General features: G+C 36.6%; 7 protein-coding genes and 1 pseudogene across 7 annotated transcripts in view; 3 read left to right on the top strand and 5 right to left on the bottom strand.

The window, feature by feature from the left end:
- The first annotated feature begins 6,417 nt into the window (after nucleotides 1-6,417).
- LOC113749196 (dehydration-responsive element-binding protein 2D-like) lies at nucleotides 6,418-7,191 on the top strand. Its single transcript, XM_027292873.1, has one exon. It carries the CDS (start codon nucleotides 6,418-6,420, stop codon nucleotides 7,189-7,191), a length of 774 nt encoding a protein of 257 aa, XP_027148674.1.
- Nucleotides 7,192-13,201: 6,010 nt separating this feature from the next.
- On the bottom strand, nucleotides 13,202-16,947 carry LOC113748906 (purple acid phosphatase-like). The gene is made up of 8 exons (XM_027292499.1): nucleotides 16,446-16,947; nucleotides 15,817-16,017; nucleotides 15,585-15,696; nucleotides 14,944-15,173; nucleotides 14,482-14,620; nucleotides 14,123-14,343; nucleotides 13,695-13,816; nucleotides 13,202-13,575 (listed from the first exon to the last, which is right to left on the bottom strand). Exons 1-8 carry the CDS (start codon nucleotides 16,638-16,640, stop codon nucleotides 13,377-13,379), a joined length of 1,419 nt encoding a protein of 472 aa, XP_027148300.1. The 5' UTR covers nucleotides 16,641-16,947; the 3' UTR covers nucleotides 13,202-13,376.
- Nucleotides 16,948-19,317: 2,370 nt separating this feature from the next.
- On the top strand, nucleotides 19,318-22,875 carry LOC113749195 (protein NRT1/ PTR FAMILY 8.2-like). Its single transcript, XM_027292872.1, has 5 exons — nucleotides 19,318-19,416; nucleotides 19,543-19,651; nucleotides 19,772-19,989; nucleotides 20,305-20,864; nucleotides 21,999-22,875. The coding sequence occupies exons 1-5, from the start codon at nucleotides 19,318-19,320 to the stop codon at nucleotides 22,873-22,875; spliced, it is 1,863 nt and encodes a 620-aa protein (XP_027148673.1).
- A 2,179-nt stretch (nucleotides 22,876-25,054) lies between these two features.
- LOC113749284 (protein WALLS ARE THIN 1) lies at nucleotides 25,055-28,589 on the bottom strand. Its single transcript, XM_027292971.1, has 6 exons — nucleotides 28,242-28,589; nucleotides 27,925-27,987; nucleotides 27,667-27,783; nucleotides 27,155-27,566; nucleotides 26,229-26,380; nucleotides 25,055-25,585 (listed from the first exon to the last, which is right to left on the bottom strand). The coding sequence occupies exons 1-6, from the start codon at nucleotides 28,463-28,465 to the stop codon at nucleotides 25,381-25,383; spliced, it is 1,173 nt and encodes a 390-aa protein (XP_027148772.1). The 5' UTR covers nucleotides 28,466-28,589; the 3' UTR covers nucleotides 25,055-25,380.
- Nucleotides 28,590-38,594: 10,005 nt separating this feature from the next.
- On the bottom strand, nucleotides 38,595-42,308 carry LOC113749378 (transcription initiation factor IIF subunit beta). The gene is made up of 6 exons (XM_027293084.1): nucleotides 41,936-42,308; nucleotides 40,817-40,931; nucleotides 40,384-40,514; nucleotides 40,199-40,273; nucleotides 39,422-39,571; nucleotides 38,595-38,956 (listed from the first exon to the last, which is right to left on the bottom strand). Exons 1-6 carry the CDS (start codon nucleotides 42,143-42,145, stop codon nucleotides 38,837-38,839), a joined length of 801 nt encoding a protein of 266 aa, XP_027148885.1. The 5' UTR covers nucleotides 42,146-42,308; the 3' UTR covers nucleotides 38,595-38,836.
- Nucleotides 42,309-50,560: 8,252 nt separating this feature from the next.
- LOC113748924 (probable cysteine protease RD19C) lies at nucleotides 50,561-53,001 on the top strand. Its single transcript, XM_027292524.1, has 4 exons — nucleotides 50,561-51,102; nucleotides 51,188-51,307; nucleotides 52,017-52,260; nucleotides 52,404-53,001. The coding sequence occupies exons 1-4, from the start codon at nucleotides 50,608-50,610 to the stop codon at nucleotides 52,673-52,675; spliced, it is 1,131 nt and encodes a 376-aa protein (XP_027148325.1). The 5' UTR covers nucleotides 50,561-50,607; the 3' UTR covers nucleotides 52,676-53,001.
- A 484-nt stretch (nucleotides 53,002-53,485) lies between these two features.
- LOC113749194 lies at nucleotides 53,486-54,514 on the bottom strand (annotated as a pseudogene).
- Nucleotide 54,515: 1 nt separating this feature from the next.
- LOC113748923 (V-type proton ATPase subunit a3-like) overlaps nucleotides 54,516-60,948 on the bottom strand; it is an 8,642-nt gene continuing 2,209 nt past the window's right edge. The window contains exons 3-18 of the mRNA XM_027292523.1: nucleotides 60,398-60,520; nucleotides 60,104-60,211; nucleotides 59,862-59,972; nucleotides 59,574-59,747; nucleotides 58,993-59,130; nucleotides 58,756-58,863; nucleotides 58,529-58,636; nucleotides 58,272-58,420; nucleotides 57,596-57,749; nucleotides 56,776-56,936; nucleotides 56,470-56,676; nucleotides 56,071-56,254; nucleotides 55,891-55,974; nucleotides 55,597-55,790; nucleotides 55,031-55,090; nucleotides 54,516-54,926 (exon numbers count right to left, since the gene is read on the bottom strand). Coding sequence (XP_027148324.1) covers nucleotides 54,722-54,926; nucleotides 55,031-55,090; nucleotides 55,597-55,790; nucleotides 55,891-55,974; nucleotides 56,071-56,254; nucleotides 56,470-56,676; nucleotides 56,776-56,936; nucleotides 57,596-57,749; nucleotides 58,272-58,420; nucleotides 58,529-58,636; nucleotides 58,756-58,863; nucleotides 58,993-59,130; nucleotides 59,574-59,747; nucleotides 59,862-59,972; nucleotides 60,104-60,211; nucleotides 60,398-60,520 — 2,268 coding nt within the window. The 3' untranslated portion in view covers nucleotides 54,516-54,721. The remainder of the gene's footprint in view (nucleotides 54,927-55,030; nucleotides 55,091-55,596; nucleotides 55,791-55,890; nucleotides 55,975-56,070; nucleotides 56,255-56,469; nucleotides 56,677-56,775; nucleotides 56,937-57,595; nucleotides 57,750-58,271; nucleotides 58,421-58,528; nucleotides 58,637-58,755; nucleotides 58,864-58,992; nucleotides 59,131-59,573; nucleotides 59,748-59,861; nucleotides 59,973-60,103; nucleotides 60,212-60,397; nucleotides 60,521-60,948) is intronic.

Genomic DNA, 60,948 nt, shown 5'->3' with positions numbered 1-60,948 from the left:
TCAATGAAAAGTTAAATTTGATACATATACGAATTTCATATTCTAATTTGGAGTGCAGTTTAAGTTAGAGGAAATTTACACCTCAAACAACTCATGCCAAATGAGGGGGAGATTATAAAATGTCAATTCGTGCTGAAAATAGGTCGACATGCACAGATGTTGCACGGATTTTCTACATTCTCCTTTCCACTTTAATTCGCTGGCTTGTTGCTGATGAACTGGTACTCATTCGGTTGTGTTGGGGTTCTGTTATGTAGAGTCGTACATATTGCCATTTAGAAAGAGCAAGAAGACCAAATAAAAATAAAAAAGGATTTGTCTAACCAGTGCTAAATAGAGAGACATTAAGAGGGATTTCAAGAATTAATTTTTCTGAAAATGAAGTTAAATCGAGCAAAATATTTAAATCTAAAGAGCGATCATAAATGATGGTTCATCACTGGACATTAGATGGCTTCCCAATTAAGTCAACTAGCGACAGAATAATCACTGTCTTCAAGACTCAACTTACCTCCCCTTTCTATTCTTCTGTAAGTGTAAGGTCGTTTGGACTTTGGAGTCTTTATAAAACAAAACAAAAAAAAGTGTTTTTGGTCCTTTCACCACTCTATGCATCTAGATTATACAAAAATGTATCTAGACTCTATAAATACAAGGGCTCAGACTTTACGTACAAACTTGCGTGGATATAAACTTGTGTCTATATTATTTTATATGCATAATGCGTCAGGGAACAAAGATGCGTCATTGATAGCAATGGTGCAAGGGAACAGAGGCGCTAGGGAATAGCAATGACGCAGGGGAACAAAGATGCTATGATTCTTCTTTTGCGTCACTGGTTCTTCTTAAACCACAAACCACAAAGACGTTATCAATGAGGGAATAAAAAGCAATGAAGGTGTCCAAATTGATCTGGTTTACAGGTAATCTATAATATTTCATGCTCTATATTTTTATGTTTTTTAACGTGATTTTTTCATATTAATTACTGGATGAGGTGTACGTGATTAATTATTGGATGGGATATTATATAATGTTAATTCGTGCTGAAAATAAATCAGCACAAGTGTTGCACGTATTCTCGTGATTAATATTAACAGGTTGTAGAAGAACAAAGAGGAATGAGCTTGCCGTCAACCGCTTCTACTGCTTGGCAATGCGATCAGAATTTTCACTATTTTGAAACGAGCATAGATCAACTACTGCCCCACTGACTCTCCATTGAAACGAGTACTGTTTTTTTTTTTTTTCTTCTCAACTATAGACCCATGCTTCGTACCCCAACATTTGCTTTTCTAGGAGGTCATTCATATATAGGGCATTTCAAGTCGCCTTGTTCCTTCCTTGCGTTGGAAGTTAAACCGAGATTTTAATTCCCCATTGCTTCTCGACCATTCGTGCTAGGAATTGGCCAACACCAATGTCGCACGGATCATGCAAGGGCAAATTTGCGTCTCGCTTTATATAGTCGGTTATCGATTGCAGTTTAGAGGGGATGACGTCGTCCATAAATTTAAATTTTTTCGAGCTTTTCTTTTTCAGATTTTTTACGGTTAGAGTTATAGAGAGGATGATACTTATAATTAATCTTTGTCGGCCACGCTCAATTTGCATTGAATATGTGGACGATGATTTTTTTTTTTTTTTGCCTCCAACGTGGACGATGATACTTATAAATTTTTTTTATTCAACCAAATTCTTTATAGTGCTGTACTATATCCAGTGTGCACTATTGGAACCAATTGAGAAACCAATTATTTGATACTATTTTGAGTTTGATTGAAGGCCGCGCCTTCAAAGGACAATGATTAGGAGGATGTTAGATTGTTGAAAAAAGAAAAAGTAAATTTCTAAATTGAGAATCATCATATAGAAAAAAAAAAAATTGAGAATCATGTTTACATTTCAAAGCAAAACAAAAACAAAATTGCATATATTTAAATGGTAAATAGCATACAAGTTACTTGACCCGTATCCAAATATTGTATTACATTATTATAAAGATAAAAGACATCAAACACCGCCAATTGCGTTCGATTTGTTCTCAAGTTCCTACCCAAAATCTTTGTGTAGTTGGGATTATTTGTTAGTTTCAAATATTGGTGCACACTTCAAAATAAATCATGTACTTGGTAAAATTAAATCGCTTACATAATTTATGTGAAGAGGTGAAAATATCTTCATTTTGGATTGTTTGAGAGAATCTGGATATCATTTTTAGAAACTACTGTTGGTTTCTGATGACGGTAAGAAATGAAAATGATCCTCCGTGTAGGTTGGATATAGGCTTCCCAACGTGGTTTGGTGGAGCTTATCTAAAAAAGATGGACGGCTTTGTTATTAACTAGTGAAAATTACTAAATTAGTATCGTTCTTTAAGTGGATTAAAAAAAAAATTTCTGCATTTTAGGTCAAGTTTTGAAAATCAAAGAGCATGCCTATAGGTTATCATACATAGGAATTCAAGAGCAATGCATCAAGTTAGTTCATGTTAAATTTGATCGCATAGGAGATAGAATGGTTAACAAAGCTGGCGCTAGAGGGCTTTATCCATTGTTCTAAAACAAGATCTGAGATCTCATTATATTGCTCCTAATCTTCCTTTGTCTATAAAATCCTTTTCTTAAAATTGATTGTCACTAATAGGAACCCATTCCGTTAAATGGTTCAAAGATTTTGTACATTTCAGATTACTTATCATTTGTCAGCATTGAGGTTATTTCTTCGTTAAGTTTGAGCAAATAAAAGAACTGCAAATAACCAAGTCGCCATTGTCCCTTACATTGGAACAAGATTACATTTCTCATTGCTTCCGACTAGTCGTGCTGGAAACTGGCCAACACGGATGTCGCACGAATCATGATGCAAGTAGACATTTTCCTTCATCCTGCATTATTCTGCAGTTTGTAAATCGTAAAGACAAGTGATTCCTCCTGCGACTAATCTGAGTACCTAAAACGTGTATGCAATTTAAGAAGCGCTTATGACTAATCTTAGGAAATAAAAAAAAACTGGCTGAAATGTGAAGACGTAGTATGAATTTGCACAAAACATTCATCTAGTGTTGTCAATTGACCGAGTATATTGAAAATTTTGAAATCGCTCGATTCCAAATAATATAGTCATCGATACATTGAAAGGTTTACAATCCAAAAAAAAAAAAAAAAGGGGGGTGAGCATTAGACCTCACACCTTGGAAGTTGGAACCACATCAAAGGGACGAAAGGTGGCAGGAACGATTCCTTCAACAAAGAGAGAATGATGGCCTCTGTAAATATCAAATACTGCCGAGCGTCGTTTAGCGCTTCCGTCGTTTACCCATTAACGATTGAAGATCTGAAGTTTTGTCAAAAAAGAAGAAAGAGAAAAAAGTTTTGTCGTCCGTTGGTTGGCCATTTTGTCGTGCGGCGGCGGTAACCTTTTTTTTTTTTTTTTTTTTTTAGCAGTAACGTCCATCGATTGACCAATTTGTCGTCCGTTGGTTGACCATTTTGTCGTGCGGCGGCGGTAACCTTTCTTTTGTTTTTGTCTTTTTTATATAGCAGTAACGTCCATCGATTGACCATTTTGTCGTCCATTGCCGGTAACGAAATTTTTTTGTTTATGTCATTATTTTTTTAGAGCAGCAACGTAACGAACTTCTTTGCGTGCTGAATTCGTGTTGCCATGTCCTCTTTTGCGCTCAAGTCCTTTTAGCATTTTTTGCTGATGAAGGCTTCAATTGCCTGTAGAGCTTTGTCATCCGAGTACCATTTTTCCCCCTCTTTTAATATAAGGCACCCATATAAGGATGCGTTTGATAAAATTAAAATTTGAAAATTAAAATCTGAAACTTGAATTCATTAAATTATTGAATTGTGAAATATTAAATTTAATACGTTTGAATCATTCACTTATCATTTAATTTTAGGAATAAGTTTTATCTAGAAAATTCAATGCCACTTAATTAATTCACATATTCAAAGTTTTGGTTATCAAACGGTCTGAATATGTTAAGATCTGAATCCATTCAATTTAAGTACTGAATTAGATTATCAAACAAAGTCTAAGTTGTCTAAAGATATATTTTCACTGTGAATAGGACTACAAATGAATTAAGTCAAGGGGAGTTTTGGGTTAATCAAGTTGAGTTTGACTTACTTTTTTTTAACAAATTCGAACTTGACAAATTCTCAATATAAAAGCCTGAACTCAAAAAAATAAAAATGATTATTATATTCTTTTAGAATAGACAAAATAGGCATTTTACCTTAATTATTAATAAAAATATTTTAACATATATGTAATTTTACTATTAAAAATAAAACTAATAAAAGCATATGAATTCAAGCCAAGTCGATGAGCTAACTAACCAATTATCTCTATACTCGAGCTTGAGCTTGACAACTTCACTTGGTCGGTTTGAACTTGGTATTGCTGAGTTCGAGTCGAGAGTCAAGTTTTGGTCGAGTTGATTTGCGAGTACTTGCAAGCTAGTTTGATTCATTTACAGCTTTAATTGTGAACTATAGGAACCAACTGAGAAACCAATTATTTGATATTATTAATTGGTATTTTGTCTGAAGGGCATGTGTGCAACAGACATTGATTAAGAGGGGTTTTGGATGTTAGATTATTAAAAAAAAAAAAGAATTATAATTGGGAATTATGTCTAAATTCTAAAGCAAGAAATAAATATAAACATGTTGCAATTTTAAATGGTTAACAGTGCACAAATTAGGTATACAACCAGTATCCGTTTAATACTCGGTAGAAGTATTATATTATATCTTAGAAGGATAAACAACATCAACTAGCACCAATTGTGTCGAATAATGAGGGCATTGTATTGGTGACTTGTACAATTAGTATCAATAACTCATATTAATTACTAACATTAGAACTTATACTTCTTGTGAGGTTTAGGGAATCAAAGAGCGCGCCTATAAGTTTTTACACTTAGGAAGCCAAAAGCAATGATTTTACTTTATCTCATGTTGAATCTGATCGCAAAAGAAATAGAATAACCAAGAATTGAATTCTCATTGCTCCGAATCTTTCTTTGCCTATAAAATCATTTTCTTAGAATTTGATTGTCACTGATATGAACCCATTTCTTTCAATTATGTAACAAACTAAACTAAAGTGATTTGTGAGTATTTGACGTACGAGGCCAGAATTACTTAAATTGGTATGAGTTGTTCTTAAACCATCAAAGTAAGTAAAAGTCATTACAACCATAATCAATCAACTCTCCCTTTCTCGGCCTTTTTGTAAATTAGAAAAAGCAATGTTGATTGGTTAATTATGAGAAGTAAAAGCTGGCACAAACTTGACTTAGATTATTGTCCTCCGAGATGCATGCAAGTAAACATACTTAGCTAAAGAGTCAAATCCTCTCTAGTTGAGCCCCGAAAGGCAATAATAAAAGATAGCTCAAATTTGTTAAGTACCGTCAATGTTGAACTCAGGTTTCGAGCACTGCAAGCCCACAGTTTTTGTTGGCAATATTCAAGTACATGCAGTGGCAGTGAGTGCTGACGAAATCCTTTGAGACTTTGAGGAGTAGAGGGGAAAGTTACATCTGTGCTTCGGTCCCTGCAGTTTTTGTTTCTTTCTGAGGATTCTAGAGTGGTATTCCTACGATGTTCTCCACAAAACAACCTAGCCAAGTATTGAATGTTTACTAGATTCCAAGGTCTCAACACCTCAACAAGAACATTTAAAAGAACGCAACAGTCACAGTGACAGCTGCCAAGTGCCTACCTACGTATCAATCCTGGGCCTTTGTTGCAATGCAATATATCTCAGCTAGCTCACTAATGAGTTTCAGGAGAGTTGGCCCCCTTTTTTTTTTCTTTTTGTTTGAAGTGGGATCAAGTACTGAGAGAACTACTAACAAGTTTAGAACTTTTCCACCTTGGTTCGGCCGTTCTGACATCATTTTGCGGAGTTATGATCGAAACTCAACTAAAACCTCATTCAGCAGCACTTAAATGCATGTGAAATATATATCCTCAATATTTCTCCACAAAACCATCCAAGTGAGATGAACCATCCCTTCTTTTCTTCTACGCCACCTGAGCTTAATTTTGTCTGAAAGGGGAAGAAAAGTGAGAGAGTTAAAGTTTGAGTTCGCATTTAATCTAACGGAAAAAGTATACAAAGAAAAAAGAAAAGAAAAAGAGGTAGACATTATCCTACTGCTTGGTGTTGCCAAGTATCAGTTTCATTCCATGGACGTGGACACGTAGCCGACAGTGCTTCCCTTTCCTTCATCACAACTCTCTTCTTGCATATCCTCCTCCTTCACTACTCCTTGTCTTCATTCTTCCCGAGCCCAGTATAAAATTGTGTATTTCTCCATGCAAATGCAACTTCCATTCCTACATTCTCCTCTACTCCTCTGAAAGCTCTCGAAGGAAACAATATCAAAAGATGGAAGCTGACCGTAGTGGAAATGGAAACGGAAGGCCAGGAAAGAAGCCAGCACAAGCCAGTTCAAGAAAAGGCTGCATGAGAGGCAAAGGCGGACCTGAGAATGCTTCTTGCGCCTACAAAGGAGTCCGGCAGCGCACTTGGGGCAAGTGGGTGGCTGAAATACGCGAACCCAATCGTGGTTCGCGCCTCTGGTTGGGAACTTTCGACACCTCTCACGAGGCAGCCATCGCTTACGATGCTGCAGCACGTAAGCTGTACGGGACAGCAGCCAAACTTAACCTACCGCATCTATATCGAAGGCCTCAGCACATTCCTGTCTATTCCACTCTCAACACCACCACTCCGATCGACACCGGCGGCGAGAATCAAACTGGGTTGCGACCAGTTCCGTTTCAACAAAGTCCCTTCCGCAATTTTGCATCCAGTAGCAACTCCAGTTACCCACCCCAGTGTCAGCCAAATGAAAGGCTGTTTTTCCAGACGGAGACAAATGCAACTACAACTGGTTACCTTGCGGGTACAACAACTGCTGGTGTAACATCAGTTCCGAACGACAATAACAACTTTGTTGACGACAACGGAAACGAGGCAGTCGAAAGCGAGGAAGGGACTATGAGAGGAATGTGGAATAAACTCAACGCAAATTTGCCAGCGATTGATGATTCTTCCATTTGGGCTGAAGCCCAAGCTGCTTCCCCTTTTCAGGCTGCTGTGACTGATCCAGGGATCTTCGGTGGCAACTTCGAAGATAGCAACTACCCCTGGAACTGAAGTGCATGGTCTTCTAAATAGGTTTAATATAATAATATATAGCATATTAGTAATACTATATAGATACATAATTAATTATAGGATAAATAAATGTGTAAATATTAATGGCCGCTCGCTATTTAGGTATATTATTATTATCCATATGTTTTAAGAGAAAGAGAGCGAACATATATGTATGTATCTGCATGTTTGTTTAATATATTTGCCGCTTGGCTGTGTGTTTATTTCTGTCTTGCATGTTGGTCTATTTCTTTTTTTCTTTTGGTTACCTTGGAAAGCCTAAAGGCCCGTTACACAGAAACGGCAGCCGACACCCCGATTAAATCATATATAATTCAAAAAAATTTCCTCAGCTGATGTATTGAAGACGGCAACCATTTAACTCCTGGTTCAGGAAGCAAGCTCTCCCTGGCTAAATAGTCCGCATTTGTATTCCCTTTCCTCCCAGTGTGAATAAGTTGGAGTTCCCAGTCTTTCTTCATCCGGAATTTGATCTGCGTTAGTAGGTTCGAATAGGGACTGCTCTGTGTGTGTGATTCCGCCAGTGACAAAGTTATCTTAAAACCAGTTTTAACCAGTATTCGTCTCTATCCACCTCCGAAGCCATGCACAGCCTCATAATTTGGTGGTTCGACGTAAAGCATTATTTCTGTTTTGCTTGCTCTTCTGTACGTTTACTTGTGTTTTACTATAGGGAAAATATTAAAATATCATTAAACATCAGCGCAAATTTTCAGATGCCTTGCTCCATAGGAGGACGTTTATTATTTGATATGTTGACACGTCTAGGTTTGACCAAGATTATAATTTCCAAGAAAAATTCTTAAGATTCTTAAGTTCCTCTGTAAAAACTTGATAAAAGCATAAGATAATCAACTATTTCGTGCAACCGCCTTTTTTGGGAAGCAAGTGAAGGAGATTTTTTTTCCCTTACTAGCTCAATTACTGGATCAAGTCACCTTCAGCTATCTTTGTTGCAATAGCCACAAAACCTCCTAAAATTTGGCCACAATAAAGCATTTGCACCACCTGGATGAGCTGGATTCTTATCTATCAATCTCAAGCAAGGTAAGCTATGAAATCATGTCAAGCAGAGAAGCAATTCAGGTGTTTAGTAGAATTTTGATGGCTAAACTACTGTAACTACTAAATTAATTATAACTTTATAAAAAGAATGGATAAATATATTTTCCTATTTAGAAAAATTGAGATACTAACTTTTTCGTAGTTTTGGTGTCATTATAATGTAGTACAATTTGTTGTTGTGCTTTACTGTTTTTGAGTAGTTTCATAAAATTTCAAAATCTTTGTGGTTCGTCTAGATAGAGAGTTTTTTGGATGTTTGTATAAAATTTTACTATAACTTATTATAAAATTTGTGAAAAACTTGAAAAAACATATTATTTTTTCTTTTCCTTTTCTTTCCTTTTTCTTTCCTTTCTTTTCTCTTCTTTTTTCCCAGCACCACCCGCTTCAACCTTAGACAGTCGACCGCCAGCATCTCCACCGCTTGGACCAGATCCACCGGCATTTTTTTTCTTTTTTCCTCTTTCTTTCCTCCCCCTCCTCTTCCATTTTTTCCTTCTTCTCTTCCGATTTGCCCCTCCTCTTTCTTCCATCACCACCTCCTCTTCTCCTCTTCCTCATCAGTTTGCAACCCTCGCCCCCTCTCTTGTTGAATTTGAACCAAATTTGGTGCTCACCTTCCCTGCCAAATCCGGTCTAGGTCCGACAGGAGAGGGTAGCAGTGGTTGCAGAAGGATTAGGGAGGGAAAAGAAGAAGAGGAGATGAGGTGGCAAGAGAAAGGAGAAGAAGGAAAAGGGGAAAGAGGAAGATAGGGATAGAGGGTGGGAAGAGAAGGGGAAAGAGGAAGCGAGAAAGCAGAAAAAAAGGGATAAGGAAAGTGCTAATGGCGCTGGCGGAGGTACCAGCCGACAGCGATTACCTAGTGTTAGCCAGCGGTGGTAGGTTGAGATGGAATAGGAGGAAAAAAAAGAAAAAATTAAAACAAAATTGTAAAAGAAAAAACTTTAGAAGGTTACTGTGGGTAAAAAGTCAGTATATCTCTACAGCACTCATATGCACTATCTAAGCCACTAAACAAGTATATAAACAAGGGTGAAATTGGAACCAAGTAAATCAGACAATAAATCAAAGCATTATTCATAAAAATTGTAACTCCCAAATTTTTTGGGACAAAGGGAGTATTAAAATATGTTTATTAACCACATTACTCTTTATTTAAAAATTTAGTGCTAATTACAAAAATATACTATAGCAATCTGATATATGTGAAGTAACAAAATGATCAGAAAATGTGTTAAGAGAATTTTCATGTGAAATATCGAAATCCAAATGATACCTAATGCAAAAATCTCTCTTTACTTCCATCTCACACTCATATCACCACCTCCTCTCATTATCAATTGATCCCTGTGGTACCATTTTTATTCATGTTCTTCAAGAGCCTCTTTCTCATTTCTGGATACCCGATTTTAACCCTCCCATTCAATCCATTCTAAAGAGAATAGAATGACTGAAGAGAAAAGAAATTAAAGACATAAATAAAAACAAAAGAGAACGAAAATTTTTAATTTGAAAATAATTCCTTAATTGTGCCAAATGCAATTCCACCCTTCTTAGCAAACACTTGGAAAAGTTGAAAGAAATTATCCAAATTGCACTTCATTTGCAAGAGAAAATAGATAAAATGTCTCACGTGTATATTTCATGCATACATGTCATGCTTGGATAAACTTGAACATCAATCACGGGCCTGTTTGACAAACAAGTTTTGGCCAAGTTTGTCTATTATAAGTTTTTTAACAATTTCAACTACAATAAGCTCAAAAAATTTCTCAAAATTTTTAAACTAAATATTTCAAAATACCCAAAAATTTACGCACTTTAAAAATTTTTCTTACAACTTTTACAGTAAGTTACAGTAAAATTTTAGACAAACACTTATAAAACTCATTTACCAAATGGCACCACGATTATGTGAAAATCACATAAAATGGAAGCAATTATTTGAGGTCTTAATGGTTAGCACAAAATGTTTCAAACGTGCTCATTATTCAATTTAGAGTAAATGCATTTCTCAAACTATTGGTTTCAGCGTAAATTTAGCTTCATTTCAATGTTATCTAAAAAATTTTACCCAAAAAATATGAATTTGAAGGAAGTTCAAATTGCTCCTCTAATGGCAAATGCAATCTTATTTAAAATTTCTTACTCCAAAATATTGCCAAAAAAATATGAATGCTGATGGAAATTTGAAATATCGCACAAAAGAAAATCCATCATGTTAGAAATTGTTACTCCAAATCAAATATATGTTGATAGAAAACATGAACATTGATGAAAGTTTGTTATTCCTCTAATACCATCGGCCCATTTAGCAAATGAGTTTTTTTGAGTGTTTGACTAAAACTTTATTCTAAAAGTTGTAGAAAAATTTTTTAAAATGAAAAACTTTTTTTCCTTTTCTCTTTTCTTTCTTTTTATTTTTCTTTTTATTTCTTTATTTTTTCTTTTCCTTCCTCTCTTCTTCTTCTCCCTTCCTCTTCCCACGTCGAAAGTTGCAGCAGCAACAACAATTTTTTTTTTTTTTTGCATTTTTCTCTCTCCCCCTCTTCCCCTCTCATGCCACCTCTCCCTCCCCCGCCGACAGCAACAGAATTTTTTTTTTTTTTGCACTTTTTCCTCTCTCCCCCTCCCTCTCCCTCTCCCTTCCTTTCTTTTCTCCTCATCCTCTCTCCCCCTCTCCCTCTCCTCCTCTCTTTCCCGCCACCTCTCTCCTCTCCTCTCCCTTTCCCACCCCCTACGCAGATCATGCTACCAAATTTGGTCACGCGGCCAGATTTCATAGGGGGGAGGAGGAGAGAGATGGCGAGGAAGATGGGAAAATAGGGGAAAGGAGGAGGAGAAGAGAAAAACAAAAAACTTACCTCTGCCGGCGTCGGCGTCGAAAGAGGTATTGGCGCCGGAGGTGGTGGTGGGTTGATGTGGGGGAGGAAGAAGAAAAAAAGAGGAAGGAAAATTTTTTTGTGTGTTTTGGGTATTTTGAAATATGTAGTTTAAAAATTTTGAGAAATTTTTTGAGATTACTGTTAAAGTTGCTAAAAAATTGGTAGGAGACAAACTTAACCAAAAATTCATTTGCCAGGCAAGTATTTACATAAGAAAAACAGGCAAATAGATCAAGAATAGTTTCATACTCTTGAACAGGAGTTCAATAATGATATTTAATAAAGCGGATTCTTGAAATTGGAAAACAAAATATAGAGTTATGCTCGGTTTGTTTGGAATCATCTGACATGCATATCTTCATCTTGTGCATGAAGGTGAAAGGCATACCAATGAAGGAAAGTCTCTCTAGCCCAAGTCAAATGAACCTAATTAGCCTGCTAGGAATATTACACTAGTAATTGAATAGAGGTGAAGGTGGTATTTGAGGAGGTATGAGGTAACACTTAAACGCAAGTTTGCTAGAGATAGAATTGTCCTCCATTTACGTTGAAACTCGAGCAACCACGTCTTTTCGAGTGGCAGCAATATACACCAAACGTATTGGATGGTATGGACTACACATGCTGCAACTCATATAGTTTTGAATGGTAAATGGGCAGAAATATAGTGCATATAATACTACATATGCTTATTACTCCAAATATTCACATGCACGCGTATATCTTATAAAGTTGGTGAAAAAATTGTGCGAGTTGCTTAGGTGTAACGTGAGTTGGTCAGCAGAAGACGACCCAAGTCTGGGTTGAAAAGTTTGTGAGTCTCGCTGGGGAAATAATAAAGTAAATCTTTTCCAAGTCTTCATTTTTTTTAAGGGATAATTTCAGAAACCTCCCTCGGGGTTTCTTACAATTTCATCTAGTATCCTTGAGGTTTTTAATATTACACTTACCTCCCTTAACCCTATAAAATGACCATAATAATCTTAATATATTAATATTTATCATTCAATTAAATAATATGCTCCTAATCTTGTGCATAGGAATGCACCACACAATTCAATATTTAATGGAAACAAAAACAAGGTCACTTATAGAATAACTAATTATGTCCTAAACATAATTCTAACATATTACAAATTAATTTTAGTTTGGCTTGAAAGATCTAAAGATGAATAGATGAAGATATAAGTTGAATATTTAAATATAACAGGCACGAAATGGTAGTCCAACATTTGAGAGATGGGATATTATATTAATACAGCTACTGAAATCTTTTAAGTTTAACAGTATTGATTTTTTTTCCTTTGTAATGAGATTTTAGAATTTAAGGACTGATGGTAGCGGTGGTCATGATGATAATGGTACTAATTTGAGATTTAGGAATATGAAAGATTTAAAATAGTTGAGATGAAGGTTGAAAGTAGGTTTGAGATTTTGTGCATATTTCATATATTTTTTATAGAATTTTTAAGAAGGTAAAATGAACTTCACAATTTCATGAGGGCAATTTGGGTTATTCATTCAAAATTTTAACTATTGAATAGTTTTTGTTACAAGAATGGTAAATTCAAGGGAGGTATGTGTAATTTTTAAAAATTCAAGGGTACTAAGTGAAATTGTTAAAAACCTCAGGGGAGGTTTCTGAAATTATCCCTTTTTGTAAAGAAAAGCTCTCGTTGTTAATGTGGTTTCCTTTTTAAGAGATATTCAAATATTTGAATCACATCTAAAATAAATATGGAATTTCATTTAACAAATTTATTCATCCTTTGCATATTAGGAACAAAAGAAGTACAAAATCAAGGTATAGAAGTTCTATTTATCATGTGCAAAGATCGTGCCCACACATCAAGCACTGCCTGCATCCATAGAGTAACTGAAATGTATAGTTTGGCTTTTTACACATTGATTTGGGCTATAGATCAAGCACCCATGACTTTTCAGGAAGCAGTGCATAATGCTGGTGGCTTTGACAGATACCAAAGGCTTGGCTGAATCGAGCTACCTGGGATGCAATTGAAGTGCTGGTCAACACTGATCAGGCATAAATATAGAGCATATAACTTGTACTGCATATGGATCCATCAATCCGTAGTAGAGTGTAATAGAAAAGAAAAGGAAAAGAAAGAGGAAAAAAAACCCATGAGATGCCACAAATGTCGTATGCCACATGGTTTTCCCTCATGAAGAAGTCAAATAATATAACTTTACATTCATGAAACAGCTATGGATGGTTCTGCCATCGTTTTCCAGTATCGATTATGTAGCCATACAGAATCAGCTTCTATGGCAACACCATCTTGATTGCGATGCCAACTGAAATGGGCATGAGTCCTATTCTTAACATCAAAAATGCCGTGTCCAAAGCTAGCTTCTCGATATGCAGAGTACTCTGGTTGTGGCTCTGTCATCCTACAAATTACAGATTAAGAAGAATATCTCTATAAACATAGTAGGATCACATCATTATTCTCCTCATAACTTCTAGGACTTTAAGGATAATTAAAGAGTAATCTTATAGCAAAACATACTTTGTGGCCAATCCTTCAAGGTTTCCTCCGTCTCCTATGGTAATATAGACTGGGGCAGACTCATCCTTCGTAGGAGTGCATCTCTTGTTGACAATATTGTACCTGATGTTTGATACGCGCTCCTGTGATAAATTATTAGTTATTGCAGCTCAAAAGATTTCATAGCTTTCCTGAAGTAATTGTAACAATTGATGACAGTTTCTACATTTTGCACTAAAACAGAATGAAGGAAAACAAGGAAATATCCAAGAGAGTAAAAAACATCATGCCCACAAAAACAATAACAGAGAAATCAATCATGTTAAAAGAAGATTTCACCAAAATAAATTACTTTGTAAAATATTAAAAAAGAAATACTATAAGATATAACTCCATGGATAGAGTTGATCTAGCCACAAAATTTATTGAAGTGAGCAGGGACAACTCACAGATCTTTCATAGGAATGAACATGGCCAGCAAACACAACATCAACCTTGTACTCCACAAGCCATTTCTCATACATCACTCGCATGGTTTCCCCTTCCATATAGTGAGTTTCGTAGCTATTATACATAGGACAATGCATGAGTACAATGAGCCAAGGTGTTTCATTCCGGTTCACTCTACTTAGCTCACTGGTAAACCATTTGTATTGAGGAGTGTATTTACCTACAGCACCACATGCAAACAAGTTTAGTAGTTGCCTTAGGATTTCTTAACCGAGACACCTGAGACAAAATTAGACATGGTAAAAAGTAGCCTCCAGGGGACATTCAATGGCATTAAGCTGCTCGGTCAAATTCTTACCATAACCAGAGTACGAAGACATGACAATGATGTGAGCTGAAGCTCTCTTGATTGAGTACCAAAGGGGAGATGTACTGTCTGATGGTCTGTATGGCACAAAATATCGGTGTGTATAGGGCTTGAAAGGTTTAGGTTCCCCCTGCACCCATAGACATTGAAATTGAGCAAGTACGGGCAGAAATCACATCACAGCAACTCAGCAAGTATCATAGAACTCATTTGGAATCCACAATGAATATCATTCCCTTTTTAATGCATTATTGATTGCACAGCTAATAAATTGTGCAAAGAAAATAAATTTTTGTTTCCCAATCTTTAGAACCATCCTGCTCCTATTTAAACACAAGTACCAGTTAAGATTCTTGATTAAGAAAAAAAGAGTACGATTTTTCCTCTAAGAGGAATAAGAAAGTAAGGAATCAACACTTTTCCTTCAACAAAAGATGAAGATATTATACATACAATATTAGGACTAAAATCAATTTCATGATTCCCTGCTGTCCAAATCCATGGTTGATATGCAGCACTTCTCTCTGTAAACCTTCCCCAAGTATCCCACCTAATGTTGTTGTGATATGGGTAATCATCAGCGTAAGAGAGGTCTCCAACATAAAGTACCGTCTGTCCTTTTGCTGGATTCAACTGATAATGAGCCACAGTTGTATTGGAGTCAAAAGTCTGCCCAAGATCCCCTGTAAATAACTAAATAAAGTGAGTTGGAAACACAAAGTGCACTATTTGTTGTATTTATTTTGATCTTGTTCCTCGTAAGACAGTCAGCATACAACATGCATATCTTTGTGACGTTAGCATGAAACTTGAGCAAGCATTGAAGGCATCAGATAAAGTTCTTCTCATCAATATGGAGTGCGCTTGCTAGCAGTCAGTATTGCCTCGCAAGAAATTAAATGAAGTAGATGCTGAAAAGACTTAAGATGCAAAACTACTAGCTCAATAAAAAGAATAAGCATCTGTAGCTATCTGTTTATATGGTTTGATCATCTCAAATCTCAATGGTTGTATCCAAGAATAATTTAATAATAAGATCATTAAGATTCAAAAGTCAAAACAGTCTATTCAGTTCCCGTAATTTTGAAATGTACCTATGAGACCAAACGTATAAGGAACATCAGGACCAACTTTGGGAGGTGTAACGAACCAAAATTGTCTGGTTGTGTTCCCAATCCCTACTTCATAGTTGTATTTGGTATCATACTGCAGCAGCAGCAAAAAAATAATTCTGTTAATCATTAAGAAACGCTTGCTGATTTGCAGGTAAAGCTGTAACAATGAAGATTAAATCCCACATTGCAGATAGTTGCAAAACTCAAATACCTCCAAATCTTCAATGGTACAATGGTGAATAAATCCCGATGTATAGTTGTAATACTTGTAGGTAAGGACAATGCCATCAGCACGAAATATATGCTTGCTATTTTCAGGCCAATAGAGCACTATATTTGAGCCAGGTTCATCAGCTGTGATCCAAGAGACAATCACACCTCTTCCCTCACTATCCCCTTGTGTCATATGTACCTTCAAAAGCCATAATACACATTCCAGCTAGTACAAACCCTTTACACATCCTACAATGATGTACTGAATACACAAACTGTGGAATTCAAAATACAAATTTTAATGTCTTCCCTTTTAGCTCTTCTTATAAACTGCCAAACTACCTTAAGAAGAAAAAGAAGATTACCAATCAGCAGATGTCCACAAAGAAAAAAATGAGTAGTGTCAATGCAGTGACCGGGATAATTAACCCATTAAAGCCTAATTCAAGAATATTCCGTTTTACTTCCGAAGCTACAACAGACATTCACACTTACTATTAAAAGGGAAAGGACAGATTTTTTTAGAAAGAGAAACCAAAAAAGATTACAGAACTTCCAAGAAAAGAACAGCCTTTGGTAGGAATAAAAGACGAGAGGACAAAAAGAAAAAAAAATGGCAGAAATTACCTGCTGTGGAGCATTGTAACCGGGGGGAACTCTAAAGACATCACTGTCTAAGGGCATATCGATATCATAATTATACTTTCTTACATAGCTGCTTGTCGTTCCAGCAGAGCAGAACTCAAGAACCTGAAGATGTAAGGTCAATCCAACAAACAGATAGAAAGAGAATCCAGCAAAACTATATAGCTTGAAACCCATTTCTTGAACTGGGTTTGAGGTTCAAAGTTCGCAAGATTTCCACACTCAAGTCAGCATATTCAGCAGGACTAAATGATTAACTTGGGTGCCTTAAATGAAACTAGAGTGTGCAAGAAAAAGGTGCAAGGGAATATTCAGTTTTTGGATGCCACAAACTGGGGTGGTGACTGGTGTATTTTGGTGACACGCCACGACTCAAGCTCTGACGCGCTCACTCATCTAAAACACACTTCCAGAAGTTTAACGGAGTGATTCAGGTTGCGAGTTTAGCACTAATTTAAATCAGCAACTTGGTAGAACTTAGCGGCAGTTTAAGTGAAAGATCGAAATCTTGTCAGATGGCATGCCAAGAAGAGCTAACTGAACTGAGCGTTAAAAAAGTCGACTCAAGTGGTAGCTGTACCGGTTGGTCATGCCTCCACCCAATATTTCTTTTGGCTATTTCTTTGTGCTGTACACTAATGTTCTCTCGTCTTTTTTCTCTCTCTTTTATTCAAGGCACAAGGTTAGAAATCTCCCCTAAGGTTTCTAATAATCGTAGTCACCTCTCCTAAGATTTAAAAAAAAATTATAAAAACGTCTCCTAGAAAGTATATTTTGATAATAATTGGCATCGTAAGTAAACAAAATTCAACATTACTCGTTTCTGATATGTAAAATAAATTAAATGCTAACAAATCAGCGATCACCATTATTCATTAGGTGAAAATTTCAAATTAGGTTTTTGTAGGAAAATTTAAGTCATGTTTTGAAAACATTTTTTTTGGTACTTTGGACTTTTTTTTTTGGTTCGGTAATTTTTGAAAATACTTATTTCAACAAACGCCTCCCTAATTGGTTGGTCAACTTTTTGTAATCAGAAAAATTGGGAATAAAGTATAATGTACTAGATTAGATGGCGATGAAGTTTCAGGATAACTTCTTACCCAAAAAAGAATTTTCATTTTTCTCTTTTAAACTCATTTTCACTTAAAATTTATAAAATTTGTGAAGGTTACCATAGTCTTTTCATAATATTAGGGGCGATAAATATACTTTTTCAAACCTTAAGGGAGGTTGGCGTCTGAAATTAGCCCATTATTTAATTGGAAAATTCAGAACTTCATGATGGTAATTTTTGAAGGATGAAGAGTTGATGACTACGGGAAGGCCGAAGGGCTATCCTGTACTGGGCTGTATGTTTCATCAGTGGAATTTTGACTGTAAGATGAAGTTACTGGGGATAGGAATATAATGGCCCATTTGATGTTCCATTTTCGTATCCATTTGTTTTGTGGGCCTGAAAATAATGGAGCGAACAGACTTGTTCAGAATAAATAGAAAATTGTGTCAGTAGGAATCCCTTCGGTTTCAGCCTTTCAGGTCCAAGTCGTGGAAGGATTTGTTTGTAATGGATTCTCGGACTGCAAAGGAAAAATCAGGACTTTGAACGCAAAATGCTTCATACGCCGAAACAAGAACATATATGCAGAGAAAAAAACTTGGTCTTCCAATTAGGTAACAGAAGGTTTTATCCCAGGAAAAAAAAAAATCTTGTTCATCCCAATAGGTAGCAGAATCTTTTTTATCCCAGAAAAAGAAAATCCCTTACCATTAACAGACATTCTTATTCTCTTACCTTGTCAAAAAATAAAGGGATATTATTCTTTCTTGACATCTACATGGGAATGGCAGTAATAGCAAATGGTTAAATTACTCAACTGGACCATTTCTACACGGGCGGCCCTGAAAACAAAAATATTTGGCAGCATGGTTGCATCCGTCCGTGGAGACGAATGCTTGATGATCGGCAAAGAGAATTAAAAATGATATTGAGTTGCGCAGCCGGAGGTGGTCTCTCCCAAAGCTTGCTGCGAATGATCTGTCCGCGGATGGGAGAATCCGGCCAAATTTGTTGGTCGGCAGTTGGAAAAGTCGTAAATACTAGATTATTACTGGTATACATCTGTGCCAATTTTAGTTCATGTACAATCCAAATTTTAGGTTTTTAATAATAATCAATGCGTACAAGATTACGGAATTGAAGAGATAAAACAAACACTCAAAAAATATATATGTAGGAGAGAAAAAAAAAATAATCAACTTACAATATTATTAAAATATCAAACAATGAAGAACGTCACATCACTACAAAAAATTTGATAAACTCTTCTAAATTCTCTCTCTAGAAAACATCCTAAATAATGTCTTATTTATAATCTATTAGATATGTTGGGAAAGAAAATAAAACACAAATTCCTAAATCCAACAACTACTAAAAGCTTAATTCCAAGAAAATAAATAAATAGTTCTATATATGTTTGGTTTAGTATGCTAACGGTTCATGTCTTCCAAAAATACTAACTTAATTTCGCGGCCTGCAAAGGTGAAGGATACATTGAGGAATGCGTCTTAAAAGATCAGAAACCGTCAACCATGTAACTAGTCAATTGTCCAATCAACCACTCCAAAAACAAATTCCCTACTGCTACATAATATTTTTTTGCTAGTAACATGAAAAGTATGTATCAAAATAAAAGTACTTCAATTCCCATAAAGCTGAGCTGAAATCTCTGATTCAGGAGAATATGTGCTTGTAAGGGGAATCAGGCGGTAGCAACAAACAACTCCTGATTTGAGAGTTTATTTCAGCACGAACCCGAAACATACAGATTAGAACGGTACTGCTTCATTAGTCATGGAAAATAGCAGCATTCATTTCTCTCAGCCTCATGATAAGTCGTTTATGGAGCCATCTAAAAATGGTTTTGTGGGAGGAAACGGTGAACTTCCAAAGGTAAGCTTGTTCGACTTTACTCAGTTACTTTTGGCCTACAGGAATTAATGACGTTTTACCTTAAAAAGGAATTCTTGTCTGAACAATTCAATTTTTTCGTTTTTATTTTGTGGGTGGAAATACTAGGAGGCAGGCGTAGATTCAACTCTGGTAACCAATGGTAGTGTTGACTACAAAGGAAGAATTGCTGATAAACGGAAAACTGGAGGATGGAAGGCTTCCCCCTTTGTAATAGGTCCTAATTTCTTGGTTATTCATGCTGCAAATTATTATATCATCCATATGCTAATATAAACTAGTATTAATTACATGTTAGTTTGGAGATGACAATATTTCTTTGATGTATAATATATAGTGAATGAGGTGGCGGAGAGGTTGGCATTCTTCGCGATTGCGGTTAACATGGTGCAATATCTTGTGTTTGAGATGCATCAATCCCTTCCTGATGCTGCCACTCATGTAACCGACTGGATCGGAGCTGCTTATGTTCTCACACTACTCGGAGCATTCTTGGCCGATGCTTACTTGGGCCGATTTTTAACCATAATTATCTTCTCTTGCATCTACGAAGTGGTAAGGACAAGTGCTACTGATACTTAGGCTTCAGTGCCTCAAATGCCAAAGTTTAAAAGGAGAAAAAAGCAAAAAAGGCAAATAAGAGACAAGCTAGAGTTTGCTATGTCATCATACCGCATATCCTCGGCTCCTAGCAGAAGAAGAAGTCAAATGTTTGCATGGCTTTTTACTAATTTATTTGAACCATCGAATGCAATTGGTGGTATCACCAATGAAAATTATCCCTCGTTATAATTTTATTGTGGAGCTCCAAATTAATCCAGCATCTAACATTGGCTTTTTTTATTTCACTTATTGCTTTTTGGGCAACAGGGATTGGTGTTATTAACACTATCCGCTTCGATGGACAGCTTACGACCACCATTTTGCATCAAGAGGCCGTGCCCACCGGCGTCCGATAGCCAAATTGCCTTCCTCTATGCTGCACTGTATCTCATAGCCCTAGGAACTGGTGGAATCAAGCCATGCGTCTCATCATTTGGGGCCGACCAATATGATGATGCTGACAAGAAAGAAGCTCAAAAGAAGTATACATTTTTCAATTGGTTTTTCTTTGCCATCAACATGGGTGCACTCTTGGGTATTACTCTTCTAGTTTATGTGCAAGTGAAGAAGGGCTGGAGCTGGGGATTTGCGGTTCCAACAGTGACAATGTTTTGCTCTATCGTCACCTTGGTCGCGGGCAGCTCAAAATACCGTTACCAAAAGCCAATGGGAAGTGCCTTTACTAGATTTGTTCAAGTCATTGTGGCTTCTGTGAGGAACCACTTTAAAGGGGTCAAATTTGAACCAGGAGTTCGGTTTTATGAGGTCCCGACTGAAAATTCTGATATATTTGGTGCTCCGAATCTTCTTCACACTGAACAATACAGGTTAGGTTTCAACTAAGCTTTTTCTCCTGGAGAATTATTTTGTATAGCTCTTGTCTAATTGCAATTTTATTGCTCAAAATCTCAAGTGCAACTCTAAATATTACTGCAATATTGTATGGCTGCACACCACTAACTTCAACTGCAGCCATGCTAATCCACTCTTTGTGGTTGTCAATTAAGAGATTATCTTACTAAATATAACACATAAACATGCCCAAAAATTTTTTTTGTTCTATAACCCGTACAATCCAATATTGTAATTAACGACAAGTAACTGTCACTATGATAAATATATCATGACCCCTTTTTTTTTTTCTTTCTTTAATATGTCCATGACCTTTTCTTTTAGTTCTTTGAAACGACATGAGTACCATGTTCTTTAATGGGAGCAATTAAGACGAATGATATCTGTCATTGACTTTTTTGTGTGCATGTTTGCTTTTATTGCTGCATGCATGCTCTGCCGCGGACACTCGATATCGACGATGTTTAAATTATTCTTTCTTTGATTGGTACTCCACGGGGCATTGCCGGCGAAACAGAATTTGACTTTTCCATTTTGGATCACCTTAATGTCCTATTCCAAAGCAAACGATCCTGTTTCAACCTCGAAACGATGGAGTACTCAGTCTGTAACTAATAATCTTTCTCATTCATTATGTTAGACCTTTCTACCTAAGAATTACCAAATTATTTAGCATAGGATGCAAAAGCAAGACCAGATGGAAATTCTAACACCTGAATTAGCTCCCTTATTTTTTTTTCAATGTTCCTCCCACAATTGATTTAGTTTTTTTTTTTTTAAATATAGTTTAGTCATATCCAATTATCTTTCGGGACTGATAAGGGATGCAAATAAATCGAATTTAATTAATTTATTCATGAGCTTGCTTGGAGTTCTAATTTGTGAGGTTTAAAAACTTGTTGAACTTAATAGAGTTTAATCAAATTTTGTATTTTAAACTCAATTATTAAAACCGCGATGGGCTCGACCTTGGATTGAAGTATTTTAACAAGAGATCTGGAGCCCCACTCAACTGGATTGCATCCTTAGGATTCATTATGTCGATCGTTATCCTCAAAAAAGTGATTAATACAAGTCAAGAACTTGAGATGAATTTTTTGTTTGAACAGATTCTTGGATAAGGCAGCAGTCAAGACAGACACTGAAAGCAACGCCAACAACCGATGGAGGCTATGCACAGTAACACAAGTTGAAGAATTGAAATGCTTCATCCGAGTCCTACCCGTATGGGCATCCACCATCGCACTCTCCATCTCATTCGCTCAACTGTCAACATTCTTCCTCAGCCAAGCCAACATTATGCACAGAAAACTTGGCCCACATTTCGAAATCCCAGCAGGCTCCGTTCCAGTCTTTGCCGCCTGCAATGCCCTCATCCTCGTCCCCATCTACGAAAAAGTCATCGTCCCATTTCTCCGCAGTAAAACCGGTCATCGTCGCGGCCTAACTTCCCTTCAACGGATGGGTGTCGGCCTGTTTATATCCATATTCGCCTTGCTCTCGGCTGCACGGGTGGAAAAGAAGCGCCGCACCGATAGCAATCCGTCCAGCCTCAGCGTTTTTTGGTTGTTCCCACAATTCTTTCTCATGGGAAGTGCTGAGGTTTTCACGTACGTTGGGCAGTTGGAGTTTTTCTACGATGAGGCAACGGATGGTACGAGGAGCATAAGTAGCGCATTCTTCTTGAGCGAAATCGGGATTGGAAGTTGGCTTAGTACTGCGCTTGTCAAGATCATTGAGGCGGCGACCGGTGGTGTGGAGAAAGGATGGCTTCGAAATAATCTCAACAAAAGCCGACTGGACTACTTTTACTGGCTACTAACGGCCATTAATGGCTTGAATTTCTTGGTTTACTTGGTGGTTGCATGGAACTACAAGGGCAGAGATGGTGCCAAGACTAGCGTAAGAGATGTTTCTCCGGTTGAAAATGCTGTTGAACTTAGAAATGGTAAAGATGACAAGGGGGAATCACGTAGTATTATGTAGTGAAAACTTAATTACCACTACTTTTAATAATAATGTGGTGAGAAACTGAGATTGTTAATTACCACTACTTTTGGATTCGATCCTCACCGGCCTTCAACACGATGAGAGCTCCAGAAACTGAGATTTATGTCATTTCTTAAGTTGCTACATTCTCTGCTACTGTGACAGGTTGGCTACTTCTTATATATTTCTTGGGTATAAATTTCACTTTTGTAACTTCATAAACTTTACCTAACTCTATATTTCTGCATGGTTTATGATTTTTTTTTTCTTTTCGATCCTTGAAATTCACTTTAATTCGCCTTCTTCTAACTTGAGTTAGCTCCGTTCATCATCAGCAAGAAAAAAGGAAGTAAGATTGAAATCCCTTTTGTATTTATCGTCACCTAATGTAAGAGGATTGGGAAAAGTTCAAGAAGTAAATAAATTTAAGCTGATTACCCATTTTTCGTGTAAAAGTACAGATTACAAATACGAACTTTCATTCTCCGTTTTCAAAATAGCGTAGCCTCGTCTGAGTAGAATAAACTTACAACCAAAACAAATCCTTGAACTTGAATTATTAGTGAATTACGGTCAAATTTATTTGTACTTCATTCAACACCACTCATGTTTTCTTAAGGTGGTTGCCTTCAACAAATTGGGCTTCTCACTACTCTATTTACAACACATTAATAATAGATAAAAACTAGCTGAGAATTAGGTAGCTGAACTATTCAATTTAAATATCAGACGGCTATAGTTCAACCCAGGCTCTTTTTTTTTTGCTTATATATATACACGCTGTCATCTTGGTCTGTTTATATTGTCATGCACCCTTTTTCTCTTTCTTTTGGATAAATTTAGCAAGTGAAGAAAAAGGTTTTTTTTTTTTTTTGGTTTTATAAAGAAGCTAATTAAGATGAATATTAGCACATTCTAATATGGCACCCCTTGTAATGGTATGTAGCTAATAAAGAACTTTTATTTTATCAGGGTCATTCATAAGGACAAGAGCTCACTTTCATAAGGCTAAAAAAAAGCTGATTTTCATATGGGCCACGCAATTGTGAAATGTATACTTTTATTTCCATCAAAAGACAGAACTACGTAGTCCGATGATGGAACCAGGAAGATCGATATTTAGTGGAAGCAAATCAAGGAAAGAAAGTAGAGGAGGGAGCCATTCAATTATTGAAAGCCTAAGGAAAAAAAAAACGACATGAGAAAAGAGAAAAGGACTAGTTGGGAACAGCGATTGAAATGCTAGATGCTTTTGAAAAAATGCGGTGAGCTTCAAGGATATTAATGATTAATACTAAGTCTTTAATCATGTTACATTGGGATCTGTTCGTTAAAGTTCAAATAACCTAATCCCAAATTTTATTGTCTCTGCACGTGGCCTGCACTCGAGAAAGAAGAGCTCGATTCATTCAAGTAAAGGCACGCACAAAAACACATTTTGGCTCATTGGCATCTTCAAAGAATGATAGTGATATATAGGAAAAGCTCTGTATATTCATGCTTAGTGCTAAGGACAAGAATTATTACTTATATGAAAGTGAATGAGGAAGGAAGTGCGAGATACTTCTAGTTCTAAATTTGCAATATGACTTTTTTGATGAGCTCGCAGATTTCTCTTCCAACTTAAACTGCTCAATATAGATGATTGATTAGTGGTAGACTTGAGAGATTTATCATCAAGTGTGGATTTTTCACAAGCAAGATTGTCTTACATTGAGAAGAAAAAAATAGATATATATATATGTTAGACTACAATGTATGTTTATGGAGAGAGAGTAATAAGTATCAAGGGCAAGACATCTTCATTTCTTGAAATTTAAGTCCTTGCGCTATTTGAAGAGTTCCATTCAATCGTTTGACGTGCTCAGAATTGATCTTTCTTGCGTTGCTTTTTCACAACAAATAATAATGATGTCGTCCTCAGTAGGAATTAATATGCTTTGGGTGTATGTGCATCCAGTTGACATCATGATGAGCAAAATCTAATGTGTGGAAATTTTGTATGATGCCAAGCACCTATATATCAACTGCGCTTAGTAAAAAGATAACTAAGTACCTCAAATAATCAACTTGCTTGCCCATCTTTAGCAATGGCTAATGGAAAAAAAAAAAAAAAAAAGTCTGCTTAGGTGTAGGACCATTTAATTACGATTATAAGCACTACCTTCGTCATCACTTTTTTCTCATAATTCAAACCATTAAATTAATATATTAAAACATATATGGGATTTCCATGCTGAGATCCCACCAGCAAAGATAATACTAATGATTACATAGGCTTAAACTCTGCTTCAATTTTTTTTTTTTCCTCTCTTGGCCTCTCTTCTTTTTGAGCTACTGTCCTAGAGAGAAAAGCTTCTTCATAAAAATAAAAAAAAAAACCTAAAAAAAGGAAAAGATAAGTACACACTGCAAGCCTTTTAATATGGGATAACTTTTTTTTTTCTTCCCCCCGCTCCATAACCCGGCGAATACTGTAGTCAAAAGTCAGCTTTTTGCCGGTCAAACATTCTCCGTTGACTGAGAGAGCAATGGCTGCGCCAGAGAAGACTTGATGTGGGTGGTTGCTCTGCTGCTGATGTTGCTGCCGTGGTCCGCAGGAGGTGCCTGAATCGCGGCGGCTTCCAGCTTTGCAAACTTCTGTTCTTCATTTTTGCCCCACAGGACCAGATACAGCCCTATTATGATGAGTACAGCTCCAATGATCCTGTACCAAAAAAAAGTTGATTAGAATTTCCTAAAAATAATACGTAACCCTTTGGAAGTTTTTGCATTGAAGCTGAGACCTGCAATTGATTTCAGTGAGACAACGGATCATGTGTCCTTTAAGCTTAAGCTAGCTTCTCAGAATTCCGTGCGCTACCATTTTCATGATTTGTTTGTTAAGAATAAGGAGGAAGGCCATGGGAAATGGGGTAATCAATTAAAAATCTTAACTGCTGCTAGCCCTTACTTTTCATTGAGGTGGCCTTATTATTGCTTCCCCTTATCTTTATTATCTCTAAATATATAAAAGAGTGCAATTTTGAGATTGAAAGACTTTCAAGAAACGAGAGGTGTAGTTCTGAATAGGGCAAGCCAATTTATGATTAAACTCATAAAAAGAATAAGAAACTAGCTTAATTAACCTAAAAATAAAGATGACAGGTAAACATCTATACCTAACTTGTGGCTGGGACGTGCATGTGGGGTACGTCTTATAAGAAATGCATAATTGATAAGAAGCTTCTGTTGGGGGGGGGGGGGGGGGGGGTTTGCAAAATAATACTAAGAAGGGAAATTAAGAGATCGGGTAATTAAGATGGGTGGTGGATAATATATATATATTGGAAGTAGAAGAAGTGCATTACCCTCCCAAGTAGAACTCCTCCCCCAAAGCAATGGAGGCCGCGATGGCGACAACTAGGGTCTGAACAGGTTGATACACGGCCACGAACACGGGGCCACCCCTGTCGATGCACCATATCTGTACAGCGAATGCAATCCCAGATGCTACCATTCCCTGCAACGCCAATCAGTCTATTTACTACAAACTAGTTGATTTTTTATTTTTTTTTTGCTTTCATTCTCCCTCACCCCAATACCCATAGTACTTTACTGTTTTCTACTTTTCCAGTTTTAAGTAACCTCATGAATTGTCATGTTTGTACTAAGCTGTTTGTCGGACACGATAAATCCAAAGGCAAGAAAGTGTACGTACTATCGACAAGATATTTTGACTTCCTATCTTGTCAAATTGTAATTCGTTCTGAGATTACTACTGGTTTAGAAAATGAAAGCCATCACATTTGAGTATAACTACAAAGGACAACATACAAATACATGCCACATTTGTGTCATTAACCGTACACCCCCGTTATGCTTTCACATCACAATATCACATGCAATGATGGAATTATCTCTTTCTCCCTTGAAAAAGACACTCATTTTAGTCCAAGAAATTCTAAACAATTATGGCTTTCCTCCTCGTTTTAGAATCTTTTTTCTGCTTTATCTTGCTTTTTAATTTCTTTTAGTATTCAGTTTAGCAGGCAATTTCTTCTCCCATCGCCGCCGCATCCTTCCCTCAAATGCCCCATCCCCACTTCGTGTTCAATCCATATGGATTGAAGATTATTTCTTAAAAAAAAAATTAAAATAATACTGTAACATTTCTTAATGTGTGATGTATGTAAAAAAAAAAAATTTGACTATCTAAACAAACGTATAAAATTTTCTATGGAGACCGTGCGTGTATGATATATAGAAGGCTGATATGTGGTGACATGTAACTTACCGCATAGAAAACACTGAAGAGCTCACTCCCAGAGTGAATGAGCCAAGCCTGAGCGTCGCGCTCCATAAAAGCAGCAATAATGAGAAACTGTATGATTCCAAAGAAACACTGATAAGAGGTGAATGAAAGCCTAGCCGGGTAACTCTTGAGGACCGGCTTTTGAAGCACAAGCCAAGCTGACCACGACAAACAATGCCCGATCAAGTAAACGCAACCCAGGCTCCAGCTCTTGCCCTCAGCATCTCCCAGCTGAAGCATCATGATCCTTGGTGAGATTTCTTGTAACGTTGTTGATGGGCTGTATATGGTGGGACCTTTGAAGAGAGTGATCACCGATGCTCCGGCAACACAGAACGCGGTTCCTAGCACTTTTGCTATGCCGTCTTTTCGAGTTATTCTCACTTTTTCTATCCTGTATTAAGAGTATTGTCACATACATCGTTAATTAAGTTAGTACCAGATGACTGTTAATTTGTTACTCTGTATGTAACTAGTGGAATACGAGTGCATGCCTGAGTAGTGCAGCCATGAGAAATGTGATGGCTGGGACAGAATTCTGTATGGCAGATGCAAAAGTCGGGGAGGTGTGGTCCAATCCCAACAAATAGAATCCTTGATTTGCAGTTATTCTGTCCAGAGATATTGGAGAGTAAGTACATGTTGTTAATTCTTGTATGTACAATTGTTCATATGAGGATAAATATCATGATGCGCTTTTTTTTTTTTTTTTTGGTGGGTGGGGGGAGGGGGGGCGTGCAATGTGATCATACCCAACAATTGCCATGAGGAAGAACTGAATCAAGAAGGACCAAGTAAGAGGTGGCCGCTCCTTCCTGCTCAATCAACAAAGAAGAGTTCATGTTAAACTTTGAAAAATAGCTTAACTAGCCAAGTTGTGTATCATCCATCACATATGCTCAAGCTTAACTTTTAGCATATCTTAGCGAAAGTTGTATTTGGCATATGCGGAACTGATTGGAGGAGTAGTTGTATATTATAGGACCTTTACATAAGCCCCATGCATTACAATTCCAGTTCCCATCAAGAACCAAAGAAAGCCAAATAAAAGGTAGTTATGATTACTTACTTCTCAAGGAAGTAGGCAAAGGGCAAGAGGAGGAGCAAGGCAATTATGTTTCTATAAACTGGGAAAACAATCTTGCTAATGCCACTGTTGAGGGCAACTCTAGAGACCACATGGAAACCAGCATATCCAAACTGCAAAGCCAACATGGCTATGTGCAGTTGAAACTTTTCGGGTATTGAACACCACATTCTCTTAGTAGCTACAGAACTAGCTGTATCTGCCATTGGAGAAGCAGACGCCTAGCAGTGAAGGAAGGTGAATTTAATCAAAAGGAGAGAAAGGGATGAGTAAAAGGTGAATTCTATACTAGCTAGCGAGGGTTGAGACTTTTGAGAGTGAGAAAAATGAGTGGAAGTGTGGGGATGTTAGGGTAGACTTAGGGAAGTATAAATATAGTTGGAGAAAGATGAGAATTGGGAGAAGGGGGAAGACGGAAAGATTGAATCTTGAGGATGACCCACAAGGAGGGACCTAAAAAGACGTATTGTCAACTGTTAACAGCCTTCAAATGTTTCTGGTTGTCTCCCACATTCTTCTCTATACCAATCCACACACACGAGACACTGGACACTCTCTCCTTCTTAGCTGACAAGACAGGCCCCCAATAGCACTGACTGGGGGAGGGGAAAAAAAAATTAAAGGAGAGATTAAAGCAAGAAAGAGAGAAGACTGCAGAGCTGCAAACGCGAGCGCTCGAGTCAAAGGTCGACACGAGATCGATCAATATGGAATTTAGAGTCGAGTTTGAGTTGGTCAAATCGAATTCGAATTCGAACTCAAAATATTAACCTCGTTTATAGCTCACGAGTTCGAGTATATATATATATATATATTATTATTATTATTATTATTATTATTTATTTTAATAGTAAAATTATATATATCTCTAATATTTTATTATTTATTAGAAAAATAATTATTTGTTGTTTTTATTAGAATAATTTTTAGAAACTCGAGCTAACGAGCTGCTCATGAGTCAGAAAATTCGAGTTACATTACAAGCTGACAATTCGAGCTGCTCACGAACCAGAAATCGAGCTACGACTCGCGAGCCTTGTCGACTCGAGCTCGAGCTTGGTTTTTCATTGGTCGAGTCGAGCTCGAGCTCCATTTTCTTGGCTCGTCGAGCTCGAGCTCAAACTCGAGCCTTCCTGTTATTAAGTCGAGCTCGATTTGATAAGTCCAAAACTCGATTCGGCTCGTCTCGTTTGCGGCCTTTCAGAAGAGTTACAAGAAGGGTTACTATTATCATTATTATTGTTGAGCCAATTTCCTTCAACCAATCGGGTAAGCATATAATGTAATGTAATTTTGGTTGCAAGTAAGGCATTCAAATTTTTACACTTTTTACCAAATTCAAAAGAGATGCAGAAGCGCACCCTTTTAATCGAAGTGGATTTCTTTCTCTAATTTTTCATGATTCAATTGAACTCTTCCCTAACTTAATATATTTTAGGTAAGGATAGTGCGTAGATATATATTACTAATTTTTTTTAAAAAAAAAATTTGCTATTATTGTTGAATATGTATTGCATTTTAATGGGTTCTGTTTTGGAAGCATGCCATTAATGATGATGATAATGGAGGAGAAGAGAAGGGTGGTCAGTGGTGGTGAGCCGCCATCGATAGATAGCGCGCACGAGGGGAGAGGTGGGTACTCCCATGCGTCCTAAGCCCCCATGAAGGGCCTTAAACCCCACCACCACCCTACTAATCTTTTACATTTATCGTTTCTTTCAATTGTCTATTCTAATATGTCCTCAGTCTTTTGTTTGCAATACACTACTCTCTGGTACGATCAAATTATTTCGTTTACCAAACAAGAAAATACAAGTAGACACCAGATACTACTACCTGACTTGTGCTCCTTAGTTTCTTGCAAATAATTCAATCGCCATTGACCGTACAAGACTCCCAAGTCATCCAAGTACCACAAGCTCTTGTCTGGAAGACTCGCGTATTCCATGCTACACCAGAGCGACTCGACTCTAATTACATGTATCAGTTGAAGTTATGAAAGAAATGCATTAATGTATTTCTATCTTTCTGCATACGAAGTGCGAATTATGAGCCATTGGCATGATTTTCCAAAGCGAAAAAGAACTGAATTTGCACATGCAGACTGATTGATAAATATATGTCTAGCTACTACATCCTGATTGATTTCCATTGGGACGAATATGAGTCAGGTATTAAATGGTGCTTGTGAAGAGATTTGTTCTTTCATGGGTTGATATGTTGCAGGTTCGTCCAACCAAACAATTTTGTTTGAACCTACGAAATGTAGACGTTGTCGAGATTTTTATTTATTTGTTTCTTTTTTTTTTTTATTTTCCCCCTTGGGTGAGGGGAGCCTACTCCAATGAGGTCCACAATGGATCCAAAGGGATAGATCAATGATAGATCTTACTTTGGGCCTTTCCCACTTTCGTCGGCCGGAACCACACTACAGAAAGTTGCAGCAAACAGGAGGAATCCTTCTCTTTTTTTCGATCATATGAAGGGGAACCAAAAAAAAAGAAAAAGAAGTCGTCGCTGAATTAGTGTTTAACTTACTCAAATGGAGTATCTTTTTCCCCCCTAACAGACGTTAATTAATCATCCTCATAGCAAACGTAATGAAGTGTTTCCACTAAGCTTATTCCCACTTGAAAAGCTTTGCTCAAAGTGTGGGCTATGGTCCGATATCTACTCCTTTACTTTAAGAGACATTGTGTCCCCCCTCAATTGAGACCAGCATCATTCTAAAATTTCGCAAAACCCAAAAAATAAATAAATAAATAAGCTCAAAAGAAAAGCCTGAGCATGAAGAATTTATTAGAATGACTGACTAGCCTCTTTCTTGATCTTCAATCGAAAAGTGCAGCTTCAATCTGACAGCCATGCCATGTTGTGTAAAAAGTGAGAATATTTTACAAAAAAAAATTGTAAAGGGGGAACTGGAGGAGGAGTTGGCCGGGTGTGTCTGGCATGACCCGGCCGGCATGAACCGGTCGGACACCACCCTGACCAGTCCAGGTTGTAACTTTGATTACCATCTGTACACCTTCATTCTCTTTTGGTTCCATATAGTACATGGCTGACAGCTAAAATTAGATTTGGTTTGCACGGGAGAATCTTGACTGCTCTCACCGTTTGGCCCCGGCTCTGACTCAACAAACTCGATTGATTTCCCAATTGGACACAACACTACTACTCTTACCGAATTTGCACCTGCAATTGAGAGTGTTTGCTGATCAGCACCGAGACATTAATTAATTATTTAGACAGGTTAATGATGAAGCAGCATGACCTGACCACCAAGAAGGTCTTCTTCACTTTTGTGGATTTAATTAATAGTACTGATAAATAGAATACGGAGAGGAAAAAACAGAAAAGGAAAAAATTGTGTATAGATTTCTTTTCCACAAAGATCCCTCAATTTATTTATGGTCACACCAAAGGAAAAGAGATGGGCATGAGCACCCAACGCAAAAGTTTCTTATCTTCTCTTTTCTGTCGCGAAGGAAAAGCTTGCCCTGAATTTTCCAATTTGTACGCTTGCTTGCATATAGTTTCACACTAAAAGAAAAGGGGAAACGGAAAGTGCATAAACGATAGAAGATGATGTTTATCCTCTGAAAATGATTCCCAACGGCTAAAGGTAATTTTCCGTTCTCCAAGAATATTATTATAGTGCCTGGTTTTTATGGTACCAGGATATCCCACATCCGTTTTCCAATAAATACAAACTCAGTTGAGATTTTCTTTGTCCGATAATACCAAATTCATCCTACTGTCAAGACATTTCGGTAGAGAATAAAAATAATAAAAAGTTTTTCTCATGCAGTATACACAGCATTACATGTGGAGACACATGATATGCCATCATTTACGTTCAATTCAAGCCAAAATAGAAAAGGATGTAGTGCTTGCGACCTTTTGGTTTTTATTGTCACCCTATATATTTTTTTTAGCCCATATCGCTGCTGCTAAATAGAGTAGTTTGGATGGGAACACAAATTATTTGTTTGGTTTTAAGCATAATAAAGAGAAAAAGGCCAAAAGGAAAAGTTATTTCCCCGCTATTCCTTTACAACCACTACTGGGAAAATGTTTCTTCAACTTTTTCCATCTTTTTCAAGTGTCACCAAAACTCTCAAGCCACTGTTATCATGCTAAGTCTTTTTTCCCTTTCGTTTTACAAATGCATGGTGGCTTCTAAGTTCACAAAACTGAAGCAGGAGGAAAAAAAAAAAAAAGCCTTGTAAGAGACATTCATCTAATTGCTGTTATGTACTAAGACAACATTAAAAATGTGTGCTTCCCATGCTTCTTTTTCTCCTCGCGACTGTGGAGACAGATACCATTTCAATCATAATGGCAGCCCCTTGAGTGGTCACTTCAGTGCTGGAGATTCCCAGTATGAAAGAAAAATACTAGCAACACGGGGCAACTCACAGTTTTCGAATCAACTAGGCTTTTGAAATCAAGTTTGACCATCGCCTCTTGATATAACCCTCACATATTATTGTAACGTATCCATCAATCAACAAACGCTAAGTCTAATTCTGTGCCGTTCATGAGTTGTTGATTGAATGGAACAAAACATGTTAAAGAGATTAAGGGCTTTGCTCGGTTCTAGTGATAAAAGAGTATGGCGCTAGTAAATTAAGGCTGGTGGTGAATTAAGACACCGGTGTAACGAGTTATTGCATGAATCAGCAAGGAAACCATACCCTACCCAAGTTAACTGACTTGCTTAGACTATTGGCCAGCCAAATTCCATTTGCTTTGCATCGCTAAAAATTCCTTAGTTTTTTGCAGAAAACTCGGCGTGAAGGGCAAAAATTGAAAATACTAGCGTGCTTGAGTTGTGACAAATAAGAGTAATTTATATGGATAGCGACTAAATATTTTGAATAGTCAAATTTTGACTACTTTTTTGTTTTTTTTCAACAAACGTCAAATTTTGACTACTTAACTATGAATAGAATATTTTTATCCATTAAACTATTAAATGCATAAATTTTGAGTCATTCTGTCTGATTCCACCGTTAACTCTACTAGATCTAATTATTAAAGATATGTCTCATAAATCGTAAAAATCCTTAGATCTGTTTAGATTAACGGTGAAATTAGACGGAATAACCAAAATGTACACATTTAATAATTCAATAGGTAAAAACCTTCCATTAGTAGTTGAGTGGTCAACTCTTAATTATTCAAAAAATTCAGTGACTGTTCAGATAATTTGCTCTAACGAGTAAAGCACTGATCCTAGATCTTAGAACAGATTTTTTTTTTTTTCAGGCAAAGCATTTGACGAAATTTACAATCAGTTATGTGCATTATTTCTTAATTTTAAGTGAGTGACATAATATTACGATTTAAAAAAAAAAGCTATTCTTCCCAGCTTTGGGTAGGCCTTCCTGGCATTACGTAGTTTGGCATCTTCCTAGTTTCGAGCTGTTAGTGGGCGAAAGCACTCACGATTCTACTCTGCTTTTGTTTGGCTCTTTTGGTGCACAAGGTGATTCCATCCACCACACTGCTAGCGACACTCGAAGGTCCCAGCCTCTAGATAATTAGCAAAAACAGCTCCAAGTGCTTTATCAAGACACCAAAATCGACCAGACTACGAGAATTTCATGCAATCAACACCATGCAGTCATAATGACTCCATTATAATTGTGCATTAGTATGCCCCTCAATATGAAATAACAACTTGACAATTACAGCATGAGGGCTAATCAAGTTGACTAAGTCACGATGTTCCACTTTTTCTAAATGAACTTGATTGCAACTTGAGCAAGTTTACACAGTATAGAAAGCATCCCGGAAGCACAATAAAATCCATTTCCATGTTGTGCCTGACAAGATTGAACATATGCTGAAACATCAATTTTCCAAGTACTCTGTAAGACAGACAAATATGCATTTTTTATGTGCATGGCCATAGCAAATTGCCAGCTAACAACAACAGCTACTCAAAAGACAGTGAAAATAGTTTTCAACATGTCTTCGCAATTCAATCGCATATTTACTTCTGTAAACTCAAGAAAATCCGGCTGAAGCTCATATTTCATGTCACATATGACTTGACTCCCTTTTGACTTGGGTGGTAGACGAGGAGAAAATTTTCACACAGAAATATTAGCAGGGAGAGGGCAATGGATACAGAAGCTCACCCGAGCCATTCAGTGCTCATAACTTCAAAACAGTGTCATAAGTAGTAGAGGATGCAGAACCACATCGTGAGAAACAATCAAATATACTTTTTAGTTACTTCATAAACAAGGACGTCAGAGGAATGACCTTTGACTGAAACAAAAACAGAAGGCTAAGAAATTCACCATACAAAAACAAAATGACCTTTGAATGATTATCGCCTAATTGAGTAGAAAGACTGACCCAGGAATATCATAGTTGCCCTTCAATTGTTGGACCACTTCTATTTTCATTATACAAAATTTGACAAACTTTCTCTCTCCTCATTGATTGGTTACCCACTTTTGACATCCACGTTCATGGGAGTGACAAAGTCTCCATTAAGCTAGCCCCTTTAAATTGCACCAGTTGGTGAGGAGGGTCCCATATCAGGGTAGCCAAGCCCACCATTTCTAACTAATGTTCCAGCCAACTTGACACAATGACCAATGGTAGAAATAAGAAGATGGTACAAGTATCTCCTCACCAAAGATGCTATAAAGACCTTCAAAAAGCAACAAAGAAGATTCCTAGTTCGTCATTTTCAATAGCCTCGTTGTCACTTGATTGTGTCAGACACAATGAAACAGTGGAAAACAATATGTCTCTTTGTGCTCAAGAGAGCTCGTTCAAGTATATCACATTAAAGATCCACTAACAAGTTATTCACGAATCAAGGATTGATTTTCCCTAATAGGTTGTATAAGATACAAGCAACTTCAGGCTAAGATTGACGTAATTATGTCCTATCCTACAGTAAGCCCTAAATATTTCATGAACAACAAAGCAGGTTTGACATGTGAAGAGAGACAGTTAGCACAAAGCTATTTGGAAGAGGAAAAGCCAAGATCAGAAAACAGAAAATCAAAAGAAAGAAAGACATCAGCCATGCTTCTTCAACTTTCTACTTGAAGAAACGCAGCACATAATCTTCAAAACCCAGAGAATCTTGATGACACTTCTATTCATCTCTCAGGAAAATTTCCAAACCCCAAAACACCAGGAAAGGCTTGTTTATGTCTAGAGAAAATTTTTTCCTTCCAAGTATATGCTGATGCATAACCACTTCACAAGGTTTAGAACGCACTATCAAGGACCTTGTTCTACTGTTTCCTGCATGTTTAGCCTCAGCTACCCAGTTGGTATAATAATTTTACCAGTTACTTTCCTTTCCTACTCAATGCAGCAACAACAACTACATAAAGCTAATGTACTGCCATAGCAAAATGATTTTTACCCCAACATTGTGTGCAGATTCCCATTAAACAAGATAAGACCAATCTGCAAAAATCAAACTCTTTTATAGACACAAATGCCGCACTAACGTGGAAATGCACCTACTGCTGCAATTTGAGAAAAGAACAGCTATGCCATGATTACTTTTGGAATAGCAATCCTACGTGTCAGTTCAAACACCAAAGAACCATTTTTCAGTGTATAACTCAATTATTTAAATTTTTGACAGAGATCCCAACTAGGTCTGACTTCTTTCAAGCTATTACCCAAATTCTTCATCCTCAAAAGTGTTCCTAACACAAATAAGTGACAAATACCACTGCCACATGGTTCTTATGTAGTGGTATGTTGAAATCAACTAGTAAAACTAATCCTTTCCCCAGAAATGCCAATTTCCATGCGTCATGAAAGTTAAGGTACGAGGGATGCATTTAGTTATATCTGTCTAGAATGTAACGTTAAGGTACAACAGATTCATTTATTTATATCCTTGCTAAAACGTTCAGTTGATAAGAGAAACCAGCAATATATCCACTGAATTAGACATTCTAAAATGATTCTTAACAGCAAAGAATAAGAAAGCAGATACAACCAGGATGTGATGCATGCATAATTCACACATCTGATATTTATGTTCAAGAGATACACAACTTTTTCTTACCCCAACAATGTAGCATTTTATCAGAACAAGAATAACTGCCAAAAAATAAATGATCAGATGATTTAACAAAGAGGTGACATTTCAATCCTTAATCTGACCAAACAACCCAATCTTATAATATTAAACTCTTCCCAACAGCAGTCAAAATGGCGCCCAGGTCTTTCATATTGAGCACTAGTAATGAGTAAGTGGTAACAACGGGTTCCACTTTCATCTCATGCTATTTACGTTGTTGTTAGAAACCCTCCGAGCTTTCCCAAGACAAAATTAGGTTTTATACGGTTTGAAAACTCAAATGTCTATAAATTGCTTACCAGAATACAGAAACACCCCCACTCAGTGGCCCTAGCTAAGGGAACAAACCCAATTCTCTATCACCCCTCCCCAACCCATCCATAAATGGAGCTTGGATGGTGGAGCAAATAAGACTCTACCTTCAGCCCAGGAGATAGAAGAAAAACTCAAGCAAATGACCAACTTTGAGTTCAGCAAGACAAGAAAATAAAAGACTAACAGCGATCTAGAAGTTACACTTTCCCAAACAACACCAGAGTTAGTAAGTACTCAATTAACTATAATTACCAAGACAGTAGGAAGAAACACAAGCTCCACATGTTAAAAACCAAGCAGGGGAAAGACTTGCGCCATTTGCAGGCACAGGGAAGGGAAATTTTTCTTAGTTAGTCAGAACATATCATCCCTTGCTTCGGCTTTACATAAAATTAATTTTGGATTTCTTTATAAAAGCTTAAAACAATAAACAACTCATGACATTTCAGATATTGCTCTCGAAGTCACTTCATACACGCATTCCAACATAGGGTACAGCACAAAGAACATTGAATTGTCAGGAATCATGTAGGATGAAGCCCATATGAATTGGCTAAATTCCAGTATCTAACAAGAGATAATCCTCAACTCAACAAAACTCTGGTTATCAAATGAGAAATAAAGAATTACAGTAAAACTCCTACTGCAGTAATTAGATAGTTATCTTAATCCAGTCACCAAACAATTTTTCTCTTCTGGGATTCTTAGAGTGGGGCCATGTGAATATTGCATACCAAAAGCTAATATCCTCTTTCAGTCTCCGTAATTTCTGCAAAAATTTAGTTTTTGGACACAGCACCTCTTCTGCAAAGGCCTATATTCTCCTGCATCTTTCTGGCAGAAGTTTGATTAAGCTGATTCTGCAAAGGCATAGGTTTTGGATCAGCACCCTTGATCCATTCCTGACAGTACTGTTTCATACTTTTTATGAGCCTATACTGACTGAAAAGAAACCTCCATCACCCCATTTACTCACTTTTCAAGGACCATAGTTTGATTTGGAACGAAGTTGAACAAGACACAACCAGGTCCTTGGAGTTTACCCACTCAATAGATCATTTAAGCAAAAGACCAAGCAGATCAAGTTGACTGTCCAAATTTTGCTTGAACCTTGCAAAACGACCAAAATCCAACTGGGATTTCTTCAGTGGAAAAGTACACTTCTTTGCTTCTTTTGCTATCAGAAATCTTGAACAATGCCATAACAAATTCCCTAAATACAGAGAGATTTTGGTTTGCCTTGGTGTAGTCTCTAAGTATTACACTTAACAGATATAGATCTTAATTGGATAACAAAATCTGAACGAAAAACTACTTACTTTGATGTACTTCTTCATTATCAAATGTCATTTCTTTAAATCCAACAATTGACTTATTGGTTGCACCGATCGTCTAGTCGACCCATCTTATCTAGGTCGGTGACCAAAATATATTTGATAACTATAATATCGCAATCAAAAAGAACCGCCCAGCAAATCCAAACCATCTCTCTCTCTCTTCATTTCCAAAAGAAGATCTCCTTTAAACATTCAACATGTTAAGGTTAAACTTTTTACATACAAAGAGTATTTTAAGTGATTACTTTGTCAACTCACAAGCTTGTTAAAGCATGAAGTCACAAGTAGTCACCAAACTGAAAGTAAATTTGAAATAGACAACAGCTATTTCATGGAGACCAACAAATAGGGAAATTCCAAACAAGCAGCGGATGAGAAGTAGGAACCATAAGCTTACAAGTAATGAAATGTCCTCCAACTAAATCTCCCAAAGGACATGATAATAACATTCACAGATCGTACTCATATCTAAAGCCAGTTTTTGGCTTTCCTAACCTTTTGCTTTCAAAGTGACATCCTAAAGAAACAAATAAGGCAGACAGGATCACATTCGCCAAACAAGATTTAGCATCTCAAATTTCAACTTTATAAGGGGGTAAATTGAGAAAATCTCTGCTTAGGATATATATATAAAGATCCAAAACAAGAAAAAAAAAAAGTTTATCTATATGACTATACGCCTCTTTTACATCGGATTCTACGCATCCATAAAATGGACAACAACAGCTACCAGGGCGTCATTTTAGCTTAGTAAAAAAGAAGTATTTTCTCCAAATGTCTCTCCTCATGTCAGGCAATTCGTTGTCTTTTTCAAATCTAATATACAGTCAGAGATAAAACATTTACTCAGCACCTGTATCCTCAACAGACTTTTTATACTCTGGCTTCAGCTCATATGTTCCTTGGTTTGTACCCCTTTTATTGTAGACGCAGAGCTCATTCAGTATCTCCTTCAGAAATTGCTGCAAAAATGGGGCAAAGCAGCAAGTACAAGAATATTAGTTCACGGAAATTCAAAGTTATTCCAGACTCAATCATTACCAGAGAGGGAAAAAAAATCAAGCATGCATTGATTTCTCTTTTTCTGTTCCCTGGTTGTCTTACAAGGGTAGCTAAGGAGCAGGATCATGCATTATGGCTATGCTATGTGACCCAGGGCCTAAATGATGGGTCAACACTCTGTTTCAAATTGTTCTATAAACTAGTGAACATTCAGGCAAAGCAGCCAAAAAGAAAAACCCCTGATCTATAATGACACTCTCCCTTCAAACAGGAAGCATTATTTATGAACAAGGATCCAATGATGGTTCCCTCTTCTCCAATCTCAACTCCAAAATATGCATCAATTTTAAAAAGAACACCATTTGTCTCCTTAAGGGAAAAAAGAAAGGGAAGGGAGAATAAAAAAGAATAATAGTAGAGTATACCGCAGGTTGATCAGTCTCTTGCACAAGCTGCTTCAAGGCCCAATTAGGTTGTCTTTCAAAAAGTTTAAACATGATATCTTCTAGTTCTCCACGATCCCGTCTAGTTCTCTTGACATCTGATCCCTTAACTGGAGCTGCTTTCTTCTTATCCTGCCATAAAGATGCATGATTCGAGTAAGAATATTCCATGTTTATAACCTTTGGAACTTTCCTGGAATGTACTGTATTACCCTTCTCTGCCTTGATAATAACCACTCCCGAATAAATAATGCGCAATAGGCGGGGAAGCAATAAATATGCACTTAGAAATAAACCAACAATGTACAGAACAGCATCATCATGATGTTAATGAATTTCTTAGCTAAATATACGATACTTGTACAAATCAGATGACGAACTGCAACGTTGGGCAAAAATTCTCCCAAAATTTGGCATCCTTCCCAGCAGAGCATAATTAACTGGTCTCAAGGAAGATAGCTACCAATGGGATCCAGAAGGCCAATCGGCCAATTTTAATCTAAGTACAATATTTTCAAACATTGTTCTGATGTTTTTAAGAATTAGAACCAACTTAGAGTCCATATCACTAACATTCCAAACTTTCTTACAGCAGCTCCCACTTTTTGTTGTTCAGAAGTCCAACAAGATCACAAAACAGAATAAATAAGTTGCAAAAATGTTGTTACAACTACAGGAAGTTCAAGATCAGCAAGATTAAAAAGCAGAATGCATTAGCCGCAAAAAATTACACCATAACTAGAGGACATGATTGAGTACCTTAGAATTGGATGCAATCAAGCCTACCATTCCAGGCATAGGCCTCATGTGCACACCACGATCATTGTCGATCACCTACAAATATACGAGCCCAAATTGGGATAGAAAAGAAAAAAAATGAAAATCATTCCAATTATACAAAAGCCAAGTAAGATATTTTGCAAGTCATATAAATCACGCCATACTTGAATTTGTCTATTTTTGACCATCGATTTATTTGTCCTCTCACGACACATTTTTCTGTACTCTTCCATGTTTTCATTGTGTGGTTTCAGGTCAAATTTATGTTCGACTTTCCCTTCTGCAGCAACTCTTCCTGCAAAATCAGTGCTAAACAATAAATAACAAAAGAAAAGATTATTCCCAGCAAAGTTTTGCTCCAAAACTGTTCAGGCATGCAACATCAAAAACTAGAGTCAGAGCACAGAGAAAGCCTCACAGATCAGACCCAATCTCAACTCAGCTGAACAAAAGCAGGACATACTAAAAAATTTAAGGAGAAAAAGCTATATCCCTGTTCAATACCCATTGTTTGAAGAGAATAGCTTCCAGAACAACAATGCATCAAAAAGAATCTTGTAAATTAAATTTGAACTTAAGGAGCCTAATAAAGATTACCTTGATTTGTCTCAGAGAAAATACACATAGGAACAAAGTCTTTGAACATATTAAGCGAGTAGCTTTTCGGCATGTTTCCGGCGTCACTTCCAGTTCCAGCCATCTCCATAGTAAACTGATTGTAATTTAAAAAGCTGTTTAGAAGGGTAGAATAGTGATTTGCAAGGAAAACTATCCAAATAAAACACATAACAGATTATCCACATTCTGAAATTCATTGCGATAAAGGCATAACCCAAGGTGCTTCCTATACGAAGAAAAAGACAAGGAAAAGAAAAAAGGTTAATGGAACTCCACATATCCCATCAAACATATGGAACATGCAGATACCTATTTCCAAAACAGAGGAAAAAAGGAGTAACTAACCGATAAAAATATGCTGCAGTGCATCAGATGCAAAATTAAACATACAATGGGTCCCAATCCTAATATATACATGTTCTAATTAGTTAATCTCTGCAGAAACGAATTACTTGCAAAAACAAATAAACTCGATGCAAATTTATGGATATACATATGTAACAAACTACATAATTTTGAGCATGTGAACGTTTTTGCAACCACATGTCAGCATGAATTCAACAACAACTAAACTTAACTTGAATAATATGCTTCTAATCACCTGCAGCCATTCAGTCAAAATCAATTATTTGAATGCACAAGAGTGAACACAATGATCATGCTTCATGCACAGGCATACATCACAAAAGCACTCCACATTATCCGTAAAGAAGACAAAGTGCTACTACATCAAAAGCCATCCAGACTTCTGACCTCTTCCCAAGTACCAGGACAGAGGTCAATTGCTTTCTCACTTCGTAAACCTGAATTATAGTCCATTCAGGCTTTATTTAGCACACAATAACTACTGAACTTAAAAAACAAAAAAACAAAAAAAAAAAAAGATGCTATAGCAAAACCTTACAAGGCAAAGAAAAAAAATCAAATAAATCACTTAAAAAACTTAATTCACTAAACAAATCTACAGCTCAAATCAGAAGAAAACTGCAAAAATCTAATTCAATTACCAAAGAGAATAGGAGTATACACACGCACACGCACACGCACATTTCAATTATATCAAAACGATTAAGTACGTGAGAAATGACTCTTGAGTACCTGCAGTGAGTCGTCGGGACGAAGAGGATCGAGAGAGACGACGACTTTAGAGGCCGGAGGTGAATCGGAGACGGAAGAGGAAGAAGAGGCGGCAGCTTGAGCTTGCCAGGACTTGGAAACGACTAGTGGACACTTCATCAGCCACACCGATCTCTCCGCCTTGGCGGTGTCCACGACGGTGCTGTTGCTGCCGTTACCGTCGTCTTCCATCTCTTCTTCTTACTTGGTTCCTTTCCGTTTGATTCTGAGCTGCTTATTGTGCTACAGGTGTTAGTTTACTAGGCTCTGGCTTGTGTTTCATCAAACTCGTCAGGGAAGTGAATTTTTTGTGTTGACTCTCCCTGCGCTGAGTTCTCTTATGTTTTGGAATTCGAGTTTTCCCTTTTTTTTTTTTTTTGGCCTTTTTGTTATTGGGCTCATTTCTTGCCCTATCTTCGCGTTTGGAGATGTCTTTGTAATTTTTTGTAATAACAGACATGTGTATGACTTGGGTCAAACTTTTTAAAAGGATGTACCTGGCAGCTGGTACTCCTCAGCTCTTGCTCGACAAAAGCCGAGGTATATTTTTCGGTTGGCTTATTAAACAAAATTCAAACAATTAAAGATGCACCTACTTTATTTATTTGTGGCTCAATATTGCCTCAATAACTATACAAATTTTAGAAGAGTTCAAGATCCCGTGATTAATAACTCATATTTACAAAAAAAACTCTCTTCCTTCTCTCTTAAAAAAACTTTTTAATCAAAATATCTTCCAACTTTTCTATGAGAAATCAGATTTTCTTATCTTTTCCTCGTGCGAGGAACCTCTCTCTAAAGTCACTACTAGGTTAGGTTTCCTAGTGAATTGCCTAGTAAAAGTTTTCTCTCCTCCTAAACTTTTATAGTCAGAGTGTTCTTCTCTCCTAAGATTCTCAGTGCGAGTTTTAGGTAACTTTTTTTTCTATTATTAGATCTAAATTTTTTCTAGTAGGAGTTTTAGATCATTTTTTTTCATTTTTCTATTATTAGATTTGAGTTTTTCAAGTTTGTTTATTAGAATTGAAATTTCTTTAGTCTATTCAACAGATTTCATCTTAATATCTGGATTTGAAACAATTAATTAGTAGATGTTCTTGAAACTACAATTATTTTATCTTAGCTTTTTATTTGTTACTCAAATCTATAACTTTTCAGATTTGTTGTTTGATATCTTTGTATGATTTTGAATGTGAAGAATGGATTGAGTGGCACGGCGAAAAAGTGCAAGTGAGGGATCACAAAATCAAGACCTCCTACTTATATTTAAAAAAAAAATGTTTTATGCATCAATTGTCCATAACAAGGCCATGGGCGGATCTTGAATTCAAACAGTGGATTGGGCTGCACTTGAAAAGGCTATGAGCCTGGCCTCGTTTCTTAACGGTAGTTAAAGTGGTTTGGATTGTCGTTTTCCATAAAAAAAAATTTATCTTTTTTTGTGAAAATATTTTTCAATCACCTTGTTATCTTATATATATTTAACCCGTAAAAAAAATTTATCTTTTTCGTGAACACATTTTATAATCACCTTCTTATCTTATATACATAAAATCGTTACAGTACATTTTTTTACAAAAATTGCTAAAAACAACAATCCAAACAACAAGTTTTTACAGCGTTTATCTCGTAGGTAGGTACTAGTAGTGGATTTTAATAGACCTTCAGCACATATACAGAAAAACATAACATAAACATACACAACATATATTGAACGATAGTTACGAAAATACTAAAATCATTTCAAAATATTATTCTAAGTAGATAAGTAATTTTCACTTTCAGTAGCGTGGTTAAACATGGCTAATGTGTGATCACTAAAACACCAATTGAGAAAGTTGCTTCAAGATCAAATACGGTATAGTGTCAAATACTCCAGACGGGTTTAAGCTTTAGTCGCATTTTTGTAGGTCGAGACATCTACAGCAGTCAGCCTTGTGTCCCTCAAGAAGAGGAAGAAGTAATGATCCTTGTGTGTATAAGCTTTAGTCAATCAAGGGAACATCCAAAAATTTCTTGCAAACAAGTTTTAGTAACCACTTCGAAATGTGCATTCATTGGTTTGATCCATGTCTTCATCCCTGAGGATTTAGCTAAAGAATTAGTAGTAGTACGAGTTACCACTGCAAAAAGAGTAGCCAAAGAGAGAATCACACGCAAAATCTAAGGCACAATTGTGCTGATAGACAGTGTCCATTACCTGATAATTACCAATATTCCAGCGTAAAAGTGAGCTCAATTTTCTTGGTCCTTTACTCTTATCGTCTATGTAATGCGGTATACATACACAGCGTTCTTGATTCTACCAATCTTGTACATACTACACTGATAACAAGATTTCTGTTTGGATTAATTGTTTCTCGGGGTATTTTTGAAAAATTTTATTGTAGCAGAGTTTTTAGAGTATATTTTAAGATATTTTTAGAATATATTTTGGGATATTTAAGAGTAGTAGAGTTTTTATAATATATTTTGGAATATTTTTTAAACATTAAAAAAAATTTAGACAATTTTTTAGAATACTATTTAGAATATTTTTTAAAAATTTTTATAATATTTGAAAAACTAATTTTTGAAAAATTGATGGATCCAAATGGAGCCGTTTTAAGTCCATTCATCAAATGCTTGGCAAAATGTAAATAGGAAAGGAATAAAGCGTCGCCACGTTGTAAAATCTCATTCTTTTATGCCTACCTAGTACCTACTGCAGCCTAGGAGCCAATTATATGATCTCGTTCCCATATCCTCCCCCGGAAGAAGGTATTAGTTTAGGACAAATTTAGGATCAGAGTGTGAAGTTCGAAGGTATTAGCAGTTACTTAATTAATACGAGGGTATTATTGAAAGGGCTATAGTTTTGCAACTATTTATTTTATTCAAACTTAAAAATGATGTTGCTCTTAATAGACTTCCAGAGTCATACAAGTCCACTTCCAAAAGTATAATCCTATTTTTTTTATTCCTTTTACTTCTTATTCTCTTCCAAAAATCAAAATTTATAAACATTGATTGTTGGAGGAAAAATAGTTCCTCTTCCATACTTCAAATCAATTTACAGAATTGAGGCAAGAAAAAAAAAACTGAAATCACCATATTAGGGGTCATGGCCTCCAAACTTTCCCATTTGAAGAGCCAAAGTTACCCGCAAAATAAGAATTAAAATTGATCCAAAACAGGTAAAAGAAATGGAGATGAAGAAGATTGGAGTTTGTTGGAAAATGAGAGGCCAAGACGAATATTGGTAAAGGAGACAAAATAAGTTTTCCTTTTTTTTGCCCCTTTCTGGAATCAAAGAAGCAATACAAACTAGTCTAGATTCCGGGATCAAAACTGCTCCTTGGAGCACCTGTGACTTGCTCGGGTGAAAATTGTGTGGGGCCATGGCATTGCCATCCGCTTTTGTGTGCCGGATCAGGTCCAAGGAGTTCAGGTCAGGGCATATTCTAGGTTACAAAAAAAAAAATACAAACTAATCTAGACTCTAGATAAGCTAAGGACCCATTTGGATTTGCGATAACTTATTAAAAAGTATTTAATCTAATAGAGTTTTTAATCAAAGCACTCATGAAGCGTTCTAGGATTTTTAAGTATATTGTTTGGATATATAGTTTAATAAGTACTTATTGTATTGAATAATGTATAATTTTAAAAATTTTAAATATATTTATCTCTTTATTTAGTTCATAATATTGGATACATGATTAAATTTAATATTTTATTTTTAAAACACAAAAACTATTCTAAAATCATCAAATTTTAGGTTTTGTTAAAAGTGCTTTTAACAATAAATGTTCAACTTCTAATTTTATGAAATAATATTCACTAAACACCTCAAAAGTGCTTCTAGCATCAAAAGGTGTTTTTTTTTTATCAAAAGCAACGCAAACACCAAACAGGGCCTATAAGTCCCCTTTTATGTTTCTGGAAGCCTACTAAAACCCGAAAAAAAAAATTTCAATAAAAGAAAAGGCAATATTTGGGTAAATAACATGTTACTGGAAAGTGGAAAGAGATAATAATAATAATATTATTATTATTAAAGAGTAATGTCCAAAACTGTAGTGTTATGTCGCATACGATTCTAGTACAAATCACAAATAAAATTATAAAACTGTTATATGTCACTTGTTTAATCGGTTGGTGATCGTATAATTTGCCTTAGTAAGAAGCTTGTGGGTTCAACGGAGCTCGCAAGTCATGCCTTTGTGAATTAGTATTATTGCTACTATAGTAAAGATTGTCAGAATAAAAAGGAAAGGATGGGGGTGAAGAATATAAAAAGTGTAAAAATCAATTAAAATTCTCTTTTCCTGTCATATGTCTCTTGGATTAACCATTTGGCTAGAGCCTTTAATTAACCCTGCATGCAGATGCAAAACTTCAAGAAATTCGGCAAGAAGAAAATAGATGGCGTATTGCAGAGCCATGAGGGGCACGAGAAACATGACCATGGCAAGAAGGAGCTTTCATTCCCATAGATATCCCAAGCAACCTTCGAAGAATCCAGCCCGATTGATGAACCAATGGATGTGCAGGGCCACGCAGAAAATGAAATGGGCAGCCCAAGATATCCTTAACCAGTACCTTTGGGGCACGTGATCACTCATTCTATCTTCTCTTCTTTCGTCTGTCTCTCTCTTTTCCCACTAGTAAAACGACTCTCCGTGTGAATCTGGGCCGAATGTTATATTTTGATATTGTACTGAAAAGGGTCAAAGAAGGTGATAGAACGTGGGAAGATGATAATATATATACAAGGGGAGAAGGGAGGGGTAAAACAGAATATGTTACTTTGGGATATGGTACAGAGAGGGCAACCTCTCAGAGATGCATTTTCCGTTGTCTGACAATTATTTATGCGTCCTACCTTACGTGTTTATCAGTTTATATGCTCAACTGCATACCCACACTATGTATCATATGCAATGAAATCCTAACAATTTTAAACTATTCGTTGAATTACAAAATTATAATTAGAATGCATATTTCAGCTACAAGAGGTTGTTTAGAGGAAAATAATAGAAGTTCCAGAGATCATATGATCATATAGTTAGTTATATTATTAGACACAATGAAGTTGTTTGTCTTCTTTTCCACAAAAGTTTTCCTTTCTTTTAAAATTTAATGATAGAGGGCAAAAAGTAGTGAAAATTAAGTGTGAATCTTTAAACAGACAAGTATTGTTAATTATCCATTTAAAGTATATGGTCCCTAATTATGGTTCTTGGGGTAACAAAGTGCATATTGAAGCGTAACTACTAATATGAAATTCTATAAACATACATGTTAGATGCAAGAGATATATTGTAGTTGTAGAAACAGTAAGACCATCTCTAACTAAACCAGTCCTAATTACATGCATGCATATAGAGTCCAAGGCATTCTTTCGGCAACTAATAGTTGGATACTACTAATAGGCTGCTTTTTGGAGAGTTAACTAAATACTGAATGAGAATTAAAGGTCCTTTAATTCTTCTTTATGTGAAAAGGGTTAATACCAAAAATTTTACATATTTATTGTTAGACAAGCTAATCATATTGCTATTAAAAGAGATAACATGTACGCAATTGCATGTAAAACAAGTCAAACATCCATAAAAAAAAAAAAAAAAAGTTACACATAAATGGAATCACGTAGTAAAAGTAATTGGTCCTTTTCTCCACGGATGATTGTTCATTCCGTATATATTGGTTACATTTCAATTTGCATTAAAGCCATAAGTGTGTGTATGTGTGTATATCTGCACCAGATGCGATTCAAATTCCTTAATATTGACTAACCTAGCAAATTAATTAGCAAGAGGCTGAGATTGTCAAATGCTTTGGCCTTATGTGATTTGGAAGCGTAAAATTTAACCCATGCGTTGTGGGAAGAATGATGGATTGAATAGTACGGAAGAAATGAGTGTAATTGAAAGTTTTAAATTCAAAACCTACCACTTATACTAAAAAAAAATTTAGAAAGGCAAAAAAATGTGGTGATTTTAATCAAAGTAGAATTGATATGTTCTCTGTTAAATTTAACGGTCAAATTTAAAAAGTCAAATATTTTAAATAAAATCACGACAAAATTACAAAATCACCCTTCTATGTAGGATTATGATGTTCTAAATGAAATTTTGGAAACAATCTATACTTTTAAAAAAATTTTAAGATAAAAACAAAATTTTGAAAAAAAAAACTTATATTTACTTCATCTTCAGTATTCTGTTGGACTCCTACCATCATGATAAGAAGGAACAAAAAATTTATATTTGCTTCTGTGATTTTTCTTGTCACCGTACTTTGTTCTTGCCTTTTTTTTTTTTTTTGTACGAGACGAAACACATTTGAACTTTTTATCATGACAGTAGCGGTCTAACAAATAGCATTGAAGATGAAACAAATATAAGTTTTATTCTATAATTTCATTTTTACGTTGAAATTTTTTAAAAGTATGGTTTGCTACTGAATTTTATTTGGAACATTGCATCAAGCTTGGACTGAAGGTGATTTTGTCATTCTATGGTAATTTTATTTGAAAAGTTTGAGTATTCAAGTTTAATCGTTAAATCTAATAGAAGATCTAATGGTATCACTTTAATCACAATTATATAGGGGTCTATTTATAGGTTTCTAGCTAAATTATAGGAGAGTTCAAGACTTCAAGTGTATGTAAGCCAAAGCATAGGGTGGTATTTTGTATTTTACGTGTGTATTAGTCTTCGCTTATTAGTCATGTCATAGCACCATTTTCCGGACAGATATACTTTTTTTTTTTTTTCTAACGCAGTGGGTATCTGGGTCCGTGGATTTTCCGGACAGATATACACCTTACACAGTTGGGATTGGGATTGTAGTTTTTGTGTAGTTTGTTTTTTTGAATTCTGTGTGCCTGTCATAGTTATTTTTCAACGTCTGATTAGAGTAGAGGAAATGAGAGAACTCCAGTGGAAAGGAAAAGAAATGAGAGGAGAGGAAATTGGAATCCATTCACGTTGTTTGAATTATGAAAGGAAGGGAAATAAAATTATTACGAGTTAATTATGTTTTTATCCATAACTTAAAAGTTTAATTTGTAAAGTTTCTTAGAAAATGTTATGATTTTCATTAATTTTGACATCCTTTCCCTCTGTTTTCGTCCACTTTTAGAGGAAAGGCAGATTAAAAAAAAATATAATAATTTATCCCTCTACTTCCTTTCTTTGCTTCCTCAAAATCTCTTTGCTTCCTCAAAATCCAATCCAAATATTAAAAACCTTATCCCTCCACTTCCTTTCTTTGCTTTGCCCTCCTATTCCCTCAAAACAAACACAGTCCTAGTATAGCATAGCCCTCCTGGAATTCCACGGCCGCAGGTGCAAGACGTCATTCGTGAAGTATGCTTCGAAAGAGATTTGAATGGCTTATATCGGAAGATAGGGTAAGATAAATTGTTTGAATCCCCGTTTGGATTGCGATTTTTCTCAGAAAAGTTATTTCGTTTTCCGTGAACATATTTTTCTATCACTTTTTTATCTCATATATATCAAATCGCTAAAATAATTTTTCAACAAAAAATCTAGAAAAATGCAATCCAAACGGGATTTTGAACAAATGCAATCCAGAAAAATCCAGAAAAAAATCCAGCTTTATAGTTGTCTTTCCCTCAAAAGTCAAAAGGTAACCACGCTTGTGTTGTGTGTATAAGCATTAGTCAATCTTGGCAGGGGAACGTCCAAAACTTCCTTGCATGAAAGCTTTGATAACTTATTAACTAAGCAAATTCTTTTACTGCCATTTTTCACTTGCATAGAGTGCAAAGGTTTTCTTTAGCAACCTTGGTCATCAATAGGCTTTTCTTTTTGAAAGTGACGTTGAATGAAATAAACATTAATACTTCGCTTGTATCATAAGAGTGTTTGGATAGTACTCTATTATCTTAAATAATATTTCGCTTGTATCATAAACACATTTTTCAACTCACCTTTTTATATTCTCAACTCACCTTTTTATCTCACATACATCACATCACAAAAAAGTGCTACAGTAATTATTCCAAATAATATTTCAAATAATACCTTATCCAAACAATTTAAGAGCACCCGTTTGGCTTGTTATTTTAGAAATTTTTATAGAAAAATGTATTGTTGCGATTTGATGTATTTGAATAATGACAAAAAAAATTAAGAATTGACCACTGAATAAGGTTAGCCCATCAAGAAACTAGAATCTGCACCCGTTTGGATTGTTTAGGAGTTTTTATAAAAAAAAAATACCATTACAATTTGATGTATATGAGGTCGAAAGAATGATCAAAAAATATGATCACGAAATATAGCAATTCAAATAGGATAGCAAGCCATTCCTCTATTTTTTTAGTCCATTATTCAAAGCTTAGCTTGACAAATAGGAATTATTTACAAAAAAAATACCTATTGCATCATAAACATATTTGTTAATATTATATATAACACATCATAATTATAAAAAAGATACAGTAATTATTTTAAATAACCTTCCGATCCAAGCGCGAAAATATCAACAATAAAGTAATAAAGCCGGACCACGTTGCAAAATCTCGTTCGCTTATTTCCACCTACTGTCCTCCAGCACCCATTATATAATCCCATCCCTACATCCATGGAAACCATCTCACGTTTCTGATCCACTACACAGTGCACTCTTCAAGTCCAATGGATCGTCTCTTTCTTTTCTCTCTTCTTCTCAGCTTCACTCTGCTATCCTCTGCGGTTGCGTCCGCGGCAGGCGACCGTGCAGCCGCGTCCATCATCCAAGACGATCCGTTGATCAGACAGGTCGTAACATCGGACGGCGATGATGCTGATCCTCTCCTGAACGCAGATCACCATTTCTCACTCTTCAAGACCAAGTACGGCAAGACTTATTCCACGCAGGAGGAGCACGACTACCGATTCTCGGTTTTCAAGGCTAACTTGCGCCGTGCTAAGCGCCACCAGCTCCTTGACCCTTCCGCCGTCCACGGCGTTACTAGGTTCTCTGACCTCACTCCGTCCGAGTTCCGGCGTAACCACCTCGGACTTAATAAGCACAAGCGACGGCTCAGACTCCCTGCCGATGCTAACAAGGCTCCGATCCTCCCTACCACCGATCTTCCTGCTGATTTTGACTGGCGTGACCATGGAGCCGTCACCCCCGTCAAAGATCAGGTATTGTTAGCTTCATTTTAGTCACTCGTGAGTCCTATTATAACGTTTCGTCCAATGACTTTGACGGAGTTTGGGTGTTTGTTAGGGTTCCTGCGGATCATGCTGGTCCTTCAGTACAACCGGAGCGTTGGAAGGAGCGCACTATTTGGCCACCAGAGAGCTAGTCAGCCTCAGCGAGCAGCAGCTTGTGGATTGTGACCATGAGGTTTGAGTTTTCGTCGCGTTGACTTTTGCATGTGGTCTGAATAATGGATAAAGAACTATTGGACAGAAACCTATCTCTGATCAGTAGCTAGATAATCAATTAGTAATTTTGTTATGCATATTTCCAAGATTCAAAAAATTTTTCTGTCTATCTCTGAGTACAAAAATTGGAGGGCCTGGATGATAGTTTTGTTTCAAATTGGTTAACTGAAAAAGGATAGATGTTGCTAGCTTGAAGGTTTCTGCCTCACGACAAGATTAATTTGAAGTATGAACTTTTGTGACCGATCAACTCTCAATTCTATGTATTTTTATCTCTATCTTCACTGTTGTTGTCTGCCTCGCATAAAGACCACAGGATGTAATCTAGTTTGACTTGATAAAGTATATACTGCATAATCTTATTAGTACCTTGGTGCCCTTTGTTGATGAGCATGTTTCTGAATCTCTTATGTGAAACTAAAATTCCTTTTCAATTGAAGACAGATACGCGATATAAATGAACTTAAGCTTTTGTGCATTTTGAGGGTATGGTCAGATTGCTTTTTGTTCCTGGACATGGGGTCGATGTTGGTTTGTGCCCAGATTGGTTGGTCGGTCTTCTTAGCATGTGTATTGTGTAGTAATGAGGAAATTATGATGCCCATCTGCAGATATTGAGCTTGTTGATGTAGTGTTGTCTTAATTGACTTAGCATTCACCTTTTGCAGTGCGATCCAGCGGAATATAATTCATGTGATTCTGGTTGTAATGGCGGATTGATGAACAATGCCTTCGAGTACATACTGAAATCTGGTGGAGTTGAACGTGAGCAAGATTATCCTTACACTGGCAGGGATGAGAAATGTAAATTTGAGAAGAGCAAAATTGCTGCTAAAGTGTCCAACTTCAGTGTTGTCTCCACCGACGAAGATCAGATTGCTGCAAATCTGGTGAAGCATGGCCCTCTTGCAGGTAATCAGCTACTTCAATACTTGAACACCCCCAGAGTAAGCTGCCTGGGAGAGAGTTGAGAAGTGAAATTTTCTGTATTAGTTGGGAGTTGACGACACAGATGCTAATACTGTTTCCTCTATTTTTTTTTTTCCCATCTGCAGTTGCGATCAATGCAATCTGGATGCAGACATATATTGGAGGGGTTTCATGCCCATACATTTGTTCAAAGAGCCAGGATCACGGGGTGCTTTTAGTTGGGTATGGTGCTGCGGGCTACGCCCCTATCCGGCTCAAGGACAAGCCTTACTGGATCATAAAGAACTCGTGGGGTGAAAACTGGGGAGAGAGTGGCTACTACAAGTTCTGTAGGGCTGATCGCAATTTGTGCGGGGTTGATTCTATGGTCTCATCTGTGGCTGCCGTTCACACATGAACTCAGTATTAAGTCATGAACCTTCATTTGGTGGTACTATCACACATCAACTCAGTATCAAGTCATTGATCTTCATTTGTTGGTACTGTACTTAAATATGAACTTATTTGGGTATTGTGTATATAGGAACTACTTTCCATTAATGTATTCTAGAAGATGGTCTGTATGGTATCACCTCGAGGCTCCAACAAACATTCCTAAAATGGTTTAAATTAGAACTCGACGTATATCAGAATAGCGGTTTTAATTTTTTATTGCCGTTGTGCCAATTATTATTGTTCTTTTCCTTTTTCGTGGCAATATGGATGCACTTTGAAGTTCTGTAACTTCTGTTGACTACCATGGCGCGTAATTAGTTTGAGAATTATTTTTAAGTCTGCTTCTGAAAATGGGCAGAAAGTTCTTTTATGGTGTGGGTTGTGATCCCTTTGTGAGAGGTTGGATAAGAGGTCCGTACATTTTGCAGCAGATTTGATATCCAATGTTGTGACAATATGCAAATATGCAACCTTTAAAGACGGATTTACCTAGAAATTAACCGCAGCAAAGTCTTCTCTTAGATAAATAAATGGAACTTTCATTCACAAAACAGCGAATGACGGGTGTCAGGACAACTTAATCCTAGGGGCCATAAATCGTGGTTATACCTTTCATAGCATCATGAGTATCAATTTAGTAAGGGCAAAAAGTCCCGATGGCCCTCAAACTATTAGCCGGATGAACTTTTGGCCCCCAAACAATTAAAAGTAAATTTTTGGCCCCCGATCTATCCAAAGTACAAAATGTTAGACCTTTTGTCAAATTCAGCAGTTAATACCGACGGAATCTACGACTACGTGAGAAGCACACCGAAATACGAAGGGCATTTTTGGCAATTTCAGCATCTGTCCCAAAATAGTTCTCGATTATGTTCCAATCGCATAGAAATTGGACGTCCTTGGACAAATTTATCAGGCAATCCAAGAATGTAGCACAAGTCGTCATGTGTTTGGAACAACCCGCCTGACATTGCTCGTAGGCGACACAATTCAATAGAAACGAGCTCATGAAATCATCCAAAGCAATTCTGGGCATCTCGATTACCCCCCGTGCCTGAATTTTATGGCCAAGAAGCTCTCTTCCTCGCTGGGTTTAAGGTCAATTCCAGCGTACGAGAGATGCGAGACGCATTCGATTACGCGAGTGTTCAGAAACCCATCGGGTTTAGGTTCGCCGTGTTCCAGGGGGTTGAAGCTTTCGCAAAGAAAGTCCAGCAAATGCTTGCGTTCGAGTTCGAGGCTGCTGTATCTGGCCAAAACTAGCTCAAACCTTTGCAGTGCATTGTTGAAGAAATTTAGAGTCAATCGGCCCAAAGACGGCCCTGATCCTTCGTCATCGGGGTAAGCATACACCCACGACATCTGGATCAACATCGAGGTAAGCGGATCATCTGGATCGACCGGCACCAACCCTCCAAACTTTCGAAAGATTTTCAGAATGAAACAACTGTCAAGAACCAACATCTCTATGAATTCATCACTGCTGTACCCTGTATTTTCAAAGTAACACTCCCTAGCCTCGGCTTCCAAGGGCTGTACGACCCTCAAATAGTCCTTCAACCCAATGCCCTTTTTTTGCGTCCGCTTCAGAAGAGCACCCCAGAATCACCATTTCGTATGCCCTTTGTATTTCGGGTCTCACGTGTTCGTAGATTCCGTCTGTATTAACTGCTGAATTTGACAGAAGGTCTAACATTTTGTACTTTAGATAGATCGGGGGCCAAAAGTTTACTTTTAATTGTTTGGGGGCCAAAAGTTCATCCGGCTAATAATTTGAGGGCCACCGGAACTCTTTGCCCATTTAGTAACAATTTCCACGGATAGACCTAATATGACCGCTAGCCTGCGGGATTCACCATAAAACAATTACTACTACATTGACCCGGAAGGGCGTGCTTTAGAGAATTGAATCTCCGAAAATTTTCAGCAATTCCTCTGGGACTTCTAATATCTGTCTACTCACAAATGAATCATCTAAAACTCAGTCATGTTAAAAAAACTGCTCCTATCATTCCTCATCCTCGCTGAGTGATGCAAATGAGAATGGATAAAACTTGTAACCATCTCCCTCGTAAAACTTGCCCTGAAATTCTACCCAGTGAAGCCTCAGGGCATGGAGAAATGCACTCAGGGTTTCCATCAGCAGTAATACACCAACAGTAGCACATATAAACACAATAATCCCAATGATGAGGATAATGACGTTGTTGAACCTGACGCCATGATCACAATGAACCTCACGTGAGTCATAAAACAGATTCTACAAGATTTTTAGGAGCTTTTTTTTTTAAAAAAAAAAAATCACGGAGATCCTTACCCCCAAGCAAGAAGCAGAACTTTATCATAAAACACACTGGAAAGTTCTGAATGTGCAAGACTGCAAAACCAACAATGCTCCAATCATTATGTGGTACTAGATCAGCATAAAGTAGATTGAATGAATATGATCAGAGTAGAATTGCATTTATCAATGATTCCTGAGTAGTCCAGTTATGATTTCAAGACAACATGTCAACATCCAACTTAAGGAAATAGAATTCGGCATAGGTTTAAAGAAAAAGGATAATTGGGATTTGCAAACAGCCTAAAAGTTTCTCATACTTTCCTTGTCATGGTTCTAAGATTATTAAGAACACAAAACTACCTTTAAAAAAAAAAGCCAGGGTGAATACAACAGGGAGCTCATTCATTTGTTAGGGATTTGCAAACATTGTTTCTTTCATTCATGCTTGGGCAAAGAACAACTTCCCACCGAATTTGAGTTTTCCGAAATACTTCATAATCTACATCAAATGTCATACTGGAAAAAGAAGAGATTCTCCAGAAGCAAGTGATTTATGTATTTTAATTAAAATAAAATTTTCAACAGCCTCAGATATGTACCTAAGTGCCCACAAACGTAGATAAGAAGCTGTGTTAGAGACTGCTCCAAGAACAAACTCTATTGTATGGATTACTTGATGGACAAAAACTTCACTGAACTCAAACTCCTCATGACCATGTAAATCACTTTGTATCTCGAGTTCAAAGGAGTCCTCAGTGCTATAAAGAGGTCTGTAGGCTTGTCCTCGGTGTCTCTGAGAAAGCATGTTATGGAAGTAAATAGATATCGACAGGAAGACAACAGAGTAAAAACTACCAACTTAACAGAGGCGATGCAATTAATTCAGAACATACTTCCTGGTGCTGCTTCTTCAAAAGAAGGGGCTTTGGAAATAACATCCATGGAACAGCAACAAGCGCAAGCAATAGCAAAAGAATCTGAGGATAGTGTAGAATGGAATACATGAAATGAGTCAGAGTTCTTCTCTACCTGAACTGGTCCCAAGAACTTATTCATCAAAATAAAAGTAAAACCTGGAGATATTTCTGGCCAAAAAATAGCTGATTATCACCTAAATCAGCAGTAGGACTCAAGAACATGTATATCATTACATGATAGAGATCAGCTTGGGAACCGGAGCACCATTTCACAATTATGAGAAGTGATAGGTAGCCAAACAGGCTGTTTAAAAAAATAATCTGGGGAACAAACTGGTACCTGCAAAAGGATGTAAACACGAGCCAATATTATGGTATAAAGCACATATTTATCAATCACGACAACAACATCAAATATTCGAGCTCTATTGTGCTACCATGCAATTAAAAGCCCAGATGCATCTGTAAAGACTTACAATTGGAGCACTACATGGTGTGAATGAAATAGACACATGCAATACAAGCAGCAGCACATATTCAGGAATCTAAACTTACCAGATATTTATATCGTTCCCAAAGAACTTTGCATTGAAATAGCTTAAAACTATTCCGAGATTCATCTGTGCTATGCCAAGTAAAATGGACATTTTCATTTTCAAAGAGTTGAGGAATGGTAGCTCGCTGCGTGTACCATGCCATTTGGGATCAACACCAAAAGGATAGGTGCCACGCACCTTAATCAAGCCCACTGTAGATGCATCCCTGAAAAGAACAGTGAGTTAAAGGATTGTGCGAATAGTTATTACTTTTTAATTTCGAGGTGGGGGTGTGTGACTAGAAGTTAAGGTAGCAATTGGACACCTGCATGAAGAATCTCGGCAGTCATAAGCAGAACGTCCAAAAAGTTCAAAAGGAACAGAAAAAAACTCATTATATATCAATCCTGTGTATATTGAGAAGAGTGCCATCATCATAATAACATAACGACCACCAAAAGCCATCTCCATAATATCTCCAAGCTTCTGTTGATATAAAATCAACAAAAATTATCCAATCAAGAAAGATATGTAACAAAACATGAAATAGCTGATTTAGCATATTATACACTGTATGATGTGAAGCTTTAATATTAATATATAATACCCTATCACCTACATCATAAAACATGCAGCCAACTTTTCTGATAGTTTTTTCTGTTCAAGCATTACCATTCACATCCACCTCTTACTTGAAACATATGGTGAACCTTGAACCATGCCACGCAGAATGTAACTTATAAAGTCTAGTGCATGAAGGCTCCAGCCACTTTGTAATTGAAAAGCAAGAGGCATACATCCACGTCAAATTTTTCAGCTCTAACTGAGCCATAAAAGCTATTTCAGAATATCCCCGTATTCTGAGAGTTTATCACATAATAACTACTCTCGAGTAACTTGTTTCTTCCACTGGCAATGCAGTAAAGGATCACCAAATCAATTGTGCATGGCTAAAGTTATAAAAACACAGGAATCAAAAATAAAACACAACTTTGCGAAAAGAACATATTAATCTGCACTAAATTATGTAATATTCTGATGAAGGTTGCGATACATTAGATAGCCATAATAGTTGAGAGATCCAAGATGCACATTTAGACAATTGAACTCTTGAAAAATAAGAACCAGAAACAATGTAAAATTACCTGGTGGGACAATTTCTTCTCCCTGAGTATAAAATACAATGTAGCGAGAAACAAGCATAAGCCATGCCCCCAGTCTCCGAACATAACGGCAAATAAAAAGGGAAATGTTACGATAGTAAAAACACCAGGATTTGCTTCCTGATATTTTGCCACCCTGTAAAAAGTTTCTAGAAAATCATCGCTAGGGAACTTTAAAATTACCAGAGGCATTGGCCAAGTAAATTTCAAACACTATATGATAACATTAAAAGCAACAGAAACCCCCCCCCCCCCCCAAACAAATTCTCATCTCATTTATAAATACCCTAATAAAAATAAGAAAGTTAAGTTCACGAGGAAAATGTTAGAGAATTACATAAATTCTAGAACAGTCGAAGCAAAAATGTCCAAGGAATATTTGCAAACCTAGAATTAATACTCCTTGGCCTCACACATAAGTACCCAAACAAAAATATCAAAGTCATTTCAGCAGGTTCACATTAGAGAATCAAGTACATTCTAGAACAGTTGAAAGAAAGGAGATTCAAGGAATATTTGCAAAACCTGAATCCAAATGACAGACTCCAAGAAAAGTACAACACACAATTGAAATTGTTAAAGCAACAAGCATATCACCTTTAACATAGTTTTCATTTTCACATATCTCAATGTCAGATCAATTCCTATTATTACTTACCCATATGCATCAACAATTTCCTGGAAAGCAGAAGTAAATTTGTTTGTGCGGAAATGTGTAGGTGGTGATTCCTCGGTTTGCAGGACCTGAAATATAGCTCCAACTAGGGAGTTGCTATCCAAAGATGCCTGCTGCAGTGTGTTTTTTATCTGCCAAGTCAAATATCATTTGATAAGTTACAGCTAAAACTTTGGTTTCAGAAAACTTGCAAAGGTAACAAAGAAAGTGCACCATTGAAAGTACTATGATAACTTTACTTGATCTGTTGCGGAGATGGGACACCAGCCTTCTCCCACAAGGCACTTTTTGGTCACATCAAAACTCAGCATATTTAAAATGTGATATATTGACTTCTCCTTCTTCACCTTTAGAGGCATTGCAATTTCAGTGATTTAAGAGGATTGCCAGACAAACTGAGGAAATACAAGCCCTCTATGCAAGGAGAGCAAACATCAAACCAACTATTTATTCAAAGGAAACTAACCAAAAGGTTCCATTGCTCAAATTCAAAGCTAATAGTCCGTAAAAGATTGCTTCGCTGAAGTTGTCCAACATCTATAGTGGTCTTCAACTCTGAAAGCTTTCCAGATACCTAAATATCGCAATTTAATTAATCTCAGACATGTTCTTAACATAAAGACCAATGAAAAGCTCACATTACATCCCAAAAAAACTGGAGATGGTATGATCAACCTAAATCCTCTTCAATAGAAAACCATACCTCAGATATTGTCTGGTATTGTTTGGCTATATCATCTGTAAATGGGTAGCGATTTGCTCCAAACGTGTCACAAATCTTTGTTACTTTCATCCTTGCCCTTTCCCCAGAGTAAAAGATAACAAAGACATTCTTCTCAATCTGAAATTAGCATCCGGTGGTTACATATATGCAAATGAAATACATAAAAGGACTATACTTAAATAAGATAACAAAAGGAATGCAACAAAAGGGAAAAAATTGCAGGTTATGGAAACAAGATATTGCAGGGTATCGGATAGTTTCGAACTATGTTTATCTTTTTTCATGTGATTTTCATTCATTAGTTTTCATCCGCCCCTTTACTGTAGGAAAAATAGTTTGCAGACTAAAAGGTAGAAAACAATAAGAAAAAAAAATTTTAATTATTGCAATAGTCCATCAAACATACCTTTAAACCTATCATTATACACCACTGCAGATCAAAAGCACAGAGAACCTCTATATCACAGGAAACAAAAATGCACATAGAGATATGGGACATCATCCACAATCAAATCCAAAAGATAAGAACATGGCAAACAGCTCTAATATCGAGTATCAACCTTATCTCCTGACAGAGGATCAATAACAGGATCTTCCACAGCCACTTGCTTTAGAAAGACATTTCCACGAGTTGCACGAAATAAAATTCGTTCAAAAGCCATTGACTTCTCCCTTGCTACAAGGCCACTAACAAAACCCAGCTTTACTTGTTTTGATGGATCCACGGACATTTCCTAGTCAATATTCAACTTGACAATCAAAATATACTTCCTAGAAAGAAAATTTTGACAAATAACTGAATGTCTTAGCTTGAGAAAACTATATAAGGTCAAATCAGACAAAATTACTTGCTCGAGTAATAGAGGACTGTCAATAGATACTTCTCCCATAACATTTGCTTCAAATTCATGATTCTGGGCTGCAGCAATGCTTTGTGCTGAATGGAAAAATTCACCAGCCTGAATTGACCAAGATTGAAAAGTAATGAAGATCACAGGTTTGGGAAAGAAAGTGCAAAAATAAGAAACAACTGAAAATATATAGTTTCCTGCTTGAATTGTAACTAAAAAGGCCTGCAACGTGGCCTTACCTTCTGCAGAACAAGCTTATACTCCAAAAGCTCACTGTGTGACCGTTGTAGCTTGTCACTGTTGGCATTCACTTCTATAAGCTCTTCTTCAAGTTCTCCAAGTTTTACCTACCATTCCAATTACACTGGTGAATAATTTGTCCAAAAACTGAAAAATAGTGATCATGATTATATTGTTGCAGCTGTTGTAACTGGTGTCATTGATGTTGATGATACTGTTGCAAATGCTGGAATAACTAATCACATCAATGACCACCACATACAGTGAGCACAGGGAGTCAAAACTTAACTAACCTCTAGCTCATCCAAAGTAACACGAGTGTCAAAGCTACACCTCGATGAAGGTGAAAAGCCTGCCTTTGTCATTTGATCTTTGAGAAAACGAAGCTTACGTGCCATCTCTCCACATCTTTTGATCTACATACCATGCACTCACGTAATTAGTTAGTATGAAAATAAAGATCATGCAAAACTCAGTTGTATTTCTACAAACAAAAGTTAATTAATGAACGTGATCACAGAGGAAGATCTTAGACTTTAACTTCCCAATGAAAACTGCATACTTCAACATCTATACATAAAGAAACTACTCTTCCTCCACTTATGGAGTTATATGAGATATATCTGATAATTTCGTAGGTAATACTGATAAATTACAGAGAAGTATATATTAAGTAAAAGAAAAACAAAAAGATTATTCAGCAACAGAATGTCATTCCTTTCGATCTCTCCATCCAACAATTTTACTGAAGTTGGATGCCTTAGAGTGTACTGAGCAAAGAAAGAAGATCCAGAAGGCACTAGCTCATACAAAATTGAAAAAGAAAGGACGTCAAGATGTGGAA

This window comes from Coffea eugenioides, chromosome 10, assembly GCF_003713205.1.
Source record: "Coffea eugenioides isolate CCC68of chromosome 10, Ceug_1.0, whole genome shotgun sequence".
Lineage (NCBI taxonomy): Eukaryota > Viridiplantae > Streptophyta > Magnoliopsida > Gentianales > Rubiaceae > Coffea > Coffea eugenioides.
This window is presented reverse-complemented; position numbering and strand designations above follow the sequence as displayed.

Bases quoted from the DNA above. Each gene is read 5' to 3' on its own strand.
- LOC113749196 (XM_027292873.1), top strand. From the start codon at position 6,418: ATGGAAGCTGACCGTAGTGGAAATGGAAACGGAAGGCCAGGAAAGAAG.
- LOC113748906 (XM_027292499.1), bottom strand. From the start codon at position 16,640: ATGGGTTTCAAGCTATATAGTTTTGCTGGATTCTCTTTCTATCTGTTT. The intron at 15,697-15,816 runs GTATTTGAGTTT...CTGCTGCTGCAG, and splicing joins GTACCATTGAAGATTTGGAG to TATGATACCAAATACAACTA. The intron at 14,344-14,481 runs GTAAGAATTTGA...GTGGTGCTGTAG, and splicing joins GTCTTCGTACTCTGGTTATG to GTAAATACACTCCTCAATAC.
- LOC113749195 (XM_027292872.1), top strand. From the start codon at position 19,318: ATGGAAAATAGCAGCATTCATTTCTCTCAGCCTCATGATAAGTCGTTT. The intron at 19,652-19,771 runs GTCCTAATTTCT...TATAATATATAG, and splicing joins GGCTTCCCCCTTTGTAATAG to TGAATGAGGTGGCGGAGAGG. The intron at 20,865-21,998 runs GTTAGGTTTCAA...TTGTTTGAACAG, and splicing joins CTTCACACTGAACAATACAG to ATTCTTGGATAAGGCAGCAG.
- LOC113749284 (XM_027292971.1), bottom strand. From the start codon at position 28,465: ATGGCAGATACAGCTAGTTCTGTAGCTACTAAGAGAATGTGGTGTTCA. The intron at 27,567-27,666 runs GCATGCACTCGT...CTCTTAATACAG, and splicing joins CTCATGGCTGCACTACTCAG to GATAGAAAAAGTGAGAATAA. The intron at 25,586-26,228 runs GTAATGCACTTC...TTTTTGGTACAG, and splicing joins GAGGAGTTCTACTTGGGAGG to GATCATTGGAGCTGTACTCA.
- LOC113749378 (XM_027293084.1), bottom strand. From the start codon at position 42,145: ATGGAAGACGACGGTAACGGCAGCAACAGCACCGTCGTGGACACCGCC. The intron at 40,515-40,816 runs GTAATCTTTATT...CTGATTTTGCAG, and splicing joins TTTCTCTGAGACAAATCAAG to GAAGAGTTGCTGCAGAAGGG. The intron at 40,274-40,383 runs GTATGGCGTGAT...GTATATTTGTAG, and splicing joins TCAAAAATAGACAAATTCAA to GTGATCGACAATGATCGTGG.
- LOC113748924 (XM_027292524.1), top strand. From the start codon at position 50,608: ATGGATCGTCTCTTTCTTTTCTCTCTTCTTCTCAGCTTCACTCTGCTA. The intron at 51,103-51,187 runs GTATTGTTAGCT...GGTGTTTGTTAG, and splicing joins TCACCCCCGTCAAAGATCAG to GGTTCCTGCGGATCATGCTG. The intron at 52,261-52,403 runs GTAATCAGCTAC...TCCCATCTGCAG, and splicing joins GAAGCATGGCCCTCTTGCAG to TTGCGATCAATGCAATCTGG.